The sequence below is a fragment of the Helianthus annuus genome, chromosome 2 (assembly GCF_002127325.2).
Source record: "Helianthus annuus cultivar XRQ/B chromosome 2, HanXRQr2.0-SUNRISE, whole genome shotgun sequence".
Taxonomy (NCBI): domain Eukaryota; kingdom Viridiplantae; phylum Streptophyta; class Magnoliopsida; order Asterales; family Asteraceae; genus Helianthus; species Helianthus annuus.
This window is the reverse complement of record NC_035434.2, coordinates 165,966,621-166,038,709: the sequence shown is the minus strand read 5'-3', so window position 1 is coordinate 166,038,709 and position 72,089 is coordinate 165,966,621. Positions and strand designations below refer to the sequence as shown.

The 72,089-nt window shown below is 35.8% G+C and overlaps 3 protein-coding genes and 2 long non-coding RNA genes across 8 annotated transcripts; 3 read left to right on the top strand and 2 right to left on the bottom strand.

The window, feature by feature from the left end:
• Positions 1-6,860: 6,860 nt before the first annotated feature.
• LOC110927022 (50S ribosomal protein L9, chloroplastic) lies at positions 6,861-11,331 on the bottom strand. Its single transcript, XM_022170618.2, has 7 exons — positions 11,073-11,331; positions 10,854-10,981; positions 10,092-10,137; positions 9,245-9,342; positions 8,679-8,726; positions 7,753-7,907; positions 6,861-7,031 (listed from the first exon to the last, which is right to left on the bottom strand). Exons 1-6 carry the CDS (start codon positions 11,226-11,228, stop codon positions 7,787-7,789), a joined length of 597 nt encoding a protein of 198 aa, XP_022026310.1. The 5' UTR covers positions 11,229-11,331; the 3' UTR covers positions 6,861-7,031; positions 7,753-7,786.
• A 12,664-nt stretch (positions 11,332-23,995) lies between these two features.
• Positions 23,996-31,759, bottom strand: LOC110927021. Its single transcript, XM_022170617.2, has 18 exons — positions 30,677-31,759; positions 30,507-30,590; positions 30,213-30,417; positions 30,002-30,119; positions 29,258-29,350; positions 29,056-29,137; positions 28,886-28,945; positions 28,758-28,810; positions 28,002-28,168; positions 27,684-27,915; positions 26,857-26,914; positions 26,687-26,743; positions 26,352-26,597; positions 26,169-26,236; positions 25,572-25,628; positions 25,386-25,479; positions 24,593-24,733; positions 23,996-24,435 (listed from the first exon to the last, which is right to left on the bottom strand). Exons 1-18 carry the CDS (start codon positions 31,448-31,450, stop codon positions 24,334-24,336), a joined length of 2,691 nt encoding a protein of 896 aa, XP_022026309.1. The 5' UTR covers positions 31,451-31,759; the 3' UTR covers positions 23,996-24,333.
• Positions 31,760-39,263: 7,504 nt separating this feature from the next.
• Positions 39,264-42,073, top strand: LOC110927020. The gene is made up of 3 exons (XR_004884052.1): positions 39,264-39,433; positions 40,092-40,181; positions 40,693-42,073. It is a non-coding gene; the product is annotated as an uncharacterized LOC110927020 (long non-coding RNA).
• Positions 42,074-51,951: 9,878 nt separating this feature from the next.
• LOC110907547 lies at positions 51,952-61,419 on the top strand. 4 transcript variants are annotated; one of them, XR_002573961.2, is made up of 12 exons: positions 51,952-52,080; positions 52,273-52,569; positions 52,792-52,856; positions 53,088-53,150; positions 53,730-53,853; positions 53,977-54,020; positions 54,216-54,832; positions 55,246-55,488; positions 55,811-55,965; positions 60,456-60,532; positions 60,614-60,701; positions 60,970-61,419. It is a non-coding gene; the product is annotated as an uncharacterized LOC110907547 (long non-coding RNA). The 4 variants fall into 4 exon arrangements; XR_004884051.1 differs by having other exon boundaries at positions 54,216-55,003; XR_004884050.1 differs by having other exon boundaries at positions 54,216-55,488; positions 55,869-55,965.
• A 3,571-nt stretch (positions 61,420-64,990) lies between these two features.
• Positions 64,991-65,602, top strand: LOC110907542 (uncharacterized protein At1g08160). Its single transcript, XM_022152510.2, has one exon. It carries the CDS (start codon positions 64,991-64,993, stop codon positions 65,600-65,602), a length of 612 nt encoding a protein of 203 aa, XP_022008202.1.
• Positions 65,603-72,089: the final 6,487 nt, after the last annotated feature.

Sequence of the window (72,089 nt, the reverse complement as noted above, 5' to 3'; positions counted from 1 at the left end):
ATATTATTTGAGCGACGGAATTTATCCTAGGTATTCGATTTTCGTGAAGACGTATAGTGATCCTATTGATGAAAAAAGAGCATACTTTAAAAAGGTTCAAGAGTCTTCACGAAAAGACATTGAGAGATGCTTTGGGGTTCTTAAACAACGCTGGCAATACTTGAGAAATCCTTGTCGTGCATGGAGCAAGCAAAAAATGAGAGATTCTATGTACGCTTGTATAATCATGCACAACATGATTTTGGAAGACGAAGGAAAGGCGATATGCCAGAACTATGTGCCAGAAGCCGTTGAGGAGGAGCATCCACAGGCGACATTGGATGAAAGAGTGAGCAATGCGCGAGAGTTGCGTTACGAACCGTACCATTCCCAGTTAATGGTTGATTTGGTACACCACGCATGGTCGGTTCGGTATGTACTACCTGAGGGAGAGGAAGAAACGGAGGACGAGGAAGACGAAGTTGGTGAGGGTGAAGAAAGCGAAGACGAAAACTAGTGTTTTTTTTTTTAATTTAATAGGAGGTTTTTTTTTATTTCTACTATTGTATTTTTTTTTTAATTTAATGAAGTATTTAAGTTTAAAAAAAAATTGTGAAATGCTTGAATGGGGGTTATTGGCATAATGCCTCACTACGCCACTTTTGTTATAATGCCCCATCGCTGACTAGGACGCCACGTGTCAGATAGTGCCCCATGATGGAGGCATTATAACACATTACCACTACACATGGTCTTATAACAGATCCATCAACACCGACGGTCCAAGATTCAACACTTATCCGTATCCCGAATTGGTCTGACAAGTTTTCTTGCACGACAAGTCGTTAGCTCAACAAACATCACTTGCTACATATGGAAAAGACACGATTTTGCGATATTTGTTATTCACATTGTATAGAGATTAAAAGAATTTAAACAAACGTATGAAGTGTTATGTATCATTTCATTAATGATTAAAAATGAATAAAATATTATCAAAGTAAATGCTCAAAAATTAACCTATTTGAACATATTATTAATATTCATCAATTTTTTTTTTCATTAAAGCATTTGCCATGTTCCTATAGTTGCTCACAATATATAGGATAAATTCATAAACATACGAAATGGGTCAGAAGAACATCCTGAAAGAAAAACAATAATCAAATCATAATCGATGTAACTGAATTGATTGGGAAATTAACAGTTATATTAAGATTGTTTAGATAAACGATTTTTATGGTTTCGTTAGGGTTGACCGAATTATCCGAATATAACCAGCATTAAACCAACCTTAATACTTTTATGACAAAAGATCAAATACAAATAAAGTTATCGTACAAAACATACGAAAGGCATAGAAAAGTAAAAAAAAAAAAAAAACGTGTTGACATTTTCGTAATTATTTTATTCATAGAGTAATTATCTTAATGAACTAGTAGAGTAATTTTGAAATTTTATGTTGTTTGATGCACTTGTAGAGTAATTTTGAATTTTATGTTGTTTGATGAATTTGTAAACATGTCTATTATTTTTTTATGAACTGTTAGAGTAATTATGATGCATTTGTAGAGCAATAATGATGAACTGGTAGAGTAATTATGATATACTTGTAGAGTAATTTTGAATTGTATGTCGTTTGATGAACTTACAGAGTAATTATGTATGTTATGTTATTTTGATAAACGAGTAGAGTAATTATGATGCACTTGTAGAGTAATTCTGAATTACTAGTTGTTTGATGCAATTTTGAATGACTAGCTGTTTGATGCATTTGTAGAGTAATTTTGAATGATATCTTGTTGTAGTGTATTAATTATGAACTGGTAGAGTTATTATGATCCACTTGCAGGGTAATTTTGAATTGTATATTGTTTGATGAACTTGTAGAATAATTGTGTATGTTATGTTATTTTAAAAAACTAGAAGAGTAATTATGATACACCCGTAGAGTAATTTTGATAATTACTCTGCGAATAGAATAATTACGAAAAATGTCACCGCGTTTATTACTTTTCCACCTTATTCGTACGCTTTGTACGATAAGCTTATTTGTATGAGATCTTTACTCTACTTTTTATATATAATATATAGGGTAAAGTTCTTGTACAAATAATCTTAACATACTAAACATACAAATTGAAGGAAAACTCAAAAAGACAAGGTGGCATTTTTGTAATTATCAATAACTATCAAAGTTACTCTACAAATATACCTAAAAAACCCTAACCACTCCCCCCACCCCCCAAAAAAAACCTAAACCCCCCCCCCCCCACACCCCCCAAAAACCTAAAAAAAACCTACCCCCCCCCCCCCCCCAACCCCCCAAAAACCTAAAAAAAACCTAACCCCCCCCCCACCCCCCAAAAACCTAAAAAAAAACCTAACCCCCCCCCCACCCCCAAAAACCTAAAAAAACCTAACCCTCCTCCCCCACCCCCAAAAACCTAAAAAAAACCTAACCCCCCCCCCCCACCCAATCTAAAATGCTAAAAACTAAACCCCCCAAAAAACCTAAAAAAATAAAAAAAAAAACACACAAATTATTTTATTTTTTTTTTAAACATTTTTTATTAAAAAATCGCTACTTTTAGTAGCAGCCAAAAAATAAAAAAAAAAATTTTTTTTTTTGCTAACGAAATGTAGCGATTTTTTAATAAAAAATGTTAAAAAAAAATTGTGTTTTTTTAGGTATTTTTTGTTGTAACTTTGATAGTTGGTGGTAATTACAAAAAATGCCACCTTGTCTTTTTGGGTTTTCCTTCAATTTGTATGTTTAGTATGTTAAGATTATTTGTATTTGATCTTTTGCCATAATATATATATCGTAAAAGTCTAACAATATTTTTCTAGAAAACAAAATTAGTTGTTATTTGTTTTTCTTTTATCTTTAATCTAAGATATTATGAATTTATTTATTAAAATTAGTTTGAATCCACATGCGTGTATTAAATCACCCAACCCATGTTTTTCAATAACTGAATTTACGGAATCATATATAGGAGTAGGATCAAATACAAACCTCATATATAATCAAAACTCATAGGTTATGAAGATTTAAAGCCAAAATATCATTTAGAGTCGACGAAATTGTATATAATCAAAACTGATAAGTTATGAAGATTTAAAGCCAAACTCGTATATATGGTGTGCAATTAAACAAACTCGCAATTTTTTGTTTTATTTTTAACGTTATGTCTATTATTGTTTTTGATTGACCTCGCAATTTTTTTAAAGCGAGCCTTCATGAGTTCATGCATAACATATACAACCCTTATACTAAATACAAGTGTTATAGATTTTTAACCCACTAAAAATTAAGATATTAGTCCATATTGTTATATAAAAAAACAAGAAATCCAAAATGTGTTTTACCAATTGAAAGTCCATTTTGCCAAATTAAAGCCCATTTACTATTTACCATTTACCCTTTACTAATTACCATTTACCTTCACTAATAATTCTAAATTAGTGATTTGTAAAGAAACGTAAAATTTCATCCCTAACCTCACGGTACTCATTGACCAACCGTCTAGCACGGTTGTTCTATCTATTTGATTATTCATTGACCAAAATCTTTGCTCTAAACTAAAATCAATCTCAATGATTGGTCTTTGTCCCACGGTACTCATGGATCACAATCAACCACAACGTTTGCTCATGCGGACATGCGATTTTGCTTTTGCTTCTATGGACTACACGTTCGACGATTGGACTTGGCGTTTAGCTTCCGCGCAATGCCGACTATTAGTTTTTAGGTATGTTAATCTTTTGTTAACTTGAATAATGAAAATTGAAGTTTATATGTTTTCATGTTTGATTTCTTATTTGCTTTACTAAGTTGAGTTTTTTTTTTTATTGAAATTTGGATTGTTGAAAGTTTGAAAGTTGAATTATCATTTTATTTTTAGGTGATTTGTGTTGTTTGAAACTTGTTACTTGTTAGCTATTGATTTTTGTTGATTCGTTTTAGGTAACAAACTAACATGGAGTGATTTTTTATGGACAAAAAGTCATAAAACTTTTTTTTTTAAGTGTTCATTTTAAAAAATACTTTTAATAATTTGGATGAGATCTTCAGGATCGTATTGAACGGAAATAAAAAAAGATGAAATTAGATGAGCATATCTAATTATAAGTCTATGCCAACAAACAATTCTTGTATTTGTTACATCGAAAACAGTTCTTGAGGAACAATCGTTTCCAGAAGATGAAAATATGCAGAAACTAGAAAGCAATAGTAGAACATGATTTACGAGAAGGGCAATTCGGTCATTTTATATGTAATTATGTTAAATAGAAAGGCAATCCGGCCATATAAAATGACCGAATTGCCCTTCTTGTTAACATAAATAATGGATGAAGTTAACCCAATGAACTAAAATGGCAACGATGAAATATTTTTAGACCCACAGGCGAAAAATGAAACATTTAGACTAAACTGGCAAACTAACGCAAACCACAGGGACTAAAATGGCATTTAACTATTTTTTAAATCTTAAACATTCTAGTTGTTTTGACAATTTTGGTTTTCTATAAACTTTTATAAAACCAGGATTTTCCTATAAACTTGATAAAAGTTTCACATAATAATTGATGTATATTTGTTTTTATAACAAAAGAACGATAAAATTATTGCTAATCATTGTTTAGCAAATGTGTAATTTAAACCATAGACATTTAAGTATTCACGGAATTTTTGCAACGATAAGTGTCACGCAATGTTCCATGCTTAAACCATTTGTGAAAACGTGTACTTCACAAAGACCTAATTATTGTGTTTTGGCTGGTTTAGCAAACCCATCCAACTCAATCCGGTTGGTTTCGAAATGGTGTCGATCCCTTGAAAAAACCGAACAATATTCGATTGAACGTCAATGATGGTACTGATAATAGGAACCTGTTAATGTATTCGCTTTTATGGTTTTTGATCAGTTTAAAACACTTTTTGATATCTTTTGGACATATCTCGATTTTATTTACTAATTTTTTAGGTTGCTATATCGAGTGCCAGTACCAAAAGAACGAAACTAATACCAACCGAATTCCCGCCGAGTAGCGCGGGGAAATTCCACTATTTTCCTTTGTATAACATAAATCATCAGTTTGATGTATGTTCAATTTAATTTATTAATCTGAAGTTATGATTTTATTTATAATATTAACATGAATAAGTGTTTTTACAAGTTTAATGACTGACAAGACTTGGTTCCAAAATACAACATACTTTGAATTGCTTCTTATAACTTTTTAACATAACAAAACTAGATTCATGCTCGTTTTGATACGGTTATATGTTAGATTTCATCTCAACTTTTGATAAACCGTGAATTTAGTCCGACTGCGACACATTTGGTCCTCGACACTAACATGAATCGTGATGTCAAAAATTACGGTTCAGCTTAAGATTTAAACAAAAACCCCAACTACTACACCCGAGTTCCCTTCTTCCTTACTTCTCTCGCCTCAACCGTTAAGACACTCTAACCATGTATAATTTCATATACAAAGAAAAAGGGAATATTGGATTTTAATAATCCCAACTATTCGCAGTTGGCCGCCAACAGTTCCAACTTAAAAAATAACAATGGGCAATCCCAACTATTAACATATTGGCCTCCAATGGACCCTGACTAACAGAACCCTAACTCCGTTAGTCTCCGGCTACTGGAAAAGCGTTTTTTGGCCCAAAAAAAGGTTCTTAAAGGTTCGATTTAAGGTTACAAAGAGGTTTAGAACGAAAAATGATGAGTTTTCCGGCTAAAAGTTGAGTTTTCCAGGCAAAAAGAAGTTTTCCGGCGAAAAAGGAATTTTCTGGCGACCTCAATAATTGGGGCTTTTACTAGAAAGGGGTTCCTAAAAGTCGGGTAATAAGGTTACAAAGAGGTTTGGGATGAAAATGTTTAGTTTTCTGGCCAAAAAAGAGTTTTCCGGACAAAAACGTTTTTTCCAGAGACTAACGGCGTTAGGGTTCTATTAGTCAGGGTCCATTGGAGACCAATATGTTAATAGCTGGGACTGCCAGTTGTTATTTTTAAGTTGGGACTGTTGGCGACCAACTGCGAATAGTTGAGATTATTAAAATCCAATATTCCAAGAAAAAACAAAAGTTGTTTCATGCTATGTGAAATGAAGACCGCGTTTACAAAGGGGGGGGGGGGTGAAACGTTGTAAAATAATACACCCGCAAGGATCATTTGTGTGAATTTTCATACATGAGGGACCAAACTCGTGATAATAGATAAACCACAAGAATCATCCCCGTAAATTTTCATTGTCAGGGGTCATTTACATAAATTTTGAACAAACCACATATAGTTTCTGTCTAGTTTGGTTTATGTTAAGTTAGGGGCTGTTTGTTTACCTCTTAATGAGATTCTTAATGGTTCAGACCTCTTACTTGGTTCAGCACTTAATGGTTCAGATTGTTTGTTTCGTGAGCAGATGTCTGAATGGTTCAGACATTTGCCTCTGAATGGTTAAGTATTATACAGAGTCTGAATGGTTAAGACCTCTAATCTGAATTGGTCAGACATTTGCCTCTGAAGGGTTAAGCATTATAGGCTTTTAATGGTTCAGATCTCATACTGATTCAGCACTTAGTGGTTCAGACCTCTTATTGGTTCAGCACTTAACCATTCAGAAGTTGCCAAACAGCCCCTTAGTTTTGGAGTACATTACATAAATTGTCTTTTGCGGTTCGTTGTAAATCATAAAACTTATTTCTGTAATTCATTTATTACGAAACGGCCCCTCTGGTTTGCACATGTTACTGATTTAGTCCCGGCCAAAAGCAGTATAACCAGGATTAAATCTTCATCGCCAACTATTTATATTTCCTTTATTCAACCTGTGTAATACGCAGGTTTTTAACCTAGCACTCATAGATAAGTGTTTCTTGAAATTTCACCATAATGAACTATTTAACAAAAAATAATAACAAACAAGGATGTGTACATACCAGTGTTGTATTGTGACCACAAAACACAAAAAGAAATAAAGATTAGATCTCGAACTTGGCCGATTCTATTACTACTTTCACGGTTTCCATCCTGCACATTCGAAACAAAAACGATTCAACAATGCACAAGATAGAATATCGAAAACTACGGTCTATCAACATAAACTAGGTAGTTAAAGGCGCACGCCTTCGACAATTTTGGACATAAATACCATTTTTATATTATAACTAAAAGGGGAATTGGCCTGTAATAATCCCACCTAGACCTTATTGGCCATTAATAATCCCACCTCAAAATATTCCCCCCACCAGTCCCATCTTTCACTTATTTTTCCTACAATGGTCCCCCGTTAAAAAAACTTAACGGAGTTAATCTTTTTTTCCAAATTACAAACAGATTTTTTAGGGCTTTTGATCAGAACGATGAGAACGATGATACGAGTCCATTGATGTAAAACTTACTTCGAAATGGTGCTCCAAGTGACTTGATTTTGGTTAATTGGAAATTTAAACACCCGAATTGAAGCGCCGTTTTCATCGTTTGGAGCACCGTTTCGAGGCAAGTTTTACATCAATGGACTCGTATCGTCGTTCTAATCAAAAGCCCTAAAAAATCTGTTTGTAATTTGGAAAAAAGCTTAACTCCGTTAAGTTTTTTTAACGGGGGACCATTGTATTGTAGGAAAAATAGGTGAAAGGTAGGACTGGTGGGGGGAATATTCTGAGGTGGGATTATTAATGGCCGATAAGGTCTAGGTGGGATTATTACAGGTCATTTTCCCTAACTAAAACGGATGGATTACTTCACATACCTTGACATGAATCCTCTTCAAAGAAGTCGATTTTTTAGTTAGCAAATACATTCAGCCTTACTTGAGCAGTAACGTCAGGATGAAGCTTTAATTCAGCTATATACTCCCCTGTTTCTCGGATCTCGGGTAACGAAACAATTCTTTTGTCGATGTCCCTACAAAAAAAAATAATGAAAATTAAAATTAAGATTTTTATTAGAGAGAAAAAAGATCATCGTCCAAGAAGCTGAAAACACAGAACTTGTGAACCAAACTCTGGACTGGTTAATGTTTGTGGTGGCAGTTTATTAGCATTTGTAAGTAAAGCTGCAAACGAACCAAAAGTTTGGCGAACAGTTCGTGAACCGTTCGGCTGGAAGTTCATTTTTGTTCGTTTTTTTATTAAACAAACGGACACGAACAAGAAATTTTGTTCGTTTAGTTAAATGAACGATCATGAACAGAGGCTGCGTTCGTTCATTGATGTTCGTGAACGTTCGGTAACGTGTTCGTTTGTGTTCGACAGTTCATTAGTGTTTTTAGTTTTTTTATCTTATCTAGATACTTCAAAATTCTGACAAATAAATTATTTAATAAGTGTCAGTGTATTATATATTATGTTCATGAACGCTTGTTTGTGTTCGTTTGTTTCCATTTGTGTTCATCAACGTTCGTTTTCGATCGTTGCCTAAAATTAACAAACAAACACAAACGAACACGAACAAGTTCATTTCCTTAACAAACAAACACGAACATAAAATCTCGTTCGGTAAGTGTTCATGAACAGTTCGTGAACACGTATATCTCTTAACATACAAACACTTGTTCGTGTTCGTTCGGTTCGTTTGCAGCCCTACTCATAAGAAAAGAATAACTGGTATTTGCAAATGTAACTGAAAGTGGACTTAGGACAAGTGTTTTAAATAATTATAGACCAAAAATATTACCGTTGAAGTTGTGCCTTAATTATATCAACAAGATCTTGAGCGGTAACACTGCAAGCAATAAGATGCATTAGAAGCAAGTTCAAAGAGGAAACAATAAGAGTAAATTATAAAAATCGTCCTTTATGTATGTCACTTATTGCAAACTGTGTCCTTTGTCTTCAATAATTACAGAAAACGTACTCGATGTTTGCAAACCCTTGCAAGTTATGTCCTTTAGCCCTAACTCGGTTATTTTTTTGTGGTTAAATCTGACCAAATGGACCCCACATGAGGGTATTTTTGTGGTTAAATCTGAACAAATGGACCTCACATGAGAGTAAAATGACCAAAATACCCTCATGTGGGGTCCATTTGGTCAGATTTAACCACAAAAAATTAACTGAGTTAGGGCTAAAGGACATAACTTGCAAGGGTTTGCAAACATCGAGTACGTTTTCTACGTTTTCTGTAATTATTGAAGACAAAGGACACAATTTGCAATAAGTGACATACATAAAGGACGATTTTTGTAATTTACTCAAAAAATAATAATCAAATTGCTCAATGAATTCTATATAGTTTCGAACCTTCCAAAAATCAGTTTTCCTTTCCCGCCCTTACGCTTCACCTTAAAAGCTCCAACAGTTTCGAAAATCCGAGCAAGTTGTAGAGCCTCTTCTTTTACCTAAGAAACAAAATGAAAATTTCAATCTATTGTGACTGCAAAGATCGAACATGATCTAGAACTTTAAATGTTCATAACATATAATAAGAGTAAAATGCCATTTTTGTCCCTGAGGTTTGGCCACTTTTGCGACTTTCGTCCCTGATGTGCCAGTTTTATCCAAAAAGTTTGAAATCTTGTCGTTTTCATCCCCGAGGACCATTTTTCGAGGATGAAAATGGCAAAAAAAAAAGGTGAAGGACTGCAATGCACAAAAAAGTCGTTTTAGATGAAATAGGCAAATATGCCCAAACCTCAGGGCATAGTTGTTAATGGCGAATAGCGACAAATAGCGATAAGGTACCTATATGCTACGTAGCGATAAATAGCTGCCGCTATTTTATAAAGAGCGATACACTAGAAAAAAAATGTAATTTTTTTATGTATATTATATCAAAATACCCTGGTATAGACGTTATTTTAGATGTATATTTAACAAAAACCTAAAATCCAACAATTTTATAGCTATATTTAAGCGCTATTTATATTTTTAAAAAACTGAAATCCCGCTATTTATGGCTACATACCCTATAGTGAAATTCGACCTATACGCTACGCTATTCGCTATAGCGAATTAGCGACCGCTATTGACAACTATGCCTCAGGGACGATTTTGGAAATTTACTCTATAATTAATATTAATATTTGATATATATGGTAGGCTTTTGAGTGAGAAACAAGGGTGACGAATCAAAGGAGCCTGTTAATACCCGTTTCTTTTCAGCCTCAATTCTCTCTTCTTCAACTTTCATTTCCCTGAACGCCGAACAAAAGAAGATAATAAGGAAAGATAAAAACAATTCACATGTGTTAGCGTTAAACATGAAACCTGAGAAATATAATACAATTGTTTATTCATATGAGCCGTATGATAGGATGAAAAGTGATCAAACGGGCCATATGTATGACAGCGCAAAAAAGGTCATATGCAGGGGCGTAGCTTAAGAGGGGCCGGGAGGGGCGCCCAACCCCCCGAACTTTCCGCTCAGTAGTGTTATATATGTAGTTTTCTTATAGAAATTTTTGGGTATATACGTTTTCGACCCCCCGGTTCTATTGAAAATTTTGGGTATATACGTTTTCGACCCCCCGTTTTCATGGTCAAGCTTCGCCACTGGTCATATGGGTTGTACGACAGCCATATCATACGACATGTATGATGTGTTTGACTAACAAAGAAATGTCATATTTGAGCACTAACAAAGTCGTACACGCCCGTATGAGTGTATGACTTTTCGCCCCGCCATACGGCATACCAACGTATTATATGGCGAAAAAGGTCCTATTGCGCGTATGATGTGACAGACTGGTTAGTGTACACTATTCGAATGTCAAACAAATTCCAACGTTTTTTCTAACAGACATTTTCACAAACAGTTGGCAGGCATCATATACAACATCACTAATTGACCTATAAAACAACTTATTTGAACATAAATACACGAAAAACAATCGCTAAATTTCAACATTACTTGAGAAGAACTGGAGTAACAATCCGAGCTTTTCCAGTAGGATGCAAAAAGTTCCTATAAAACCCAGCTTTAACATCCAAAAGTTGCCCTTTCTTCCCCACATCAGTAACATCCTCAATCAAAATAATCTACACCCACAACACCAAACAAGCCAATCAACACTTACCCACAAACCAATTCCCCGAAATCATCATCAAAATGTGCATAATTTAACCGTACCTTTCGTGTTTTCTTGGCTTTCTTTTGAGCCAAAACCAGAAAGGTTGAAGATTTATCGGAAATCTTGGTGGTGCCTTCGTTGGTGGTTCTTGTTAAAGTGCGGTTGTTGAGCCAAGAAGATGAGTTCCATGACAGAGTTACTGCTGGAGAAGCCATTGATGGTTGATGATTTTATCTTATCTTGTTGTGATGATGTTTGAGAATGTTGGTGTGTTTTAAGTTGTATTCTTTTGTGAAGTTACTTATCACCCCCTTGAGAAAAGGGTTTAATTACATTGTAGAATCTAACATTTTAGATTTGATTTTAGGCTAAATTTCACGTATTTCGTATTGTCCTTTATTTTAATACAATTTTTCAGGCGGTGTTCTTTGGCAAAAAAAGTAACGAGTTTTGTACTTAATGTTTTAAAATCTTACACGTTACATTCTTTGACGCTAACCAAGTTAATTTTTTTGTTAATATATGCTATGTTATTCCTATAAATTTTCAAAGATATATAAAAATAAGAGAAAAATGCCCGGATAGTCCCTGTGATTTCGTCTTTTTTCACCTATAGTCCCCAACTTTCTAAAATTACCTGAATAGTCCCCAAGTTTTCAATTTTTGTTCCCGGATAGTCCCTGGCGCGGATGGGGGTTAGTTTTCTCAGTTAAGTTAGTGTGAATTGACAAAAATACCCTTATTTGTAATTTTGTTTGTAGCATTAAAATCTAACCCTTCTTCTCCAATCAACCTTACATCACTGTTGCTTCTCAAAATTTCTTACATTCACCGGAATTCATGGCTTCCTCTTTGCTCCGCCGCACAACCTCCCTCCTCCGTTTCCGTCCACCGCCTCTCTCTGCATATCGTCTCCACAACACACGTCAGCACTCGGTGAACAACACCATAGCCACCAACATCAACTAAAACCACCACCACCCTCCACCGGAGAACCACCTCCACCGCCACCGCCACCATCACCACTCAGCCACCACCACCATCACCATTTCCAAAACCACCAAACTGCTACTGCAAGAAACAATAATAGGGCCCCGTCAATACTCGTAGGTGACGATGACGATTATGATTTTGAAACCCAAACAGTAGTCTGAAGATCGGGATTCCGTTCTGAAATTGATGCGGCTCCGGCGAGGATCTATTTCATTGAGGTCAAAGCTTTAAAGTCGTTGCCCTCAGCCCTTGTTGCTGGTGTCGTGTCGTGCTGCTGCTGCTGTATATTTTGTTATTGGATCTGATGCAAAATTGACACTTGCTATTTATCAGTTGTCTTCCTCACCTAACAGTACTCTAAACAACACTAGGATTTATACCAACATTCATTGTATCTTCATAATTTATAAGAATTGTGTGTTGATTTAATGGAGTTGCTGATGATGAAGAAGAGGTGAGGTTGGGGGTGGAGGGAAAGTTTTTTTTAATTACCTCTGTGATGGTGGAGGGTGGAGGAGGGTGATGGTGGGTGGAGGTTGAAGATGAAGTGTGGTGGTGGGGTTTTATAAATAAAAATGAAGAAGATGCCCGGATAGTCCCTGTGGTTTGGCCTTTTAAGGAAAGGGTATTTTTGACATTTCACACCATCTTAACAGAGAAAACAAACTGAAGTTAGACCCAGGGACTATCCGGGAACAAAAATTGAAAACTTGGGGACTATTCAGATAATTTTAGAAAGTTGGGGACTATAGGTGAAAAAAGACGAAACCACAGGGACTATCCAGGCATTTTTCTCTAAAAATAATCTATTAACTTCACATAAAATTATCTTTACATTTATATAAATAAATATTCTTTATATGGAGATATTAATAAATGATAAGACTTATAATCTATACTATATAATAAAAGAAACTTGTTTTGGGACACTTGTCATTCTCTCATTTAATTGATTAAAATTATTAATAATACTAAAAATAATAATATTTAATCTAAATTAATTACATATATTAGAAGTGATTTCTGCCAAAATCAAAACAAACCATAAAACCGAAACTCATGATGATAACTAACTTCACCAAAATATATTTACGTACTTTTGCCGCGTGACGACAAACTTTTTACCAAAAAATGTTGTTAGCCCAGGTACCGTTAAAGGCCTCACAAAGGAAAATCTCCCCTAACCCAAATTTTAGCACTGATAATCACAACAAAGCAGTGTTTTAAAAACCGGTAAATACCGGCCGGTTATACCGGTATTACCGTTTCCAGATGTAAATCCGGTACGAAACACCCCGGTAAATAAGTGAAACGGCATAAGGTTTGTACCGGCGGTAAAATCCGGTATACCGGTTTAAAACGTAATACCGGTATGGGCCATAGTTATTTTAGTTTGGGTTATTACTTATTTTTATTATATATGTTACTTATCTAACATAATTTTTATATATTATGATTATTCGTAACTAAAAGTTCTTATTTAATATTGTATGAAACGAAAATAGTTGATGTATTCAACACTCAAATGGCTTAAACATATCGTACACTTTCATTTAAAAGAGCTTGTTGGAAAATTGAATGATTTTCAATTATCTTTTGAATTATTTTTTATTATGGATTTACTTTTGGATCATCTTTTAATATGTAATCATGCATTTTTGGATTAACTTTTGAGTTGATGTTGTAATTTACGAAATTATTGAGGTAGCTAGTCAACCCGGTTGAACCGCTCGGTACAACCCGATTCAACCGGTTGAACCATTTTTTAGCCTAATCCGGTTTGATTTAAAAACCGGTTTTTAAAACATTGCAACAAAGTAATTTTGTAACTCTCAACTTTATGTTTGGGTGTTTGTACAACTTTTATGTAGTTATAGTCAGATGCTATTATAAAAAGTAATACAAATTCTTATTATTAATAATATTTAATCAAATCTAAAATCTAATCTAATATAAATTTTTATTATTAATAATATTTAATCAAATCTAATAAGAATTCATACGAATCCCAAAGTTGATATTAACTTTCAAATAATTAAAAAAAATCCGCCTAACATCACAAATGTTTCTGTTAAATTCGATTAATTAATTTGTTCAACAATCACTATTATCTTTATCATTCAGTACGGTTAACCAATTTATCATAATACAACCTCCCATCAATTCAATCATGTGATTTTTTAATCTTATATTAACTAAAGAGAAAAATGTCGGGATAGTCCCTGTGGTTTCGCCTTTTTTCACCTATAGTCCCCAACTTTCTAAAACTACCTGAATAGTCCCCAAGTTTTCATTTTTTGTTCCCGGATAGTCCCTGGGTCTAACTTCAGTTACCTTTCTCTGTTAAAATGATGTGAAATGACAAAAATACCCTTTCCTTAAAAGGCCAAACCATAGGGACTATCCGGGCATCTTATTCATTTTTATTTATAAAACCCCACCACCACACTTCATCTTCAACCTCCACCCACCATCACCCTCATCCACCCTCCACCATCAACCCGAGCCGGAACCGAACCAAGTTGCACCAAGACCTAAACTGAACCGAATCACCACTCAAGCCGGAGTCACCACCACTGCAACGAATTGAACAAAAATGACTAAAATGAAACTGACCGGAGGCTGAACCGAGTAAACTCAAAACTAAAACCTGAACCAAGACTAACCTGCACCGGAATCACTTGTCAGAAACTGAACCGAGACTCGAACTGGAACCGAACATTGAATCTGATCCGAGTAGAAACTGAACCTAGTATCAAACCGAGACACGAGCTGAGACTCCAAACCTGGACCGACGAGACCCTGAGTGGAACTAGATGAAACCAAAACTTGAAGCCCGTACGAACCAAAGCCGCCGCGAGCGGCGCTGCTGTTGCCGGAACGCCACCACCGTCTACCATCGTCGTCTCCATCGACTACCACTATCGACACCACCTGTAAATCACGTAAGGAACCAGAAAAGGGGTGGATCCAAAAGGATCTAATGAAAAACGAGATGAAGAAGATGACGAGTTCAAATGTTACCGGAGTGAACCTGTTGAAACGCGGCTGCCGGAGCTGAAAGTGTCATCCCCGCAGCTCGAATCGGAAAACCGATGCTGGAAAAGGTCTCGGGAGGTGCGGTTTAAGGGGGTACACCCTGGTTCCACCAGGAAAAACGGCCGAAAAACCCTGGTTCCACCGTGAGTCGCCAGACTTCCGCCAGAATTGGAGAGGGAGAGAGAGAGAGGGTGATGGTGGAGGGTGGAGGAGGGTGATGGTGGGTGGAGGTTGAAGATGAAGTGTGGTGGTGGGGTTTTATAAATAAAAAGAGAAAAATGCTCGGATAGTCCCTGTGGTTTGGCCTTTTAAGAAAATGGTATTTTTGTCATTTCACATCATTTTAACAGAGAAAAGTAACTGAAGTTAGACCCAGGGACTATCCGGGAACAAAAAATGAAAACTTGGGGACTATTCAGGTAGTTTTAGAAAGTTGGGGACTATAGGTGAAAAAAGGCGAAACCACAGAGACTATCCGGGCATTTTTCTCTTAACTAAATAAATAAAGATTAATATTCAATCTTATCCTACTTTAAATATTAAAAAATCCGTTAGTTCAGATTAATATTCAATCTTATCCTACTTTAAATATAAAAAAATCCGTTAGTTTTTTTAAATATATATTTTTTTATTATTTGGTATATAAAATCATATTTATTCAACCCATGTAATACACGGGGGTTTTTAAAAATATATTTTTTTTTATTTGGTAAACAATGTTACATTTATTCAACCCATACAATACATATGGTTCTTATATACATATAACTTATTTTATTATTTAATATATAAAATTAAATTTCTTCAACCTGTGCAATAAAGGAGACTTTTAAAGAGATAATGTTTTATTATTTAGTATATAAAATTTATTTATTCAACCCGTGTAATACACGGGGTTATAACCTAGTTAAAGATATTCATTAGATATAGATATTAACAAAATGAAAATGAAAAGACTAAAATTTAAATTCGTCTTATAATTAAACATGGGTGGGGTTCGGCTAGAAAGTCCGAATTTCCTAAAAAGTGTAAAAAGTCATAAAACACTCTAATTTCAGCCATAAAACACAACTAAAACCCACAAATAACAGAGTGGAAATTACTAAAACACCATATTCAAACCATAATAGTGCATAAAAACTTAAAACACACAATCGTAGAACTATGAATATAAAACACAACATGCTAATCAACATAAAACACAATAATATTTGTTATTCGCTAATCAGAGCCTCATCATCCAAAACACAAAACACAACCCACATATATGATGTATTATTAATCTTCATTTTGTTATTTGTGGGTTTTTGGTGTGTTTTATGGTTGACAATTTGATGTTTTATGACTTTCTACACTTTTTAGGAAATTTGGACTTTCTAGCCAACTCCTAGCCATAGAGTGGGGATCCTACGGAAAGTGTGTTTTTCCTAAAAAGTGTAAAAAGTCATAAAACACAATAATTTCAGGCATAAAACACACCTAAAACTCACAAATAATACAATGAATATTACTAAAACACCATATTCAAACTTTAATAGTCCATAAAAACTTCAAACACACCATCGTAGAACTATGAATATAAAACACACAATGCTAAACAACATAAAACACAGTAATATTTGTCATTCCATAATCAGAGCCTTAACATCTAAAACACAACACAAAACCCACATACATGATGTTTTAGTAATCTTCATCATATTATTTGTGGGTTTTTGGTGTGTTTTATGGTTGACATTATGGTGTTTCATGACTTTTTACACTTTTTAGGAAATTTGGACTTTCTGGCCAACTCCTAGCGATATATATATAAATATTAATAATGATAACACTAGAACAGACAACAAATTTAAATTCGTCATCTATACCTTTAAACGATATTTTATTCCTAGAAATTTTCAAATATATATAAAAATAACATATTAACTTCATATAAAATTATCTGCAAATTATATAAATACATTTGATTCTTCATTATTCTCCACCGGTTTTTTTTTTAATTCCTCTCATACTCCCTTATTTAAATCTATTATTCCTACATAATTTTGTGTGTTCTTTTAGCTAAGAAACATCTAAATAATCATATATCTCTTTATTCATGCATATTAAATTAGATCAGATATTAGTTGGTATATAATATATATATCCATATAATAAATACAAATGGATTGTTTGTCATATAGTAAAATCAATATATATTATTTAGTATAATGGCTTATTTATTAATATTAATTTCAGTGATTATTGCTATATAATTATTTTTTTTCTTTTTCGCTTATCTCTTATTTATTTAATATTTCTTTTCTTAACTATTTCTTTTGTTTTTCTACTTTTAATAATTATTTAATATTTCACTACTTCATCCACGTGTAACACACAAGTTTCTAACCTTGTAATAAATAAAAAAATAAAATAAAATGTTATAAAAACTATAAGCACATCAAAGTTCATTTAAATACATGTGTTTATTCAATCCGTGCAATGCATGGGTTATTAAAGATGTAAAATTTTTATTACGTAGTATATAAAATTAACACATAGGTTCTAACCTAGTAATATTATATAATGATTGATTATATAATCATAAACCAAGCCCCTTACCATTACACCCCTCATAACACATCACCTAAGTATCTTATTAGAACATGAGTCCCTACTTGACCTATATCAACACATGTAAAAATTGCCAAAGTTGAGATCAATAGCTTAAGAATAGAAGTGTAAAATCTACGCTAGCTTTTAGCAATTGAAAACACTGCTAACTTGCTAAGTTAATTTCAAGACTTGTTGGGAAAGAAAAAGATTAGAAGACAGTGGGATAGAAAAGGATGAAGAATAATAGTGAGAGATAAATACTATTAAAAGACTTAAGAATATGAATATTAACCATAAGACTATTTTTTATAGTTAGAACCACTTGCTACTTGTGTACTGTACTAAAAAAAATTATAAATAAATACATAACAAAATGTGGTTTCTAGTAAATTGTGTTATACCCCACCAACATTGATAGCCACACGGTCAACTCACTAAGTCAAACACGATATTCGTATTCGAGGTCAAGTAATGGTGATGGGTTTAAGAATAGTTCGACACCTGTTAACCAACTCATCAAAACCGAACCGTTAAAACAACATAAGCTGCCGATTTGATGACCGACTCAACCCGGTCAGTTTTGTGTTACGGGTAAAGGATCAGTGGCTAAGATAGCAGTGGATGGAAAGGTCTGTCAAGAGTCAGTGGATCAAGCAGCAGGGGATTGAGGGTTAGTTCACAACAGTGGATTGGGTAGAGAACGTCAGGGGTTAGCTAACAGTGGATTAGTCAACAGGGGTTAGTTAGCAGGGGTAGTTAGCAGTGGATTAGCAACAGAAGTTGTTAGTTAGTTAGACCGTTATAGGGGTAGTTAGTTAACAGTTGTAAGGTGGTTAGGAGTTGGGTTATAAAAGAGATGCGTTGTAATAGAATAGGGTATCTTGTGAAATAATAATCAGTTCCCCTCCTAAATTCTCTGTTAACCACCATTAACGTACTTTCGGAGCTTATTCGAACGTTGAGTTCCCTGAGCGTTAATAGAACTTGACCATTGTTAATCAATCTCAAGTTCATTCAATTTCAATCCTTATCATTGGTATCAGAGCTGTCTATCCTCGGACACTCTTGATTCAATTCAAACACGAACCCTAATTCAGCCAATTAGGGAAAATTTGCAGCATTCAATTTTGAATTCTGAATTCAATCATTGTTTCGGTTGAATTCCTTCATTTGACGTCCGTTTAATTCAATTCCCATTGATCTTTGTTCAGATCAATTTCCTAAATCAAAATGACGAAGAGACATGGTCATATTGATGCTGATGATGCTGAAAGCAGTCAGCAGATGAATAACAGAATCGATGAAAACACGAAAGCATTGGAAGAAATGAGAAATATGGTGACAGGGTTATCTTTACAGTTGACTCAAATGGTCAACAAGCAAGGCAATGGAAGAAACCATCAAAGACAAGAGTTGCAGAATGATGGAGAAGGGTTCAATTTTGCAGCAAGATTGACCAAGATTGAATTTCCTCGGTTTAAAGGGGATGATCTAACTTCATGGTTGTTTATGGTGGAACAATTCTTTCAGTTGGATAGAGTGTCGGATGAAACAAAGGTCAGATTGGCAGCCATTCATTTTGAGGAAAAAGCATTACAATGGTATCAATCTTTTACTGGTCAAAGAATTGAAGGTGAAGTTTTGACTTGGGTGGAATTGGTAGAAGCTTTGAAGGTCAGATTTGGGAAGTTGTTTGATGATCCTATGACTGATCTTAAGAACTTGAAACAAACCACTTCTGTTCAAGAGTATCATGACAAGTTTGATGCCATTATCAGCAGACTTCAACTGCCAATAGAGTATGCTCTGAGTTGTTTCATGGCGGGGTTAGAAGAGGAGATACAATTGCAGGTAAGAATGTTCAACCCTAAGAATATTCAAGAAGCCTTCTGTTTGGCTAAATTGCAAGAAGCCACTATCAAGGCTAAGAGGGGAAGGGTTGGGTTCAAGCCACCCATTCTACCTAACCCAAGTAACAATAAGCAACCAGTTTCCTTTAGTAAGTCAGTGGGTTTTGACTCAAAAAGGAATGTGATTAGGAAGACCTTGACCAAAAGTGAAATGGATGAAAGAAGGTCTAAGGGCTTGTGTTTCAACTGTGATGAGAAGTATTCACAAGAACATATATGCAAAGGTAACAGGAAACCTCAGCTGTATCACATAGAGGTTGAATAGGTAGAAGAAGAGGTTGAAGGGGAAGAGGATGAAGTGGTAATGGAGTGTGCTCAAATCTCAGTTAATGCAGTGGAAGGAAATGACAGGTATAAGTCCATTAGGGTTACGGGTCATTATGGAAAACATGAATTACAATTGTTAATGGATACTGGAAGTTCACATAATTTTCTAGATATTGCATTAGCCAAACAATTGGGGTGTAAGAGGGTTAAGGGCCCAGCTATGTTAGTAAAAGTGGCAAATGGTCATGAAGAAATTTGTGATCAAATGGTGAAAGGATTTTCTTGGGTCATGCAAGGAATTCAATTTACAGCGGATGTGTATGTAATGCCCTTGGGGGGTTGTGATTTGGTTTTGGGGGTTCAATGGTTTACAACCTTAGGAAGCATCAGGATGAATTATAATGATAGAACCATTGCTTTCAAGTTCAATGGTCAGAAAGTAGTTTTGAGGGGGCAATATGGGAGGAAATTTTCTCAAATTATTAAGGGAAGCTTGAAGAAAATGGAGCTACAGAGAGCTGAATTGTCTATGGTGCAGGTATGTACCATTGAAGGGTATAGTACAAATACTTCAATGGTACTGCAGAAAACTCAGCAATCCAAGGAACAACAGCAGTTACAGAAGCTGTTAGAGGATTTCAAGGATGTCTTCCAAGACTTAAAGTCTTTACCACCATCTAGAGGCCAGTATGATCATAGAATTCCATTGAAACAAGGAACTGATGGGGTGAATCTAAGACCTTATAGATATCCTGTTGTACAGAAAGATGTGATAGAAAAGATGACTAATGATTTGTTGGAACAAGGGGTAATTCGGTCCAGTACCAGTTCTTTTGCTTCACCAGTGGTTTTAGTCAAAAAGAAAGATGGTACATGGAGGATGTGTATATCAGAGCCGTCCCCGAGAACTCTCAAAAAAATTTAGGCCTCGGGCGACAAAAAAAATTTGGGCCCAAAATTGTGGTTGGGGAAATGAGTTAAAAAAAAACAAACCAATGATGTAGTCAAGAATTGAACTTGAGACCTTTGCATTATCCTAAGATGGTTTTTCCACTTCACCACCAACATTTTTTTGCATAATGAATAGATGCATGTATTAAATATATAATTAAGTATATATATAAAAGCTCATAGAAAGAAACCTTTCGGGCCCTTTAAAAATTTGGGCCTCGAGCGGCGGCACGGATTGGCCAGCCCAAGAGCCGGCCCTGGTGTATATAGACTATAGGAAGCTGAATCAAGCTACAATTCCTGATAGGTTTCCTATTCCCTTGGTGGAGGATTTGATGGATGAATTATATGGTACAAAATTCTTCTCTAAATTGGATCTCAAATCTGGATATCATCAGATTAGAATGGATGATGCAGACATTCATAAAACAACATTTAAAACTCATAATGGTCATTTTGAGTTTTTAGTTATGCCTTTTGGGCTGACTAATGCACCATCTACCTTCCAAGGTTTAATGAACCAGGTTTTTAAACAGTATCTGAGGAAGTATGTACTAGTTTTCTTTGATGATATATTGGTGTATAGTCCTTGTTGGGATACTCATTTATCTCATTTAAAAGATGTCCTATTGGTGTTAAGGCAACATCAGTTGGTAGCCAAAAGAAGCAAGTGTGAATTTGGAGCCACTAAGCTGGAGTATTTGGGTCATATAATATCTCAACAAGGAGTGGCAACTGATCCAGCAAAAGTATCTGCAATACAACAATGGCCTGTACCCGCCAACATCAAAGAATTGAGGGGATTTTTGGGACTCACTGGTTATTATAGAAGATTCGTGAAAGGGTATGGTAGCATCACCAAACCCTTAACTCAATTGCTTAAAAAGACTCATTTCAATGGTCTTCGGATGCTCAACATGCTTTTGAACATTTGATGGAGAGTATCTGTCAACCTCCTGTATTGGCATTACCAGATTTTAAAGAAACATTTGTGATGGAAACAGATGCATCAGGGTTCGGAATAGGTGTTGTTCTAATGCAAAAGGGTCATCCTATCGCTTATATCAGTAAGGCCTTGTCTCCAAGACATATGTCTTTGTCCACTTACGAGAGAGAATTGTTGGCCATCATATATGCTGTCCAAAAATGGCAGCCATATTTGGCTCATGCTCATTTTGTGATCAAGACAGACCAACATAGTCTGAAATATTTGTTGGATAGTAAGATTTCCACACCTTTCCAGCAGAGGTGGTTATCTAAATTGATGGGATTCAACTTTGAGATTATGTACAAGAAAGGTGTAGACAATAAGGTGGCTGATGCATTATCGAGGATGACTCATGGGGAAGTGTTGCAGTTAGCAGCATCATCTGTTCATACAGACATATGGGCAGCCATTAAAGACGGATGGTCTAATGATGGAGAGTTGTTAAAAATCATTCAAGACCTGCAACAGAATCCTATGTCTCATTGTCAATATAGCTGGTCCAATGGAGAATTAAGAAGAAAGGGTAAGTTGGTCATTAGTAATTCTGCAACTTTAAGGGAGCAAATATTGCAGTGGATGCATGCTTCAGTACAAGGAGGGCATTCTGGCATTCATGCTACAACTAGCAGAATTGCTAGAGTGTTTTATTGGCCAAAGTTACAAAAAGATGTGAAGACTTATGTCAAAAATTGTGTAGTTTGCCAGCAGTGTAAGTCAGAAACAGTAGCTTATCCTGGGATGTTACAACCTCTCCCAATTCCTCAAGGAGTATGGGAAGATATAGCAATGGATTTTATTGAGGGGCTGCCGAAATCCAAGGGTAAATATGTCATTTTGGTGGTGGTGGACAGGTTGAGCAAGGGGGCTCATTTTACTGCTTTGCACCATCCTTTTAATGCAGTTCATGTGGCTCAGCTATATTTGGATCACATATATCGGTTACATGGCCCTCCTAAATCAATTGTATCTGATCGAGACAAGGTGTTTGTCAGCAATTTCTGGAAGGAACTGTTGCTTCTGCAAGGGGTAGAACAGAAGATGTCTAGTTCATACCATCCTCACACAGATGGTCAAACGGAAGTGCTAAACAAATGTTTGGAAAGCTATTTGAGGTGTATGTGTTTTGAACAACCCCATGAGTGGGTTAATTGGTTACCACTGGCGGAATATTGGTATAATACCACCTATCAGTCAGCTATCAAGTGCACTCCATTTGAGGTCATATATGGTCAGCCTCCACCTATACATTTACCATACTTACCGGGAGAAAGTAATAACGAAGCAGTGGATAGAAGTTTAGTGGTCAGGGAGGAGGTGATTAATATTTTGAAGGACAATTTGATGAAGTCTCAACAAAGAATGAAGCAGTTGGCCGATGCTCATAGAACAGAAAGGAGCTTCAAAATTGGAGACTGGGTATATTTGAAGTTACAACACTACAGACAGCAGTCAGTGACTCAGAGGTCTAATCAAAAGTTGGCAGCTAAATATTTTGGACCATATTTGATTCTGTCCAAGGTAGGAGAGGTAGCGTACACTTTACAATTACCAGCAGGGTCTGCTATCCATCCTACCGTACATGTATCATTACTGAAAAAGTATTATGGTCCTGAGCCCAATTTACCAGCAGTGGTTAATGAAGGAGTTTTGCAAACTACTGATAAGGAACCTGAAAGCGTAGTGGATACTAGGGTTCTTAAAAAGTTCAATAGAATGTTGGTGCAATAGAATGTTGGTGCAATGGTTGATTAAATGGAAGCATATGGGGGTAGAAGACGCAACTTGGGAGGATGCTAAAATACTGATGCAGGAATTTCCAAATTTCGATCCTTGGGGTCAAGGATCAGGTTATCAGGGAGGTATTGTTACGGGTAAAGGATCAGTGGCTAAGATAGCAGTGGATGGAAAGGTCTGTCAAGAGTCAGTGGATCAAGCAGCAGGGGATTGAGGGTTAGTTCACAACAGTGGATTGGGTAGAGAACGTCAGGGGTTAGCTAACAGTGGATTAGTCAACAAGGGTTAGTTAGCAGGGGTAGTTAGCAGTGGATTAGCAACAGAAGTTGTTAGTTAGTTAGACCGTTATAGGGGTAGTTAGTTAACAGTTGTAAGGTGGTTAGGAATTGGGTTATAAAAGAGATGCGTTGTAATAGAATAGGGTATCTTGTGAAATAATAATCAGTTTCCTTCCTAAATTCTCTGTTAACAACTGGATTGTGAATACACCTTAGCATATCTATTGTTGGCTGCAAAAGGCCCCCATTATCTCCACATTGAAAATTTTAGGAGAAAAATATATGAAGAAAAAAAAAAACCAAAATTATATCCAATTTGTCATCAGCAATAACTCCAAAACAAAAGTTTATATCTTATATCTCCTAACCAAAATCGCCCAACGGGTCACCCGTATAAACTTGGACTAACAAAACAAAAAGAATTTCCAAATGCCAGATTTTGTACCAAAACGGGAGAGATATCAGGTAGGACGGTTACTACCTTTCTCCAAATATATATATATATATATATAAAAACCAAAAAATCGCATGTTTTGCTCGTCATGCTGGGCCCGATAAAACTTAACTATCTATCATCAACCAACCCTTGAGGCTTCTTGACGGTCTTGTATAGCATTGAGGTTCCTTGAAAAACCATTAGCTGGTAATTCTTTCTGTACTGCTTCAACTGTCACATAATTTCAAACGCGTAAACATGTTAGTGCCCTTGTACTACTATATAACAATATTTGCAAATCATATACTCCGCATGAGGTCATTTTAGTCATAACCACGTAAAATATAACGAGTACATAAGTATTAGAGAAACGATAAAGAGTGCATACCTCTACATCCGGCATCTTCTCAAACCCAAACTTCTTGATCCACATAGAGTTAGCTTCATCAGCGGCAGGAAGTGCGAGAACTTTTACATTTAATGAAGCTAGCAGTTCTTCAATACAAGAAAACAGAGCTTGGAAATAACCCTACACGACATTTCACATAAATCAGAACAAAATGCATTTATATATATTAATGCGTAGAAAAAGATCATATATTAAAAAAAATTGTTTTGAAGTAAAATTACTTCCACAATCATATTTGGCCACACAATTTTTTTATAAGAATAAGAGTAAAATGTCATTTTCGTCCCTGAGGTTTGGCCAGTTTTGCGATTTTCGTCCAAAGGTCTGTTTTTCCGCATCTGGATCCAAAAGGTTTAAAAACTTGCCATTTTCGTTCGGCTCGTTAACTCCATCCATTTTTTTCGTTAACTCAGGGGTATTTCTGTCTTTTTTGTTAACTTAAAAGGCAATTCGGTTTTTCAGGGTGTTCGGTCTTTTTACAAAAAGTGAAAAAAACCGAATTGTCCTTTAAGTTAACAAAAAAGACGGAAATACCCCTGACTTAACGGAGAAAAATGAATGGAGTGAACGAGTTGGAATGCTGTATAAAAATGGCAAGATTTCAAACCTTTTGTATCCAGATGCAAAAAAACCAAACCTTTGCACGAAAGTCGCTAAACTGGCCAAACCTCAGGGACAAAAATGGCATTTTACTCAAAAATATATAAAAAGTCGACAAAAAGGGGTTCCGGGTCAACCCGGCCTGTTACCCAACAAGCCCAATTTGACTCACCAATCCTTGACATTCACTACTTGTAGCCACTAAAGGAATTTCAGCTACATCCTGCCCAAAAATACGAAATATGCCAGCGCATACAATCGTAGAGCTGCACAATAAGAGTATCACAATTAGTATAATTCATTGAAAATTAAAAAATGAAAACAAATTATGTGTTTAAACAAAGAGATGGGGTCTCACTTGACTGTCAGTGTAGCACAGTACATCCCTCCATAGTCCTGTTGTTTTAAACTTCTCCTGAAATGATGCCGAAATTCCCATTTAATACACACTTCCTAAGTAGTTAATGCGGTAAAATATCGGATATCGGTCAAGGACCGATATTTGAGATACAAGGTTATTGCGGTGGGATATCGGTGAGATATCGGTAATTTTAATATCATGAATTTATATATTTAACAATTTAACACTAACAATTGTAACAAGTAAGAATTGACTAAGACTTAAAACACTAACATTTAACAGTAACAATTAACAGTTAAGACTTAAAACACTAATAGCAGCAATAAGAAGAAAAATGAACGGTAGAAATAAGAAGAATGGTTCTGATATCGGGAAAATCGGTGATTTATAGATCAAATATCGGTCAAATATCGGACAATATCGCTGATATTATCGGTACCGATATTCTGAGAATTATTTTGTACCGCTATCTCGGCAGGGACCGATAACCGATATATCACTGATATATCGGTTGATATATCGGGATATTAACTACATAGCACACTTCATCAATGATTTTTAAAACCTTTAAACGTCAAAAACAAAATCAATTACCCGTAAACCATGTGGGGAATCAGATCGAGACGGCTAGTGGTCGAATCAGCAATTGGATCAAACCGATCCTAAAAAAAACAAAGTAACAGCAAAAATACTTTTAATTAGAGAGATTCAAAATTAAATCATATACAGTTAGTTATACACAAACAAAGTTTTACTAATGAATTAACAATTACCCACATGGAAAATAGCAACAGCTTTGGATAACAGCACACGCGTATCATCAGACGCCATTTTCCCACACAAAAGCCGCCATCTGATGTCCAGCTCGGCACTGGGTTCTAATCCTTGTTCCACCTGTTTCTTCTTTATAGCAGTTAACGAAGTTTCCGGAAGTGTTTTTAAACCGCCAGCCACCAGATTCTCTAAACACGTATGAATGTTGTTGCAATCGGTACAACAAAACCACTCTCCTTTAGGCAATGCCTGTAAATAAAATTTAAACAAACACATGATCGATATGAAAAATATAGAACACGCATATGATTACAATTTACAAAAAATGTTTGCCGTGCCTTAAGGTTGTCCATTTTGTGTTCCTTCAAACAGCCAACATGGTACTCTTTCTCACACTGAAATGGAAATAAAAGGGTTATAATCCGATAAACAATTTAAAAACAGTATATCAATTAAACTGTCACCGTCACTGTCACATAGGCATGAATCGTTAAAGATAAACAAGCACCTGATCACATATGATGACAGTTCTCGGGCCAAAACCAGACTTGCTAAAATCATGTGCCCTGCAGCAGAACATATAGAATATATAAATATCCAAAAAAAAAAAAAGTAGCAACAAAAAAAACATATACACCAATAAGGCTGTAAACGAACCAAACGATCCGTTCATTAAGGAACGAACATGTTCATGAACGGTTCACGACCGCTTGCCGCACGAGTTTTCTTGTTCGTGTTCGTTCATTAAGAAAAGGAACATGTTCATGAACACATACCGAACGTAGACAGACGCAAACGAACACAGACAAATGTTCATGAACATAAATGAACACAAACAAATGTTATATGTTCATTTAAAAATACAATCTGCATTTTTCATCAAAAAGATTACAAAGAATCCCACCAAAAATAAATTAAGAAGTTTGTCAAGCTTTAACACAAACTGATATTGAAATGATCAAATGATGGATGTTGAGGGAGACGTATAGTATAACTATGGTTTCCAAATTTAAAAAACTAAAGCCAATATATTAAAAATATAACATAATTAAACGTTTAAATGAAGAAACCTAAGTGAACACATTACCGAATGTTCACGAACATAAATTAACAAACACAACCTATGTTCATGTTAGTTTGTTCAACTTATCGAACGAAATTTCTCGTTCATGTTGGTTCAATTTCTTGTTCGTGTTTGTTCATTTATTAAACACGCGAACATAAATGAACTTCCCGCCGAATGGTTCACGAACTTGGTTCGTTTACAGCCCTATACGCCATGCAATTTCAAGCTTTGCACACAACAAATAAATAACTAAAGAAGCAGATACGTACTTGCATAGAACACATGCAGGAGCTCCTCTTTTAGCAGGAGCACCAGAATCTCCAATTGGATTTTCAACAATACGAATGCAACGTTTAGTTATTTCTTCAATCGGATCACTACCTTCGACCCTACCAGCAGCTCGTGCATTTTCATTTCGTTCAACAAATTTTTCTTTTTGAAACATGTTTTGGCAGTATTTGCAATACCAAGTACCCTGCGGGACAGCCTCAGAGATGCATTCTGCAGTTTAGCCAATTTCCAAACATTGAATTTAAACAAATACGCATCGCATTAACGAAATAGCGGTACAGGGTAAAAAATCTCACCAGGGTGAAAAGCTCTTGGGCAATTATCACAACACAAAAGTTCACCTCCGTCTGCGCAGATGGAGCACAGATCATCGTTATCATCCGCAGAAAGCTTCCTTTGTTTCGACAGTTTTATTGAGAGCTCGTGGAGAGATACGCCATTCGATGTGTAAATGTGTAAATAACTGTTGAAAAAAAAGAATTATTATATTATATATAACAAAAGAGGGGTCTTAGGAATAGTACCTAACACAACCTCTACTTTTATTGTTTTTCTTTATCAAATTTACAATAATGACATCCAACCTTGGTTTATTTCTTTTTGTGTATTCAACCCTTCAACTTTTGTTCGGATACGAGTCAGGTCAAATATAATACATATATAATACATTTACACCAGAAGATATAAATTCAAGTTACTTTACGTTTCAACTCCGCCACAGCGCGTGGTCCATTTTTTTAACGTAAAAATACTATTTTCTTATGTGCTTATTTTTAAGTATGTTTCATTACAAATCCAAGTAGGTTCACGTTTCGACGTAAATTTTCTCGGTAATGAGTCGGGTCAAATATAATATGTTTTTGTGCTTATTTTCATGTTCGTTTTCAGTTGGTCTACGTGTGACCGAAATTTTGGTCAAAAACGAGTCGGGTTATTTGAGGGTATAAGTTCGAGTTACTTAGTTTCGACGACGCCACCACGCGGGTCAAAATACTAGTTAAGAAACATTACAGAGTTATGACAAGGTAAGAGTGTATAATTGGGAAACTCACGGTTTGCGACGTGAAGCCCAACCAGCATGAGCTTCAAATTGTGAAGGGCTGACCTGATAATGAAAAAGTCAAGTCAATAAGAACAGTTTGAAAGATGCAGTTTCAGACAAGATTCAGACGAAAAGTACCTCATTTTTACAGCAATAACAAAAGATTGCAGAACCTTTTTTATAACCCTCCAATACTTTCTGCCAACAGTAAAAAAAGAATGAACTATAAAGCATAAAAAAACAAGTGGTATATGGAAATAATGTTGTGGTTATAATCTTGTATTTAATAAGTAAATATAAGAAATTACCTCCCCACGAGCAAAATAAGCTAATGCTGTTCCATCAGCTAGCACATCCTCCTCCAATACAAATTTGTGCATACGCAAATCTCTACATAAACAGAAAATTTATAACAAAGAAATCAAAATTTCTAGAGCCTGATACACTAAGATATCAATCAAAACAGAAAGAACAGCCAAAATGATGCGATAACTTAATTAGATTACTGACTTCCTAGTTATTCTTCCATGGGCCTTGCTGCGAGAAGAACTATTGTTGGCTACTCGTGTGGTAGATTTAGGAGCAGCTACCGGAGATACTGACCTGACCATATCGAGTATATTTATTATATAAACAGCAGATCAATGAAGTATAAACAATGCAGATATCAATAGAGCAGTTTTTAGTTTTACATATATGTATACATATACATATACGTATTAGTACACAGAGAGACAAATACTTCTATCAATATTCAAGATTTATCACTCATACTTCTGACTCTCTTGAGTTCATACTAGTTTCAGATGTTCAAACACAAAATTGTACATAAGTACACAAGTTGTACATCATCATCAGTGATAAAATACCAATATAATGAGTGCTTGTCACTTAGAATAACATTTTGGCTATAGGGCTATAGGCTTGTCTTCCTAATTCCTCTTTTTCATCCAAAAATAATAGGCAAATAGCTTTCCTCCAACTAAAAGATCTAAATAGACATTAAATGAAGCTGGTGTTTACTATTCGCTTAACTTGACCTATCACTAAGAAGGCCAGTAAAAATAGCACAGCTAAGTTGTAGTCATAGACTTTATCAGCACAAATAACTGAAAACAAATGTTCTTGTTATGAATCGATTTGCAAGTATCCAGAGAAGGTACAGTCTGTGCAAACACTAACCTAACAGATTAGCATAAGTAATGACTATTTGCAAAGTGTCCTCTAACCTTGTTCTTATTATTGAACACTAACCTGTCAACGATATCATTAGAGGGCACAGGAACCTGGGGGCGAGGCTGAGACTCTTTTAAATCTGTACATGAATCACACAAAAGCCTTGTCTTCTGGTTATCTGATTCAGGAAAAGACCCTAAAAAAGCATCAAAAGTTTAAGGTGTGAAGAGATAAGTCAATAAGGCATGTAGGTTGAATAACAAATACTCCATAAACATATGCAACTCACCTTTGCATTTCAAGCAAAATGAGGGTTTCTCTTTAGACGAGCAACCTATCGCTCTTAAAATGATTTCTTCCATTACATCTAACGGAGCACTTTTACACATGTTCAAAACCTCCCTTAGGGTGTTACCATTATCCAAATAAATGTACTCAGGCGGCCGCTTATTCGCACTTCCGGCATGCAACTCAAACTGATTAGGAGTCACAACCTATATATACCAACATCACTAGTCAAAATCCAAACAATCCTCTCATGGGTAACCAAATAACACCATATGCAAGTATGTAAAACACTCACCTCCTTCCCACCACATGTGTCACAAAAACACAATATTCCAGATCCTTTTATCACACCTGGCAGTCCCTTCTCTACAAGTTTCACCTAATCAACAGTTTATTTAACATCAACAAAATGCTAAAACTAAAACATAATATCCCTAATTTCAGTTCAAAGATGTGAATGTATACCTTTGATCCACGCACATACCTCACTGGTGATCCCTCAAGCAATCCAGTCTCCAGCAGCTCCTTCAACTTTGTAGGAAACCTCTTCATCACAGCCTTCTTCAACTTTTTCTCTTCCTCACCATTCTCATTCTCAACAGAACTAATCACATTCTCATTCTCCACAGTTTTATCATCCTCATCCTCATTAACATTATCATTAACATGATCATTCACCTCCATTTTCAAATCAGATTCATCCATTGCCTCTGATTTCACCTCGCTCATCTGTTCATTCACCGTTCTACCTGGATCAACAACGTCACTCTTCGATTCTTCCTCATCCGTATTCAAAACCGATTCATTCAAGACCGATTCATCACAAACCGATTCCTTACAAACCGAATCCTTACAAACAGATTCCTTACAGACAGATTCATTACAAACCGATTCATTACATACCGATTCATTACAAATCTCAACTTTAGCCTCATTTCCAAGCCCTAAAACAACACTTTTAGGTTTTTTACTCACCGGTGACCGCTCCGGCGACACCTGAGCCCTACGAGCACGCGTAACCTCAACTTTCGCCTCATTTTCAAGCCCTAGATCACCACTTTTAGGTTTTTTACTCACCGGCAACCGCTCCGGCGACATCTGCGACCTCCGAGCACGCGTCCGGCCACACAAACCGTAGTTTTCCGATTGCGATTTCATCGCAAACGCAAATTCACGCTTTAAACCAGGACGAATCGACGATAACAACACGTATTCATCACCGTCTGTTCCGTTCGCCATTGTAACGAGCAATAATCGCGAGTTTTATACACGAATTGCAGATGTTTCGGAGAGATTTGTGTGTGTGTTACAGCTGGATTGAACGAACAAACCCTAGAAGGTTCGATTGGAGGTTGAATGGCTGATTTGTAGGGTGTGTTGATGAACAGAAGATGCTATTTTTGGTAGTGTGATTTTGGATTTGATTTTGTGTGTGTATGTGTTTTTTTTTTTTTTTTTTTTTTGATTAAAGGGTTTGTGAAAGGATTATTATTATTGTTGTTGAGGGGAAAGGGAAGGGGAGGGGTTATGATGCATGCTTCTTTGTTCTTCCTACTTCCCTTTTGTGAAAAATAATAATAAACCCCACCAGAAGCTTCTTTTTGTTGGACGATTTTACCCCTCAAGTTGTAATTTTGTTTGCACCCATTGAGTTTTAGGTTTTACCCCATTTGTGTGTTTTTTAATTTGTATTTTTAGATTTTTTTGGAAAAAAGGTAAGATGTTAACTCACGAACGCACTGATTCTACTTCTAGTTTACACGTTTGTCTACTAGGAAACTAGAACCATCAACTTCTAGAGGATGGATACATTTTACACGAACATTGATATCACTAGGCTGGAGAATGTATGTGTATAGTGAGTAGAGTTTATGATCATTTTTTGAACGGCATATCATCAATAAATGTCATTAATATTTGTATTTAATATTGTTTTTTTTAGTTTGACCTTTCAATTATCATCGATGGAATATTATTAGCATATGTAAAAATCCAAGTTAAGTTGTAGTTTTATGAGTATGATTTAGGATAAGTAGTTTATAAGTGAACTATGGATGAGATGGTACAAGTAATAAAATATTTGAGTTATAAATTTAGAGTAAAATGCACGGATAGTCCCTGTGGTTTGGTGAAATTTTACCTTTAGTCTTTAACTTTTCAAAATTACACTCTTAGTCCCTATGGTTTGATAAGTTGTTACTCGGATAGTCCTCAAAGCGGATGGAGGTTAGTTTTTCTGTTTAAGTGGGTGTAAAATGACAAGGACTATCTGAGTAACAACTTGTCAAACCATAGGGACTATCCGAGTAGCAACTTTCAAACCACAAGGACTATCCGAGTAACCTTCATCCGCTTTAGGGACTATCCGAGTAAAAACTTGTCAAACCACAGGGACTAAGAGTGTAATTCTGAAAAATTGGGGACTAAAGATTAAATTTCACCAAACCACAGGGACTATCCTTGCATTTTACTCATAAATTTATGTGTTAACTTTCATGTTTATAAAAAGTTTAACCAAGGTTGTTGATAAACAATTTGTATCTCCACATTTTATACAAAATAGTATCTCTCTTTAATAATTTAAAATTCAAAACCAATCAAGTTTTCAATTTTGTTTCTAATCTAATATTTTTTAATGGCAATAAAATTTTTATTAGGGTGGTCGGGACGCTCGTGTGGAACCCCCCATCAAGGGTGTGATGAATTTGAAACACTGTCACAAATGGGTGTTTCACGATGGTGAAGAGGAATTTTGTGATGTATATCATGATCGTGGAAAAAGGGTGTGGGTTGTTTCAAGGGTTATAATTGGATATGGGTTAATAATTGTGGTGATATGATAGAATATGATAGTATGATGAGTGTTACAAGTTTGATAGTGAAAATGTGATATAAAGAGGTGTCAAATACCCTTGGACAAAGACAACATCAACACTAGCAAGATACTACTAATTTGGCCACCACCAACTTGCAAAGAAATTACAAAATTACACCGATTCCAACAAGTTGGAGTTTGATCTACTTTTTAGCCAATCATAAAGCTTCAGCCAAAAAATAAATACGAATTCAATATTCAATAGTTTATATAAAAGAGAAGGGTGATTATGTCTTTATGGCTAATGGCATTTTGGTTGATGCTAAAGAGTAGGGCTGTAAACGAATCGAACGTTCAGCAAACAGTTCATGAACCGTTCGGTCGAAAGTTCGTCTATGTTTGTTCGTTTAATAAACAAACGAACATGAACAAGAAATTTCGTTCGATTAGTTAAATGAACGAACATGAACAGAGGTCTCGTTTCGGTAAGGTGTTCGTGAACCTTCGTTGATTTGTGTTCATTTATGTTCGTATGTTTGTGTTTTAATTAAAGATCTTTGTACTTTCTTATATTTTATTTGTATTTTTTATATTATTAAACTTTTATTTATTTTATTACCGTAACAATTAAACTAGGAAACTCACTTTCACCTTGATTATGCATCATTTCCCTTTCATTTCTCATTATTTACATCGACCTCCGTTCCACAATGAGGGATTCAAGTTCGAGTACTGATCTCTGGGCCATCTATCTTTATCCTTCGTCGCGTTCGCCAAATTTATTTATGTTCGTTTGTGTTCGTGAACCGTTCGCGAACACGCTCATTTCCTTAATGAACGAACACGAACATAAAATCTCGTTCGGTAAGTGTTCATGAACCGTTCGTGAATACATTTATTTCCTTAACGAATGAACATGAACAAAGTTTTATTCGTTTTCGTTCGATTCGTTTACAGCCCTACTAAAAAGCCTCTTTAGCTATTTCTTTTAGGTTAAATCCTAGTTGCATGTCTTTAATAATTGTTAAATTTAGAGAAAAAAAAAATGACGCACAAATAATCTCTTTTAAGTCTTATTCTTGACACCTGTAAAGTTATCATTTCTAAAATTATTTGTTGCACGCCTTGATGTGATTATTTAATTTTTATTATTCTTTTTAGTTTATTTTATAACATTTACATAAATTCAAATATGTTGTTGTATAAATTTAAAAAAAACTTAGTCGTATTTAATATGATATAAATAAAGTTATTAAAACATCAGAAACAAAGTGTTATATTATATAAAAACACAAAAATAAAGGTTAAATCACACAATATAAAAATATAAAAATGTACAAACGGTAACTTTAAGGATGTGAATATACTTATACTGATCCCGTCTGAAAATGAAAAAAATGTAAAATGTAGGGGCACCATAGTCATTACAACATTAAATGCTTGGACTTTTCATATACTATTTTAATATCTGAATTTTTTTTTGTTTGAAATTTTATTATATTTCCACGAAAATGTTTGAGAGGCGCGAAGGCACTATCTCGGGTCTACTGCCAATATGCTGGCACCTCCACTAAGAATCCTCCACGTGGCATGTTAACTACAAGAGAGAAATACGGACTCCTGGGAAGAGAGACAACATCGAACTCAAATATACAAATCGTGGATATAAGGCTAGAGAGTGTGGGTAGGGGTTTTATCACGTCATCTCAATGTTACATTATCGTTACGTCACACAGGGGGCTTTAAGGCCCCTCCTCTTAACTTGCAGGGCGTGAGATAAAACCTCCTTTTACACTATAGGGCCCCTTTTAACCAATCTCAGCCTCCTTTGTTCCCTTTATTCCACCCTCTTTCTTCCGTTACCATGGTGCCCCCCATTTAATTCTCTCGGTATGGTGGATAGCGCCGGAGCGGCGCTATGGAGGCTGAGGTTGCAAGGATGGCGCCTCCACACCCTACGGCCTAAAAGAACGATAATATGCTATCGAGGCGTTGGATAAAGTTTTTACGGGTTTTGTCGTGTCATGTAAGCGTCACGTAGGTTTTAAGGGTCATCGGGGCGGTCATGTGACGAGCACTTGTGATGAGTGATAGCAGACCGCCGCAGGTGTGCTATCACGCGTGATGAACCCACAATTCGTGATACTCATCGCATGTGAATGGAGGAGAATTGTTTGATGAATATAGCACATTCATGTGAGGCCTATCGTTAAATAAAAAAACAATTTTTTACTTATACACTAAATCTTTAACCATTTTAGAGCATTTACATTGGAGCCACTATATCAATACAATCTATATAATATAGAGAAAGAAATAAAGGAAACAACAAAAATATCTCTACATTGGAACCTCTATAATAAAGAAAAATTAGAGATACTAGAGTACACCTCTATATTTACCTCTCTATAATTCTGTTGTGAGTGTATAGGAAAGAGAAAAAAATAATAAAATAGGTGTATGTGAGTAGGATAGAGATATAGATAGAAAGTTGGATGTGAAAGACTTTTGAGAAATAAATGTAATTTAAAGAAAGATGTGTTTTTTAATTATATTATATACATGGAGATGGAGGCTTCAATGTGAAAGCTCTTATATCATTCACATTGGAATCTCTATTCTATCTAATATAGAGAAAAGAATAGAGGAAACCATAAAAATATCGCCACATTGAAATCTCTATGGTAGAGAAAATATAAAGAAAGTGAAATACACCTCTATATTTAGAGGTTCATATTCAATCCTCTATATTTTTATTATAAGTGTGTAGGAAAGAGAAAAAAATAATAAAATTAGTGTTTCGGAGTAAAATTAGATAGAGATAGAGAGTTGGATGTGAGATATTTTTGAAAAAATAATAATATCTAGAGAAAGATGTGTTTTTATATAGATGAAGATAGAGGCTTCAATGTGAATGCTCTTATACACTCCAATTTATATCTCAACTCTAAAATTCCTCTACCCGTCTATATTTTATAGTTTTAGAAAAATACGTATGGGGAATATAGAGTACTTGTATACATTTCCACCCGACTCGTCTAATCCGTCGGAATATGTGGGTTGTGTTTTAGAATTTTTTGAAAAAAATGTTTGGGCACACGGAGCTTGAAGATATGGGACGTTCAAACCAAACAATTGTTCGTCGTGATCGGGAAGAGGGTAATGAAGTTCTGATAGATGATTACTTTGTTGAAAACCGATAGAATAGTGCCGATACGTTTAGAACATGGTTTCGTATGTCGAAAGAATTATTTTTAAAGATTGTGGGAGATATCCAATTTCCCGATTCCGGTGAAGAGTTATTTTTTTATTTTAGGTTTTAAGTATCAGTATTTATTTTTCTTGTTGGTTGTATTTTTTTTTATTTTATGCAATTTATAGAAGTTGGTTTTTATTTGTTTTAATTTTATATCTTATTTGTTTAAATAAAAAATAAATAAAAAATGAAGTGAGTGACGATCACCCCTTGTGTGATCGAGTGAATTGTGATGGAGCGATGTTGTAACACCTCGTAAAATCGTGTCCAATTATACAAAGACATGTGTCCTAAACTCTAAACGTGTAACAGAATTATTCCGAAGGACTGAAAGCGTCAACATGCTAATTTATACCTCTGAGTGACCTTTTATTAAACCCGAGACTTTTTAATGTTGAAACAAGCTCTCAGAAATGATTGATGATGATTATAAAAGTTGAATGACTAAAGGTGTCAAGTTTGAAAGAATTCATGTTTCTGATCAGCCTCTTACGGACTGCAAGGACCCAAGCTTACGGTCCGTACGGAGGGTACCTGGGCGATACAAATTTAAATTGGTTACAGACCGTAAAGGGCCAGGCTTACGGTCCGTAAAGCTTGTATCTGGGCAGTAATTTTTGGACAACTGCAAGTTTCTGCCATAAACCGACTTATTCACTTAGAACTCGATACCAGGAGCTTGTTGATGGTTTCAAAAACCACTAAGGACACCTGTGATGATCTTGGACACTCCCTAACACCTGGCTTGATCCTTGATCGTCGCCTTCAACTATAAATAGGACCTCATTGTTGCCATTTTCTTTGCTCATCTCAAAAATTTACTCTTCTCACTCCTGCTTGGAGATTCCTGATCAAAGGAGACTCCCTCTAGTTTAAATATTAAAGCCAGGACCCTTTGTAAGTGTCCTTAGCCTCCTTTAGTTTAGTTTTGTTATTTAAAAACCGAAAAGTCAAAGTTGCCGCAAAACGGCTTTGACCTTCGGTTTAGACCTAAATGGTCCAGCCATTGTTCGAGGCGAATATGGCTACGTGATCATAATTAGGAAGGTGTTAATCCCTCAAAAGGGCACCTCCTAATTATCACATTTACTTAGTTAATTGTCGGGTCAAAGTAATTAATTAAAAAGTCAAACTAGTCAGTTTTTTAAATAAAAACATAATATGATAATGTAGATGATATAAATCATGTTTTATCATACTAGTAACTTGGTAATAATTATTAGAACATGTCCAAACATGTTCAACCCGACAATTCTAAGTTTAGGCTCGGTTCGTAACCGAAAGTCGCAAAAGCTTGACTTTTGCTTTGACTTTCAGTTCTGACCCAATTAAGCCTAAATCCTTTATGTTTTAAGCTTCCATTAGGACCATATAATATTGTAGTATAACCCTCTAAGGTTATATTAGCTGGTCACTTAATATTTTGAATTCTATGCATGTTCTTGTTATTATGCTTATAGTTGATCATTATGCCTTTATGGTCTAAAAATAAGATTTTTGAACATATGAACCTACAAATGAGTTAAGTACTGACATATAAACATGTACAAACTTATTTGACATTATTTTCTGGTCTCAAATCGATGTTATGCAAAATATCGTATATCTAGCTTTTATAAAGTCTAAATTACTCCTTTATGCATAAATTATGTTTAAACATAATTTTGATACAAAACTCATTACCTACTGTTATAATATCATTTTTAGGAATTTTTGGAATATTGGGTCAGATTATATACTGACCATAACTTTGAGTTCTTGTATAATTTCTATAATTGACGATAATGCCCGTTTACTAATAAAATGTGATTTACATGCCAAACATTTTTCTACTGATTTAATAGGAAAAATAAAATATTTTAAATATCCAAGGCTGATCAAAATCTCATAATCACATAAGCATCGCAAATATCGTCAATTATCGATTTTTACGCTAATTAGGTGTATAGTATGGTTTAAAACCATACTTAGCACCCAAAACTTGTTACCTACTGAATTTAAAAATAAATTTGAATACTTTTACAGTAGGTATAAGTCATGAACTAAGACTTCTGATTTTGTCCTTAAAAACATATGTGAAATGACCAAAATACCCTTTCGGGGCATAATTTGGCCATAAATGGTAAACCACACATATGTATGATATCCTACTATTATAACATCATAAAATAAATGTTTTTACAAAATGTTTTTTACCAGAACATCAGTTTACTTTTAAACCTCTTTTATAAATCTTAAAATGATCAAAATGCCCTTACGGGACTTAATTCGGTTTTAAATACTTTTTTGGCATATATGTTGACATCCTACTGATGTCTTAACATATTCTAAGCATAGTAATATTTGGAACTTGTATATGATTCATTAGGCTACTCGTTATGCTTTTATGCGTCCGGTTCGATTTATGTAACCAGATTACATAAATTAGCCGAAACGGGTCAAACATTATCATTTAAACTTCAAATTCCATAATGTGTTTAGTTTACCCATATTATACAAGTATTCAAACTTGTTGGGTCTAAATCATATTCTATTCCGGTCTCCGCTTAATCTAGCGTTTCAAGCCGTAAAGTATCTTTCAAACTAACCGGTCTAAGTCTTTGACTTAAATATAGACCCGTTATGTAACACCCCGAAAATGGGATTAGTAATCAAACTCCGTTAATACTGAAAGACGGGTGAAATACCGTTAGTGGTAAAATTTAACCCGAAAATATTAGGATTTAAAGGAATAATCCTAATATTAAATACAACGTGAATAAAAGCTTTTAAGGGAGTAAGTTTATAAGAAGTCCGAGTTAACAGGATTTAAAATAAAACAGCCATAACCCACTAAATAACTAGGAATATCAACCTAGTTAGTCTAGTGTTTTAAAATAAAGAGGGAACTTGATGTAATAACCTTTATAAACATGGGTAAAGTAGAGGGACTAAAATGGTTAAGATGAGAAAATGAGTTTTATTAATTAAAACTAAAAACACCAAAACACACACCTTTGTGTGTGTTCTGGTCGTACAAAACACAGGAGCCAAGAAGGGCTCTCAAGCTCAAACCCTAACAAGCATAAAATCAACAAATTGAAGGGGTAAATCCAACCTAAATCGAAATCCAAGCACGAATTCATGATCACCTCGATGAAGGGATCATAAGGTATGCCAAATTTCATTATTTAGTTCCATCTTGAATTCTTGGTGAACATATGAAATCGAAAATTTGGCTTGCATGATTAAAGTTTGGATGAATTTAGGATGAAATCATGTCTAGGAGTAAACCCTAGTCAATAACTAGTTGAATTAGTGTTGAAATTATAAAGTTCATGATCATCCATTATGGGTGTTTAAATGGGTTTTGTAGAAACATGATGAACACTAGAACCATGATTGTCAAACTAGTGTTATTTAAACTTTATGAAGTTAATCTTGACATTTAACCATGAATTTGATGATCTTCTAGTAAAAGATGTTGAAATTGGCAAGATAGGTAGCCATAAGTTTGATTGTTAAATTCTATAAAAGAATGCCCATTAGGTGTTTGTTAAAATGCCTAAATGAGAAGTAAAGTGGTGAAATTCAAGTGAAACGCGTAATTGGCAAGCTTGACTAATCACATGAGATATGGGATAAAACGGGTTCTAATCATAATGTTGATTTGCCTTAATCGTGCATATTATATGATTAAAGGTAGTTGACTTTAGAAAGTCGAACTAACCTATGATGAAGTCGAATAGAAGTTTCGACATAAAGTCCGTAAGATGAACTAGTCATAATAATGATGACTAATCTAACCATCTTACGAATTATGATGCTAGTTTGACTCTTGACAAGCTAGATGGAGGCTTGGGGAAAGAAGCGGGTCAAACGGATCGTATACGCGGAAAAGAGCATAATCCGGATACTAGGTAAGTTAAAGCTTACACCTTTTATTAACAACTATTGGTTTTATAGATTATGAATAATCAAAAGTCATATTTGACTTATGATGTTTTGACCCGTCATGTGCGGTTCGGAACAAAAGACATTAATGATAAACCATGTTGAATGATTAAAAAGAGCTAATATGATCATTTAGTCATGCAGTGACTAATAAATAACGAGTTCTAAATGATTACCTTGTAAGGTAAATCAATACAATTAATAAGGGTTAAACGGTAAGGTGGTCACTAGTTGACGATAACCGTTAGTTTTGAAGGACACTTTATGGCGTAAGATATAAAGGGGTCAAAATGATCAAGAAATAGATTTATAAGGAAAATTGACCGTACGGTATAAACCGGTACAAGTCATGTAGACGAGATGATGATAAATCCATCTCGCAAAAGTAAACGGTCATTTAGACCAAACGGGTCAAAAGGTGAAAATATCACCCTTTGACAATATCGACTAATGGTTTGTCGAGTTGTATGATTACAGGAATAAATATCGATTGAATGTTGACATCGCTATTACTTAGCGGCTACTAAGGCAAGGTATCGAAACGGGTCAATATATTGATCCGAGCCAGGTTTGTATAATGATTCAACTCGTCATGTAGAACTTGAGGTTCTATAAGTGTTAGACAAGGATAAAATATAGATATTCGGTTATCATTAAGGTAAACCGAATAAATTGGGTCATGATTATGGTATTTTAGAAATATAATGGTTTCTAAACAAGATTATAGTTTTAAAAGTGAGATTTTGGTCGAACATGGCTTTAAAGGTCCTTCGTCGTAATAGGAGGGGTAAAAGTGACCAAAATGCTTTTATAAGTGAAATTAAGCAAACGATCCCTAAAGGTTGCTTAGAAATGAGTTTTGTAACCAAATAGATACTTGTATTAAGTATAAAAAGTGAAATATGTGAATCTTTGGGTCAAATGACTCTATATGAGTCTTTGCCGTAAAATGATAATCCGAGGGGTAAAACTCGGAATAAATAGATCTCCACATTAAATCCTCCACACATATAGTTGTGGTGGAAGATAAATTGATAAATAATATGGAAGTACAATGCTAGAAGTGAATGGGTATGAATTATGCGGTAAAAGTGCTTAAATACCCTTAACGGGTCAAAATAAGCTTCTAAGTCAAAACGGGTTAAAGAAGGTATACAAACCCGTGATTTTGAGCCTAATATAATAGGAGATATTGAAATTATGAAGTTCATGGGTTTAAAGATCAAATAGGCATGTTTGTTTGATAAAATCACGAACGGGGCAAAATTTGGTAAAAAGGGTAATAAGCCAAAGATTTAAAAGTCTTAAATTTTTGTTAATCCGGATGTCGGATTTTAACTCCATATGATGGAGAATTAAATTACGGACGCGTAGGAAAAAGAATCGTGTAAAACGGATTAAAAACGAGAGAGTTATGTCCGTTTCGGTAAGAACTAATGAAAAATAGACGTGCAGAGTTGACACGGGCGGGTGACTTTTTGACACGGCCGGGTGGCTGGGTTGTGAAAAATATATGTTAACTGACACGGCCGGGTGACTTTTTGACACGGCCGGGTGAAGGGGCTGAAAACAAAACAAAAATAATTTCTTGTTTTGTTACGTTAAGCACGGAACTTGTTTATACTCGATTATTAAAGTGTCAAAACTAATTATTTACATGGTTTTGACCGTAGGTGAAGATGGACCTAATCCGGATGAAGATCAAGCGGCAAGCAAGAACCGAACACACGCTAAATGAAGCTTCCGCGTCAAATCCTGATTTGTGTTGATATAAGTGAATTATGTAAACACTTATAAATTGTTTTTGAAATGTTGTAATCATTAGGGAATGTTGGTATAACAAGTTTTTTTAAAGACACATTTTAGCATAAAAATTTGTATCTTTTATTAAAATATTAATAAAACCAGACGGGCGTTACACGTTAGTATCCTAATAGGTTAATAAACCTTCCATACAAATTAAGTAGCTCCAGTAGAAGATATTTGCATAAGGTCTTAGGAATTATACGACTGAGTAGCATATTTGCACAACTAGCTCAGGTAAATACTTTTAACTTATTTTCCCTATACGGGCTTGGGATACGGTATAATATTACCGCTTGGTCGGGTATGGAATCATTTAATCGAATTGTGATTAATAAATTACATAACCCGTTTTCATCTGTTTTGTTTGATAACATAAACATGGGGGTTAATACGACCGTGTCCTAGATATCCTCGGCTCATTTCATTTGTAAATGGCCACGACTTAAGCACGGGGTGTAGGCATACACCTGAAAGATGCAAATGCTAAATATTAAATAACCCACATGATGGGGATAACTCCTTGTGGGTTTCATAAGTGGTGAGTCAGTTAATCATGACGGCTTCCAAACCGGCCCCAATTGTATGACAAACATATAAATCTGTGTACAAGATTATAAATATAATTGTCCCAAGTTATAAAGGATTTTGTGCCATGTGCGCCTAAACCAATTTTCATAAACTTTTTTCAAATGAGTCGGTTAATTGTATTTACCATTGAAAACTGACGTATTTTCCAAAGACTAAGTAACAGGTACCTTTCGAAATTAGGCTGGAGCTACTTGGTGTCAATTAAAAGGATCTTGCAAATCCTCAGATGCCTGAAGTATGTTAATTTCAGTTTCTTGTATTTGTTTTTATGATCCGCCTGTGGATCTCTATTACAACCAGTCTGTATATTCTTTTATTTTGAACTATCGGACATTATGGTTTGTAATAGTAAATAATCTACCAAGCCTTCCGTTGTGCTATAATATTGTGTTAATCGTCTATGATGATATTAACTACGTCATGATACTCCTCACCGGTAATACGTGGAAATATCGGGGTGTGACAGACGTGTCAATTGGTGATTGGGTGTGGTGTGTGATAGATTGCATGGGGTGATGACCGCCCTTCCACCCTAAGGCAACAATGACACCCCCTCCCCATTACACTAACGGTGTGGAATAAAGTCTATTAATTGAAAAAACAAGAAAAAATATAAAAAAAAATCTACTTGGTCAAGAGAGAGAGCCCCGCCAAAATCAACCCTTAACGTTCGCTAGAGGGTTGGCGAGGGCTTACATAGTACTCTGTTTTGGCGAAGGAGGGGCGGTGTTGGATGTCACCCAGCTGAGGTGGTTGGGGGCGTTATCCGACACAGTGTGGCCTCACAAGCATCTATCAAGCTAAGAGCAAAGGACTTACTCCCCATTGAAGGGGTATGGTCCCAAATCTTGTGTCGGCTCGTGCAATGCCAATCATGCGTCACGCGCAATGTACTATACCCAAATAAAAAATAAACGATACTTAGTCATTTCCAGTAGATTAGTGCAGACCATGTGGCACAAACCACATCATCGCGAACCTGTATATTCCAGTAAGGAATAGTACGATCAGCACATACATCAGAGCATGTGGCCAACAGGCGCACGACAGGTTGTGTCCAGCAATGCCTCACGATGAACAAACGGGCAGGAGATAAGAAGTACACAAGGACACCGACGTGTCACCAATCACCGCGCACCGACCACTGCTCCATGATCTCTATTTAGTTAACAGACCCAACAACAAGGATAACTGCCAGGACACGTGGATCAAATCAACGTGCGCCATTTTCCCATTCGCCTGCAGGCACTAATGACCATGTCTGAGGGGACAAATGGGACATTCCTTGTTGTCGACGTCGGGCCTAAGGCCCAACAACCCGTCTCCTTCACAACTCTCTTCGGCTATAAATAGAGAACTTCATCTCCAAGTTTAAGGATCGCTCTCTTGCTCTCTCACTTAATACACACACTTATTATTCTCAAAACAAGTTTTTATTCTCACGCTAGATGGTGGTTACAAGGAGAACTGTAACATTTGCGAATTTTAGAGCTATAGGATTAACGACCCGCCTCTACTGAAACTTTGGTTATGTCATGAGCAAGTTGCGTTTTCTTGGTTTGATATGTTATACACATGCCATATTTAATGTTTATCTTGAATCGCATGCTTGCTATGAGGAATTGTTCACATTTTTATCTTATGCTATGTATGTACCAAACTTGTATACTTGCCTTTGCTTTTGCATTGAATTATTTTAAACATGTTACAGGTTGATGAGGACGATGCTAAGAAAAGAGATAGCGTTGATGCCTAGATACACATATAGACGTTAGGGTTTAAAATGTTGTATCAAAATTTTGTTATGTTATCATGTTGTTTTGTTAAACTTGTCGTATTTGAATTTCTTGTAATGTTGACTATTTGAAGTTATGAAATGAAATGAAATTTGGATTTTCTAAATATTGTCACAAATAGCGTTATGATGTCTCTAGCAATCTTCACACTTCGTCTCATCCCGATGTTTCCGCCATTGGTTGGGGTGTGACAGATTGGTATCAGAGCCATAACTATAGGGAATTAGGAAAATTGCCATGCTTTTGCCCTAGTCTATAGTTTTAGGAACTTTGTCTCTTATTTGTTGTTTAAAACTTTTGTACTCTACCATGTATGCTTCCTAGCTACACTTCTTGTTATTAAACTTATGCGCCTTTCCTAAGGCTAACACGAATACACTTATGCTATTTTATACTCTTGTAACATCAACGAGACAACTTTACCAAAATAGGCGTGAAACCCACAATTTGGTAAACGACTCTCACTCTACCTTAATCTATTTTTGCACGAAATTTCGCCATTAAGCTAGGAGTGACATCCACATCTTAATGGTAAATCTCAAATTTCAAGTTCTAGTGGACCCTCGTCAACACGTCGAAATTAAATTTTGACCCGACGAGTACCAACCACACTTAGGATACGAAATCGTCAAGTTAGGGGTGAAACCCGCACCTTGTCGACTAGTTCCACTCCTTGGCATTTTTTTCATAAATCCCGCCAAGTCTCGAAATTTCGATTGATTTGGGACATGTAGTAACTGGAAGGGTAAATACCGTTAACCGACTTGTCGGCGAGAGTATTTTACCTATTAGGCCAAAGCATGCTCCTCAAATTTAGAAGACTTTTCGACCACTTTGGTTAGTCAAAGTTCCGTTTGGAACACTCCAAACTTTGGTCAAACATGTGTTTCTATTGTTTATTTTATACGATGCAATCTTTCAACCTCGAGTTTACCTTTGATTTCTCTTTTCACACGCACAACATATCGAACCTTTTCGATACACTTATATATGCATGATTTTCATATAATTTAAATTCATATTCCTTGTAACAACTAGTGGAGATGTATCATCGAGATTGGAGTGACTTCCTTACCTTAACGATTGACTCCACCCCTCTTCCCCTAAAACGACCTCACCAACGAGTTAGGGGTGATTCCCTTACTTAGGTGACCGTTACCAAAACTCCTCTTTCAAAATATTTTATTATGCAAACCCGATCATGTTTTATACCTAAATCATTTATCATTATTCAAAATACCTACTTATACCGATTTCAAAATACATTGTTTATCAAACGTACTTCTTATTCTACCATCCATTTTCACTCAAATCATATACACGAGATTCTTAATCAGGTCTTAAAACATTTTATTTCACGAATTTCAAAACCTTATGAAATGCTACCTATCAATTAATCGGTCTAATGAATCTCTTGCCCATGAACTTCATATCCGACTTATTAACTAAAATACGCTCACATTATATCATCATACTAGAGATTTCCATTCTTAATCGAAATCAACCTAACCTTTCTCAATTACTTATAAGATCTCATGGATGTTATATGATCGTTTTACCAAATACTCTTTTCAACATCAATAAATCATTTGTTAAATTTATTTTTTTTAAACAATCACTAAGTCCCTTTTACTAAATTTCTTTTCTAAGGGTCGACGTTTTCACAAGAACTTTCAAAGTCCAAAATTTTCATGTATTGATGCAAATGAAACAAACCCGTTATTTAAAAAAAAAAAAAAAAAAAAACCTTCTCTACAACGCTTAACTCGTCATCCAAATTTCAAAACACGTGGGCTAGAAGACTTCATGGGTACCGACAATTTTCAACATACGTGGACTCCTTTTTCTTAAACAAAAGTAGCATTTCAATCATTACGAAATACGTTAAGCATGACCAATGAGTACTTTATGTTCCTTTACATATACAAACTATATTCTACCTTTCAAACCAAGCTCAATCTAATTTTGATTCGACAAACTCAACGTTTTGTTTAAACAACTATACATGCACATCATCATACACATTTTAGTCGATATCTCGCGATAACATCATTTATATCGTTCGTATCTACATACTTAACCTTTTTTTTCTCCGCAATGTCTCAACGTACACCATATACGCAATATTTATTTTTCATACCTACACCTATGTTCATACGTTTTATGCTTGTACTCATACACATACTACTTATACGTTTTACGCTTCTGCTTGTACACATACTACTTACACGTTTTATGTTTATGCTCATACATACATGCATATTCATACTTAAACTTATGCTCATACTTTCATCCTTACTCATGATTCGTACATTCGTACCTATACGCGAGCGTAATCCGAGGGATTCGCTTACGTGGGTCCCATACATGCTTAAACATAAACATGCTTACATACGACATTCTTCTACGTACACATTCTTATTTTCAAATTCATGTATACCTTGATTCATACATAACTAGTACAAGCTATGTGGATCATGCGACAATCAGTATAATCGCGGGTGCACACGGGATTATAGTGATAGGCGTATGAGAACCATAGAGTGTACTACTGTGTATGGTAAGACACGGAACGTAACATGACCCCAAGTAACGAAACGGACGTAATGTGGTTAAAACATGGTGGATACGCCGCTGGTACTTCCTATATATAAGTGTTTTCACCATGTTACCAAACTTTCGTAAAACGTGCCATGAGAAATTCAGTGTGTTGCAGACCTTTTGGACCTAATACAACTTCACGCAACTCACAAACGCATTATATCCGATTATTCATGACGAGACTTCATCCTTAACACACTACGTTCATCTATCCAACACTTATGCTATTCACATACTTGTACTCTTTAAGAGTCATTCGTTCATTCTATACTCGTATTATTTTATACAAAACTCGTTCGCAATCCAGCTTGTTTAAACATTTGAGTCCTAACTTACCTCGTTACCTATAAAATAGCCTCCCTATTCTTGATTCTTGTGAAACTATACTTAGTATACCTCTATTGCTTTATTTAAAGTAACAAACCTTTTCGTTCCTCTCAATAAACAGGTTTTACGAAAGTATGATTTTTTTTATACTATCCTTAAAAACTTCCCCTTGCAAATCTACCTTGACGTTCTCCAAAATTTGGTACTTTTTAAAACTTTCAAACTTCCCAAGTTTCAATTCTTATTGATCACCTTTATGCCAAAAACTCTTTCAAGCCTTCCTCTTGAATAAATTTCGGGACGAAATTTCCTAAAGGAGGGGAGACTGTAACGCCCTGCGTTTTCAAACTTCCTACATTTAGAAACCTTACGTGAAATTCTAACTTTGGAAATCTTGTGTTCTTATAACCATTCTTTCATTGTAATCGTTGTAAAATACGGAACTTGCTTCGTAAATAAAACTTGTACATTACACTTTTTACCTAGTTAAATCATGTTTTATTTCATATTTCACCTTGTTACAAGTTAGGGGAAACATTGTTGCACATTATTACACAACTTAACTAACAAAATTACTCATTATAATGTTTTAAAAAAATAAAAAAATAAAGAAATATGGCAGCCCCAATTCAGCAAAATTCAGCCCATATAGTTGGGTTTTGTGGGCTAGTTTCAAGGTGTAACCCCTTCTAAACACTTCCAAAGCCCAACCCATTGAAACCCTAATCCTTCCCCCTATAAATACCCCTTATAACCAGCCTCCCTACCACTTTTACAACCCTAAAAACTCACAAAACATCCACCAAACCGTAGCTGAAAGCAAGGGTTCGAGTAGATTGACACCCCTTCACGAAAATGAGCATAACTCACTCAATTCTTATCCGATTCACTCGATTCTTTTTCCTACTTGCTTGTATAATCATGGGGTTCGATTCCTAGACTTCTCCTTGGAGAAATCAGACCTGGAAATGCCCCGAAATAGTCCATAAACTTTCTGTTTGTTTTTATGTTCATCAAAAACTTGTTTAAACCTATGCAACTTGTGTCTAACACATCTCATACCTATGTCCTAATGCTTACAACTTATCCCATGGTTGGTTAAGCTTAAAAACAAGGTTGAGACATTTAAAATCAGAGGATTAAACCTCATAAACTTGGTGTTTTGTTTAGGGTTTTTAACCCACAAGTCATGTCAAACTTTGTCTTTGATACATGAGTGATTATGGAACAACTTGGGTTGTCCAAACATACAATCCTCACATGATTTGATGATTTCTCTTAGTTAGTGTGTATATTTCTTATTCTTTATTGTATGTTCATGACCCTCCTTGGTTGTTTTTTTTACATCAAGTGTAGTGGTGAACACATAGAGGTGCCTAAATGGAAGACTTGATCTTCCTACCTCCTACATGACTTCTATGACATTTAGAGGTACCAAAATGAAGATTTTAATCTTCTACCTCATGCTTGAACTATTGGACATATATTATATAACCTAAATATATTGTTCGAATAATCGAATCTTTGATGATGAACTAGTGTTCATATGTCGGGGTACTAGATTACATCATCCTAGACTATGATAACTTGTCACGATTCTAATGGAACCTTGTTCCATGAAAACATCTAAACTCCTTCGAGTTTCCTAGTGTCAAGAACAAGCATCATATGTACTAAATGATTATTTTCCATGTTATTCTCATATCTTATTTTTATGTTGTTTTAAACACCGAATCTCGACTCTAAACATACTTGAACCTTAACCCTTATACATTCGGACTCTAAATCTCTACTCGTCAACAATTGGATAATCGGAAAACATATGCAAACTTTGTGAGTATACTCGTATTCCCCCTTTTTACTTTTACCACTTTTGGGGTGTAACATGTTTACTTATCAAAAACTTACACATGAACATATTCTTACGCAATGCACAAAATAATACATTATATATGAATACTTTGATACATCTTGATGCTTGTTAATACTCATATTCCCAAAAAAATGGAAACTTATCATCAAGATAGGGGTGATTCCCTAACCTTGATGATTAGCTCCGCTCACTTTCCAACTTCACCAATGAGCTAGGGGTGATTCCCTTACCTTGGAGGTAGTTACCAACTTTTCTTCGTTCTCAAATGATTGAACGTCCCTTTTCAAAAAAAAAAATTTGGAATTTATTTCACGTGCATGCTAATATGTTATACTGGATTCGTGTTACTTGGGTGCAACTTTATGTGATAAACTTGTCATTAACTTCGTAAGAAGCCACACCTTAACATACACGATGGGTTGACCTGTGTTTTCACATGCCAGGGATACGTTAATCTTGTTAACTAAGTATGGCATGTGGATTGTTCTAAATTTTTATGAAAATACGTTAATCTTAGATTTCGAGGACGAAATCTCCTAAAGTAGGGGAGACTGTAACATTTGCGAATTTTAGAGCTATAGGATTAACGACCCGCCTCTACTGAAACTTTGGTTATGTCATGAGCAAGTTGCGTTTTCTTGGTTTGATATGTTATACACATGCCATATTTAATGTTTATCTTGAATCGCATGCTTGCTATGAGGAATTGTTCACATTTTTATCTTATGCTATGTATGTACCAAACTTGTATACTCGCCTTTGCTTTTGCATTGAATTATTTTAAACATGTTACAGGTTGATGAGGACGATGCTAAGAAAAGAGATAGCGTTGATGCCTAGATACACATATAGACGTTAGGGTTTAAAATGTTGTATCAAAATTTTGTTATGTTATCATGTTGTTTTGTTAAACTTGTCGTATTTGAATTTCTTGTAATGTTGACTATTTGAAGTTATGAAATGAAATGAAATTTGGATTTTCTAAATATTGTCACAAATAGCGTTATGATGTCTCTAGCAATCTTCACACTTCGTCTCATCCCGATGTTTCCGCCATTGGTTGGGGTGTGACAAGAACTCCCCAATCATTCTCTTTGTAACGAGCTTCACGGTGTTGTGTTGTGTTGCAGGATCGATTAGTCATCAAACGAGGAAGAAATAAGATTAACCTTTATTTGGACGAGACTAAACCCACAGGTTAACCTACAGATTAACTTGGTGTTTCTTCATTGGTACCCATCGTGGAAGGCCATAATAATGGGAGGCCATAATATTGTTTACAAACCAAGTTAACCTACGAATTAACTTAGTGTTTCTTCACCGCACGATGTTGGGCTACTTGCTTTGTATCTATGATGATGTTTGAAGAGTAGTAATATTAAGGACAACAATTCTTGACACAAGTTATTAATACACCATAATTTGATAAACGGATCATGTTATGCTTGTATATATAGATAATATATTAAACTCCTAAACATGTTTAACTCGTCCCTGATCGGAATTTTGGGTTAAATAACTTCAAATCTAATTTTAAAAAATAGGAAAAAAAAGAGATAGAACTTTGGTGAAGTTGGTGAACGAAAATGTTATAAGATCATTTTGAATCAAATAGTTGTTTTAAGTATAAGTTTGTTCAACAAATATTCTTCTATTTTCATTTGCATATCTTTGTTATATGTTTATTCTGATCTACCATGTATATACAAAGGTGGTAATTATAATCATAATATCACATATATACAAATGTGGTAATTATTATTATTATATATATCAAAACACAAAGCATGTTTGCGCCAGTGATCTTTTAAAGTTTAGAGTTTGACCACTAGGTTTTTTAAAGTTTAGAGTTTTGGCCATGTAGTTTTCCTTACCTTGCTTTGGAGTTAAAGATTGAAACTTTGAGAAATATGCTATTTTTTCTTTTCTTTTTATCTAGGATTGTTTTGTTGTTTTGCATTTCGTTTTTTTATGGTTCGTTTTAGTGATCTAATATTTCATAACATGGTGATGAATGGTACTACTTTTTTTTTCCTTTGTGTATTTTTTTTATCTTTTCATAGTAAACCTTTGAGAATTTTTATTTTACTAACAAAACTTTGATTTTTAATAATTTGTCACAAAAGTTAAATTTGTTTGGTTTTTTTATTAGTTTTTGTTTTACTTTTTTTCTTGGATTTGGTCGCCGTTTGGTGATAAATTTTGGTATCTCAGGTTTCTACCCTATCGACTTTCTAATACGTGTCGGTATAAATTCAACTTTGTCTCCGTTTTACTTTACGTGAGTCATTTTGTGTTAGAAATTCATGTTTTTTGAGTTTTTTTTTCTCGACTTTGGTCGTCGTTTGATTGTTACTTGGCACGATTTTACACCCCATGCCCCCGCAACGCGGGGGCTTAAGACTAGTTATAATCATAATATGTGTGATTTTATAAATTTATTGTAACTTTTACGGTACTTAAAATAGTTGCACATTTATGAGTATGTTGCCTAAAACTTTTACAAAATAGATATACAAAACCCAACACATGTTATGTGGTTTTACATGTGTTCATCTAGTGCTTAGTGAGAATGTATCTATATATATATATAATATATGAATAAGGTTTGGGACACGTGTCCCGTTTTAGTGCAACCAATTGTGATTTTTGGCGGGAAACAGTAGGAAACCTTTTATTTTTACACGGGATCCGAGTGTGGTATATCCATACCCGTTTTTTTGGACCCGGGTATAAAAACTATCTAATTAGCCTAAATCTCTCAAACACATCATTCTTCTCATTCACGCTTTCATTCAAGCTTACAAAACCCTAATTTTGTTCATCGCCGACAAGCAAATCTACCAACATCTCTTTCGATTTCATTAGCATCTGGTAAGTCACTGAATCTATTCTTATTATCCTATGATTTCTTGTATCTTTCATCGATGATTTCGTTCAATTTCTTATGATTCTTCTATCATTCATCCATGATTCGTTTGGTTACATGTAATCTGAGTGTTTTCATTTTGATTTTTAAGATTTCATAGATTTTAGATATAAATGGTTCTTCATTTTTTTTTCCAGATTTTAGGTTTAATGGCTGAAAATGCCGAGAGAAACAGATTCCGGCGAAAGCTAGGGTTCCGGCGAAGTTAGTAGTGATCTGGAGTCGTCGTCACTGATTTTGCTTAAGGAAACGGCATGCTCTTCTTTGTTTGTTTGGTTTTTTTAATTTTATTTGTTATTTGTTACATATAGTCAAGATTTTTTTTAGGTTTTGTTGATGAAAATGCAAATAGAAACAAATTCCGCCGAAAGCTAGGGTTCCGGCGAAGTTAGTAGTGATCTGGAGTCGTCGTCCCAATTTCGCTTAAGGAAACGGTATGCTCTTCTCTGTTTTTTTTGTTTGGTCTTTAAGTTTCTTTGTTAGTTTTTTACTTATAATCACGATTTTTCTACGTTAAGAGTATTTCAAGAGGTCTTTGATTTATTATTGACTTGAATTTAATGAAATTATCATCAATTATGTTTTAATTTCCATTTGTTGTAGTTTATTATTTATTTCATAGTTTCAATTGTTTTATGTTGTCTTCTCAATGATAGACTTCGTTCTTCTACAAGGATTGGATTATAAGCTACGACAAAAGCAACCACCATTCAGTACGCAGGTATGACTAAAAAAACAGAACAATGGCATTATAAATCTTAATTTTTAGACGAAACAATTTTATGATAAGAAAATAGTACCAACTTTGTGTTGATATGTAGAGGTGGCATACTGAATTTTTTGACTAATTAATAATGAGAGTTCAAACGGGCTGGGTTGCATCGACCCATGAATCACCCATCAGCAAGTAAATGTGCATGTTAACTATGTGTTCTCATTTGTATTTAAATAGATCACTGAGCAGGCCTAGGTATTGGTGACAAAGGATGATGAACTGAATCCATGTCAAGGAAAAGTGAGTACATAAGTTGCCATATCTTTTGTTATGGTATATGTTTGAGAAGCATTTATTGGTGTCCCGGGATTATGATAATGGGCTAATTGCATAAAAGATTACTCATTTTTGGTCCAATGTCTGTTGTAGGTAAGCACTTTTTTTCCTCAAAAGAAAACCATCAAACTTCTTCAAGTTCTGATTAAACTAACAATATTTATACTTTGATTTAAGGTAACCATACACAATAATCTAATGAAAATGTTGATGTGCAGTAACTATGATGAGTTGACCTTTTCATACTTGGCACCTGGAAACCAGTTTACTTGAAAGAGTCACCTTATATAATTTATATTTTTAACTTTAATGGTGGTTTATGGCCTAAAAATAGTGAGTAGTTAGATGCATAGTAAATAAATAATCGGTAAATGTTGCAATGTTGGTTACCCTCTTTTGTCGTTGATTCTACCAATCCTTATCCACATATAGGAACTTGAATGTGTCTTTCTTGATTAATACTTTTTAGTCATTTTATATATGATTATTGTTAGTATATGCAACAACTCCATTTGTTCAGTTAATTAACTAAATCATTTGCAGATTCGTCTGCCTCTAAATGGTTACAAGAAAAAGACTACTGATTGGCTGGATCAACATACCTCTGACACTAACCTACCAAGGAAATAGAAGATGATTATCGCAACCTCATCTTTACTCTGATTAGGTAAGGTTTATTTTGTTATTTCTAATATTTTTACAAGAATTTTTCTTCGATTTCATCAGGTAATTTAATTTTATCATGTTTGTTAGTCGATTTGCCCTAATTGACTTTATCATGGATTAACAGGTGTAAGCTCTGCAATAAACGATTGCAAGAAGGATACTCAATCAGTAAGTGGAGAACACACGAAACACCAACCCTAGAATGTTGACTCGACATAAATGATATTTATCATGGTTCAGTCTGGTGTTTCTTATTCCTTCTATCATAATCGCCATCGGTTCATAAGAAATTGTATCATAAAGATCTTAGTTAGAGATATTGTACAAAAGAAGTAATGTTCTTTTCTTCACACTTTATCACAGGTTGTTGGCATGAAGAGGATGCAACCCTTTTTGTTGGAAAGCAGATCGATTCTAAGTATTTAGCTGCAAATTTTTCTTGTATATGTGTCTCGAAATCAGATGAATATGCTTCTTGTACCGATGGATGTACTACTAGCATAGAACCCACACATCTTTTTTTTTTTTTTAAAGAAAAAAAAAGGAACCCACACATCTTTTAGGTGACAAAACATCAAGTTTGGCTCGTGTTAGGTATATGCATTGGTTTTAAAGAAATGGAGGTATGAAATTAATATTTTAAGGGTTTCTTATCTATGTTTTCAAACTAACATATTTTTTTGTATTTTCTCTTTATGGGGTAAATAAAATAAACCAGTTACTTAATAACAGTCGATTTCTTTGAATAAAATAGGAGAATATATGCAAATTTTTTTAACTTATATAAGGATGTATCAAAAATCAACCTGAAAATCATTGATGCCGAAATCAGTCACTGACTCAAAAACAAAGTTGCAGGGCTGGATACAACCTTTTTAGTGAAAATACGTAGGCTACTATCACATATAAACCTTTGTTTTTTAGACTAACAAAATTTATGTGTGTAGAATGGGCCCAAGTACTTTGACAAGGTGAACGTGGTAAGTGTTGGTTCTCCTAAAATCCGAACTTCATATGTCCAAATTGTGCACACTTAATTTATGAAGGAAATCCAAGTGGACATTTTGATTTTGCTTAGCAAAATATAAGATTCACAATAGATGGCTAGCATATAATCACTGCAGATCCTCATTACGATATTGGGGCATCAGGTATATGAATATTCCATGAAGTAAAATTTAGTAGACCACTTTTTTAGTAATGACTTGTGGAGGACAATGAGTAGTTATTGCAAAAGTCGTTTTTAGGTAGCTCGGTTGTAAAAAGCATTCAAAAGATGTCAATAAACTATGATGGGGCTTTGATTGCTGTTGATTTGGATAGTTTATAAATTTTAAGATGACTAAGGTTTTTATCTAAAGATGATTAATTTTTTTAGTTGATTATATTGTAGTCTTGAACAAAGGATGGGGCTTTGATTGCTGTTGCAACCAGTGCTACAGTGGATAAATATTGGAAAATTGGGGTTTTGAAAGACTAGATAGTTGCAACTCAGGGTATTTGGATAGAAGACGGTCGTCAACGGGTTCATTTGCATGAAATTTGTCTGTTGGAGTTTCGGTTACAGAATGAAGGGAATACTCCTTGAAACATACTAAAGGAGATTGTATGGAACAAAGATACAGAGGTTACACAGGTATGTGGTGTTGTTTATACGAAATCATGTTTTTTTTTTCAGTGGAAATGTTGGGTTTTGAACCTGCAAACGCATGGTTAACAGACTTAGAAGTTACCCGTTGTATTTCGTGATTCTTGAACACTTGGGTTTGGGGTGTATTTGATGTGGATTCGAAAAGTTGTTATGTGATATTAAATTGTCATAATCAGATAATAATCTGTAATAAAATGTGTGTAGTTGTAACAGTTAGTAATGTTGATATTCTTAGGAGGCTGATGTGGATACATGCTTTCATTTTATCCATATATTGGCATCAAAGAACATGATTCCTTACTTTCAGAAATATGTAGTGTTGGCAAAAGGAATGTCAGCAACTGATGGGAGTATGGTCTATTCAGGTGGTCGAACCAGGTACAAAGCTTTCTGCATCAAGTACATCTATCTGTTGGTACAAAGTGATAGCGTGACCTAATGAAAGAACATGAACATTTTCAGGTAAATTACTAAATTAACTACTCTTGTGAACTGATTGCATATAGTTTATTGCCAACGTTTCTTACTTGTAAGAGTTAGGTATCTGAGTTAAGAGGCGATGATAAAAATAAAACATCGTGCAAGTGTCAGAGAGTCACAGTAGGCAAAGGCCCAAAGGCTCACACGCGCACATACTGACCATATTTTTCAAAAAAACAAAATCGGTATGAACAGGTTTAAAACTGGCTTGAAACGTCTAAAGCCCGTCTGAAAATCTAAAAATGGTATGGAAGCGGCCTAAACCAGTATATACTACCCTAACACAGCTTAAATGGCATGTTTATGTCGTGCATCAGAGGAATATTGGAAGAAGTACCATTTGCCAAACACCACTTTGTTTAAGCCACGTCAGCCGTATAAGAGATGTACAAAAGAAACTTTTAAGGATTTTCCAACTTCTTCTCTTCCTTTATTAGAAAGTCTTCTCGCAATCGATCCTGATGAACGCGTGTCTGCTGCTGCATCTCTCAGCAGCGATGTGAGTTTTGCACACTTTTTAATACAAAAACGTGTTCATTGTGTGATTATGAATCTATAAATGAGTGGATTAGAGGTGACATTTTCACGTTTCATCTCATTCATAAGGTGTGTTTTTAATACAAAAATGTGTTCATTATAAGTTTTTTTATTTGGTTTTGCGTATGCGGTGGCGAGAACATGGGGTGCTCTACAACATGATGGAGATGTGGATGTATATTGTGGTTAAATTGATCAACATTATAAGACGAATGTTGGCCATATTAATTCCCATAAAACTAGGTTACAATCTTTATTTTTAAAAGAAATTATATTCTATATATCTTACTAATTTCATGTATTTAGACTATGGAAAGGGTGATGGATTGCAGGAATATGCACCTTCACTGGATCATGTTGTGGCAGATACTGTGAGCTAACTTCTGCACTATACTTTTTTTACTGTGTATTAGGTATATGCTATTATAAGTTATTATATGTATGTCTACATATATGTACAAATGTAGATACAGATATTTATGCATATACACATTTTCATTTGGTCCTTTCATGTGTTTTCTGATTTATTAAGGGTCTTTCCTAGAAAAGATCAAGTCCGATCACCCAGGAAAACCATGCTTTTCTTTATGGGCATTCAACCGGAGGATTTGTGGTTCTAAAGGTAATACTGTTGTCACACCCCAACCGATGGCGGAATCATCGGGGCGCGGCACTGAGCGAAACAGATTGTTCAGAAATTTCCATAACAACTATTTATATAATCCAGTTAAAGATACGTCCCATACCGTATCCCGAATAAACAAACATGTCATTACAGATAATCATCCAAACAAGAAATTCCGTTCCGACAACTCAGATTCAAATATTATTACAGCAATTGTTTATCTGCTTCTAGACCCCTATTCTGTTGACTTTCTGGCTGTAATGCCAGAGGACAAGATCTACAGACAATTATGCCTCAGATGCTTGTTCTTGGCAGACAACTATTTGTTGGGGGCTTCTAGAAACTTATTCTAGCCTTGCTTTCCTAGCAAATAAGCATCCTAATTACCTGTCACATATGTTAAAATAAAGTCAATACATAAAATGTAAAGGTGAGCATACAAGTTTAATAGTAGCATATAGAGTTCGAATAGTTTACGCATAACCAGCACGTACACAGAGGAAAACGAAGCACGTTAATTATCGACATGGACCTATCGATACCAATGACTGCGGGTTAACCGTCCGAGACGGTTCGCAATACATGATTACCACCGTAATCCATGCAAGTAATTGTCCTTAACAACCCCCGTGTGAACGGGTGTTGAGTCCAAACTATAGTACTACGTCGTTAAGGCAGGTAGACAGCATTCCACGTGTAAACACAATCAACAAGCATTCATTAAGTCACGTGATACATGCATATTGGTTAGCGTTTAAGTAGTTGAGTAGTGTGATCGTTTGTGTTTTGATATAAGCAACGTATGTAACATCCAAAAGTGCTAAAAGCAAAAAGGGATCGAGTATACTCACAGTGATTGATTATGGATTGAAGGGAGCGCTGAGAGTAGGGTTAGCCTGAATAGTTCGATAGCACAACAATGAGTAACGTGGAAAATAAGACAAGTGTGAATGGATCGAATGGGCTGGTCGATCGAACGGCAGGTTCGATCGAACGGGCTGTTCGGTCGGCTGGTATGTCCGTTTGGACAGTCCTGTTCGATCGGCCGGTAGGCTCGATCGGCTGGGCCATTCGAGTGGATTGTTTCTTCCTCTGGTGTGTTTGTGTTTGAGGATTTGAACTTTTGAAGTTTTCGTTGTAGTACATGAGAACACAAAAATGTCCTTACCTTTCAGGTCGATCGATCGAACAGTCCGTTCGATCGGCTGGGAACCTTAGAGTGATGCTCAACAGGATGTCGCTCGATCGAACGGACTGTTCGATCGGCTGGCATTCCATACTACGAACGAGTTGTAAAAACGATTAAGTGTTGAAGCATAGTATCTCATGATCCGAAGAGTAATGTTTACCAATCGAGTAGCGTATTCGATCGAACATCACTTCGTCAATAACATATTTCATAAAATTCGAAAAGTGAGACCATGTGCTAGTCGATCGTCTGGCCCGGTCGATCGGCTGGCATGCCCGATCGGCTGGGCTGTTCGAACAGCCTAGCCGTTCGGCCAGCAAGTCTGACCTGGTCGGCCTTTCGTCTAACTCTTGGCTGTTTAATTACTTGTCGTCATATCGAGGTAGTTTGATAACGAGTTGAACTATGATATCCTTCGTTCCTACTCGCTTCTTCGGCTTGGACAGGAATCACCCAAGTCCGGCCGGTGAACGGTTCGGAGCGTCAGTTTAAAGTTTAACCCGAAATCGGTGAACCTTGCTCATAGAACCCGAATCTTGAACCTCCTAACCGTTAGCATGACTAGTTAGCCGGTTCAAGCTCCGTTTCTACCGATTGTAAGGTTTTGAGTGTAAAAGGTTGAAGAAAGTTGGAAATTATTCATAAAAATGTTAAGATTTGTAAGAATATTAGTTTGTTTATGTGGAAATTTGTCAGATCTAAGCTATTCATGGTTGAATGAGGCCAAAGTTTGGTGTTCTTCAAGAACACCATGATGACATCACCCAAGAACACTTAGATCTTGGTGATTTCACGGTTAAAAATCAAGTTTTGAAAGATAGAAAGATGTAGAATCATGCAATGATCAAAATCGTACAAGAATTAGAGTGAAAACTTACCGGAGTTGAGAGAAATCTTGAGAAAAGGTGAAGAAGAAGGCTGGTTCGATCAGAGCTTTCCAAAAATGGAAAGTGTGACAATGACAGCCCTATTTATAGGCTCCAAAAGAGGAAAGTGGCATCCGATCGGCCAGGAGCTCCGATCGAATGGGCTGCCCGATCGGCTAGGAAGATGCTAGCCGATCGGCTGGCCTGTTCGATCAGGATGCCTCCTGTTCGATCCGCGACCCACTTTGAGTATTTCGCAACGATTTTCGATGTTTCGATTTCGATGGACGATGATACGAATACGATAGAGTTCCTAGTCATTTTACTTTCAGTCCTAATCACTATATCTACATACAAGCATCTACATTTCACGTTTCGATGTCGGTTTCGATTGAGTTTGATTGTCTTTCGAGTTTCGATTCGATTTTTGATTGATTTGCTTGAATACCACACCAAACATATAAATAAGCACGCACAAGTAAAACATAAGGCACACACACACGTATAACAATACCAGAGTTCACATAATTCGAGTCCCGAGTTTGATTGATGAATCGATTAGCTTGATTATTGATTGATTAACTTTATCGCATTGTTACTTCCTACTATTCACAGTCGTAAATCGGTCGTATTGATTAAACATTCGATCATTTCATTCAGACAACACTTACTCCACATAATACAAAAAGTAAAGAGAAACATTAACAGTCAAAGAAGTCAAAGTTGACTTGGACTTTGACTTTGACTTTGACTTTGACATTCTGAAAACACGGGGTGTTACAGCTGTCAATAATTAGTTTTTTACCAATCTATGTGGGGATGATCTTCGTTCATGAAGGTTATTTTTGACTATTTTTTACCAATTAGGCTACTAACTATCCTTAAATTAAAGAATTAGAGTGTTGTACAGTCCTAGGCCTATGCTCACTTTCGGTCTATGAGGCAAAGTTTGAAAGCCCCTTTGATCAAGCTAAATTCTCTATTTTTTGGCACCAAAATTTACAATAGATATGATCCAAAAAATTCTATTATATGTCAAGTAGCGGAATAAATGGGATATTAAGTAGTGGAAATTTTCATAGCTAAAGTACTTTCTTTTTAACTAGATATCCTATTAAAATGTTTTAAATCTCAATTGCTCAGGTTTCTATTTCAAGACAAAGAAAAGATTTTCTCCAATTTCACTGTCTTCTTTTCAAACATGTCTTGTGTACACTCACTTGATCAGTTTCTTCTGTCTTACACACATTTACAGTGTTAAATTAAGGTTCATACACAGTTTGTTTGGCATCATGGTGGCAATCAGGTGTTCATGTGTAGTGATTTCACTGGGTATGTTATTGATTTGAGTTTATTTTTTTCGAATTTGGTCTGATTTTGATGATTTTGTAATGCGATTGGTTGTGTGTGTAGGTGGATTAAGTATCGACAAACGGTTCTTGTTGAAGAATCGGATATCACTTTTACGATGATTTGTGATCTTCTGATTTGTTTGCATAAGGTATAGTTCGGTTCAGTTACGGTTCGGTTTGGTCTGTTTTGCCCTAAGTTGCTAAGATTTATAGTTGATCGTTGTTTTTTAGTTTATTTTTGATGCGTTAGTTATGGATTTACTGTGAATTGGGATAGTGTAATATTTTTGATGTGTTAGTTATGGATTTACTGTGAATTGGGATAGTGTAATAATATGAGGTCACAGAGTTTAGACCAATTTGCCACCTCTTATATGTACATGTTTCTAACTGTTTTTACCTTTTTTTAATATTTAGATAAGCTAGAACATGCTGCGGGTATATGGAGGATACGATGGACCTCATCCTGGTGTCATGTCTTACAACAAAAGCTATTTGGTGGATGATCGGGGTGTGGCTGAACATGAATAACCTACAAAACTGATCATCGGTTAAAGAAATTTTGCTACAAGTCAGGAATATGCAGCTGAAAAAAATAGAGGAAAGCGATGGGCACTGTCATGGCTACACTATAAAAATTTGGTTAAATAAAAACGGGTAGATCTTCAAGGGGGCTCACTCTCTTATGCGAAAAGTGGTCTAAGACATCAAGGAGAGTACTTTCTTATGCTTAAAGCATACAACAAAAATGGAAAGCATTAATATAGAATATTGGTGTAATATGGGTGTGAATGTATTAGGTGATTTGAACAAGTTCTATGATGTATGTACCGGCCTTCTAGCTATTGGCTAATGATTTTTTGAGTAATGAAATTGGCATCTTGTTCTGTTAGAATAATTTTATCTGAAAATATCTTTTACAACCTTCATATTCACATGCTTAATACCTTAATGTGCTACTATTTTGGAATTTAAATGCTTAATACCCGTTGTTTGGCAAACTGGTTGTATAAGCATCCCAATATGATTAACACTATTATTCATCATTAGTTGGTATTTTTGACTTTGGAAAATCAAACTATAATATGAGGTGATCTTTTTGTGTGTGCAAAAGTTGGTTTAATGTAACTATGAAAGTTGGTTGTTGACTTCATAGAGTCAAACTTGAAAAACCCATATAGACTTGTGTAGTTTTAGACATAAGTCCACGGGCTTTGTTTTTGTATGATCAAGCCTTTGTACTTTTAAAATTTATCCCCATGTTTTCCTTATTGTGTGAATTTTTTTAACTTCTTTGCTTCATGGATTGGATTATTTTGTTTTAGATTTATATAAATTAATTTTTTTTGCCCAGTAAGTTCCCGGTGCTTAATATTTTCTTTCAAAAATAGTGGGTTTCTACTATGGTTACACTTTATACATGGAATTGAGCTTCGGACTTTTAACGGGCCTTTTAAGGTTAGTTATTATCTTTTAATAAACATCCAAAACTTCTTTATTTGGTCTACTGTTTTTTGACCAGATCACATATATTTTAGGCTGAAATGAAACGGTTTACAACCAAGATAGTCAACATGAAGAAGAGAAGTTATGTCTCAAGGTGGACCTATAATCTTATCTTAGGTTAGATAATCATATATACCAATTCAGGCCTTCATGGTAGTCTATTATTCTTTTTAGATGAATATCAAGTGTAAGTTGTGCTTCGTTGATGCAGATTGAGAATGAATACATTTTTTTCCTTTTAACTTAATCAACTTATCATTTGTCGTGTAAGGATTTCATCACAATTATCAGAGTACTAAGTTTGACATTAATCGATGAGTCTTAATAAAAGAAAAAAGAAAACAAAATACACATAATTTCCTAAAACACCTTGTTTATAATATGTTTATGAATTTTATTTAGTTGAAAATTCAAGTAAAAGCATAAAATAATTTAAAAACAAACAGTATAACATTTTGTATGGGTTTACGAAACATTTTTATACTGAGATCTCATTAAGAATTAAAAGGTAATAAGTTTTACAGGAAAACTATGAATACACATGGAGACAAAGTTAGGATACTGATGAAACGGAACAAATAAATTACTGTGGGAAGGGAAACAAGATACTAACGAGTTTCAAAATGTTGTTTATGTACCTTTTATTATTGAAAACTAAATTTTCCTATCCCGGGATATTCCCAGGTGATAGCCTAGTTTAACACAAATAAATATATGTCATGTTCGGTTTCAGACGTCAGTCTGAACCCCTCAAACCATTAACACGAATTTGACAATATATCAATCCGACATAATTAATACCCCTAAGTAACGTCATGTTAAAAAAGAATAGAGTAAAGGGACTTAAAAACCCATATTTCCTACATCTACATTTCCAACATCTACATTTACCATGGCAGGGAATAGTGTTTCCCTGCTATTGGTCAAAATGGGCGACCAGCAATATACCATTTGACCAACAAGTTTATTATTTTTTATCCACTTTAAATTTACGTTTTTGCCTCCAGTTTAAAATTACGTTTTCGCTCCAAGTTCAAAAAGTAATTACCCTGTTGCACCCAGCTAAAATTTACAAATTTGCCCTCGGTTCAAATATTACGATTTTACCCTCCGCCAAAATTACGTTTTCGCCTCAGCTCAAAATAAAAATATGTTTTTCTCCTATCACAAAATTACGCTTTTACACCAGTTTATTATTTTACACCCACTTTAAAATTACGTTTTTGCCCCCAGCTAAAATTTACGAATCTGCCCTCGGTTCAAATATTACGTTTTTACCCTCCGCCAAAATTACGTTTTCGCCCCAGCTCAAAATAAAAATATGTTTTTCCCCTATCTCAAAATTACGCTTTTACACCAGTTTATTATTTTACACCCACATTAAAATTACGTTTTTGCTCCCAGTTAACATTACGTTTTTGCCCCCAGTTCAAACTAAAATTATGCTTCTACCCCAGCTAAAAATTACGATTTTCTACTCGGTTCAAAATTACGCTTTCACCCTCAATTCAAAATTACGTTTCTTCCCCCAGTTCAAAATTAAATTATGGTTTTTCCCTAGCTAAAATTTACGATTTTACCCCCGCTAAAAATTACGATCTTGTCATCATTTTAGTTTTCCTTTCTAATAAAACTATAGTACTGTTTTTTTAATTAGCCAACACCCCACAACGCGGGCGAGGCACCAACTAGTTACATAACAAACGTTAGGATAACTAGTTAGAGTATTCGGCAGGGGCACATGATAAGTGGGGCGGGGGGGGGGGGGCACTGAAACAACTAACAATGTTATATATACGTAGTTTTCGTATAAAAATTTTTGAATGTGAAGCAAGGAACAATGTCCTACAAATAGTGGGTTGGCTTTTTTAGAGACATTTTTCCATGAAACAGTTGCAAAAAATAGATGTTAATCTCAACAATAATCAATGACTACCGAAGCAACTAACAATGTTATCCCATGATCTTCGTCTTAACCCCTAAGCATGTTATGTTAACAACACACACATCTTTTATCATACAATGTATTAGTTTTTCTCCAAAGAGCATCTTGCTAAGTATGAGAGCATCGTCTTTGCTTTACAAACTAAGGCTCTTAACAAGAACAAAGCCAATACTAAAACCACGTTAATAGACACACGAACACACTTTATCTGATTTAACCACAAAAAATTAACTGAGTTAGGGCTAAAAGACATAACTTGCAAGGGTTTGCAAATATTGAGTACGTTTTCTTTAATTATTGAATATGAAGGACACAGTTTGCAATAAGTGACATACATAAAGGATGATTTTTGTAATTTACTCTTGAATTTATTGTGGTTTGATTTTGCTTATATTTATGTTATACATAAATTCCACATATTATTGTAACTTTTTTATAAGTAGTGTATTTTTTCTCATATATAAAACCATAATATCTAAGTGATTTTTTTTAATGAAATTGTACTGATCATTTACAATCATTAAAATGAAGTTACGACCAAATATAAAGTTCCATGGTTTGCTACTTCCATTACCCACATATTAGTTATATAAATTTGTGTATATATTATTAAGTTATATAATTTTTTATCCTCAAATTTGTGTAATATATAACCTAACATATAACTATTTCAAAAGCGTATATATAAAACTGGCCTTTTGGAAATAAGGATCGAATGGAAAGGATTCACAAAAGATGAAGTTCTAAACATGAATAAAAGAATCACTTGTGAGTTCCACATATTCATTCTCTCTTCATTTCAAGTTAAGCATCATTTATACGCCTTTTCTCTCTCTCCATTTTCCAAGTTAAGTATCATGTGTGTGTGTATATTACAACATGATACAAGAAAAAGGAAGGAATGGATTGAAATAAAAAAGAATTAGCACTTGGGCATTTGACATATAATTCCAACCAACTTCAACAAGTTGTAAAGATCCATTAAAAATGGCTACTCCTAATAACCCAACCCAAAATCTGGTAAGGCCGACACGCTTCAAGCTCGTGAGACTCATCGTAATAGTCTTGCTTGCACTCATAATCTTCGTTGGTCTAACCGTCCTGATAATTTGGCTAACCATCAAGCCCAAAAAGATAGTCTACTCCATTGATGATGTCGTTATCCACAACTACTATTTATCCAATGCCAATCACCTAAACGCGACCTACAACTTAACCCTTAGCGCGTACAACCCTAACAAGAAAGTTTCTATTTACTATGATAAAGTTGATATTATTGTCTTGTACGATGATGAAACTATTAGCAGAGGGACTATCGACGCCTTTTACCAGTCCAAAATAAACACGACCCGTTTTAAGCTGAATCTTGCATCACATGATGTGGCATTGCCGGATCGGATTGCACGAGATCTAAAAGTGGAGAGGACGTTAGGTCGAGTCGAGTTGCGTGTGAAATTGAAGACTAGAATAAGGTTCAAGCTGGGAATGTGGAAATCAAGACAGTATGACCACATGAAAGTGTCATGTGCACCCCTTATGGTTCATTTTTCTTCTTCCTCAAAGGGCTTCCAAAGGACCATGTGTGATGTTGATTTTTAATTTTAGGGTTGGTTTGAGTTTTCTTGAATCGCCTGTTTTGCAATTTATTTGCTGATATGGTTGAGTTTGAAGTATTATAATTTGTAAATGTGACATATTTACTTAAAATAATCAAATGTTTATGTTTTTTCCTATATGTATGTTATATATATCACCATGTAAACATTGTTCAAAGCTAGATTTTTTGTACATGTATTGTTACATATAGAACCATGTATTACATGAGTTTGATGATAGAAAATGAAAGGCCTCTAGATGATCATGGAGTTAATCGAGTTCTTCGGAAAAGTTGTGCTTTCCATCTATATAAACTTGAATGATTTTTTTAAATAAATATGTTATTGTTTAGGTTAGTTGTGTTTGAGAAACAAATTTGTTATAAATTTTGAATTATTTTTTATATTTCATATTGTTTCTTGTATCACACAAAATAAATATAAATTTTGATATGAATTCATGGGTGGGGTTCGGCTACAAAGTCCAATTTTCCTACAAAGTGTACAAAGTCATAAAACACCACAATTTCAGCCATAAAACACACTCAAAACCCACAAATAATAGAGTGAAGATCAATAAAACACAATATCAAAACCCTAACAATCCATAGAAACTTCAAACATACCATCGTAGAACTATGAATATAAAACACAACATGATAATCAACAAAAAACACATTAATGCTAGTTATTCGAAAATCAAAGCCTTATCATCCAAAACACAACACAAAACCCACAAATATGGCGATTTAGTAATCTCCACTTTGTTATTTGGGAGTTTTAAGTGTGTTTTATGGCTGGAATTGTGGTGTCTTATGACTTTGTACACTTTGTAGGAAAAATGGACTTTGTAGCCAACTCCCACCCATGAATTCATAACCCTGAAGGGGTAAGGTCCCAAAAAACCTCATAAAAAGGATATGGGACCATACCACCAACTGGCCTTTCAACCCTTCAACTTTGCGCGGCCACGCATTGGTCTTACAAAAGGAAGGAAGAGATCAACAAGCGATAGTCGCGCGCCTAAAGGAAAGCATAAAATCCTTGTGCCGCTTCCCATTGGCAAAGGGTTAAAAACCCTAAGAACAATACTTCCGCCCAAATATCTAAACTTGGATACCATTTTACCCAGACTTGGGATTTATGCAGCTGTATGCACACCGTAAAGGTGTCACACCAGATTACAGCAGTAATCTTCTAGAAGGAATATGATCGTGCACCACCCAGACGGTTATAACCGTCTGGACACGTGTCATTATCACAAACGTCCTGAAATCACAACGATAGCATGTAATTGGAGAATGATATCCATTTAAACCACTTTCCACGTGGCAATTCCCCAACCATAGATCAAGTCACGATCCGTGTGCATTCACATCAGGATCAAAGCAACTTAACAAGGATTAAAAGGACTTAACGGAAGGGAAAATAACTGCTACGGCGTTAGCATCTTCCGTCATCTTTTCAATAACAGATTTTCCCTCCTAAACCCCCGGTTATAAATAGGAGAACTCTTCAGGTATAAACTCAGATCACATTTCACTACTTAAATACTTATCTTCTCCGTTACCAATACTTATTCTCACACCGGAGTCGGGTCAAGGAGAGAACCCTCTTCTCCCCTTGACGAGGCTAACGGTGCTCTGTTTTGCAGGATCACCGGAGAAGAAACTCGGCTGCAACTGAATCAATTAAGAGAGAACTAACCTTTTATGCGGATTCAAACCCCCTAGATATCTCGGTTCCGACCATTTATCTAGTGTTTCTTCATTGGCGCCCACCGTTTTCTCAGTTTTTCTAGTTTCTATCTCGTTTCGATTCAGTTCATCTCATTTTTCTGTTTTTGCACATGGCAGAAAATTCATCTTCTCACCGACAGCCTGGTCCTCGACCAAATGTCGGAAACAATTTACCAGTAGAAGGGATGGTAGAAGAGGCCTCAGACGATAATGAGGTTCAATTTAATGGAGCAAATAACCCTGTTACTCCAGGGATATTTCCCACAAATCCCGCTCAATCAATTTTACCACCGGGAGAAACTCCGATATCATGGTATGTCCGGTCACAAGGGGCATTAAATGCAGTGTACACGCAGTTGTGTGCTCAAACTGCTCCCGTAACACAATCACGAAGGCCAGGATCTAGAGCTCATGCTTCCCAGCGAGAAGAATCAACTTATGATGGTACAAACAGCTACCAGAGACAACACCATGAGTCACAGCCTCGTCAAAGGCAATCGGTTCATGATAGGTTGGGTTCCCAATGGGATGCCCACACGGATGAATCCGATCAAACATATCGTTTGAGTGCAAACACCAGCGTATTCAACAGACTACACCCAAACTCTAACAAATCCAGGCCTCGAGCGGTTTACAACCCTGAGGCAGAGCATAACTATGACTTAGTTTACCGCCCTGCAGAAGCAGCGGAAAACTCGAAGTTTATACTGGAAATAGCTCTGGCTCCGTTAGAAAGGGTAAGATTACCATCCAACGTCGGGAAATTCAATGGGTTAACTGACCCCGATGATCATCTGAGAGTCTTCACCAGCGCAGGGTTGGTTGGCGGTTGGACTCTTCCGCTTTGGTGTCATTTGTTTGTTCAAACGTTAACTGGGCCAGCGCGAATCTGGTTTGATAACCTACCGACGGGGCAAATCGAGTCATGGAAAGACCTGCGCCAAAAATTCTTAACACACTTCAGCCAGCAAAGGCGTTCCATGCGAGATACATCCAATGTCATGAACATATGGCGTCGAGATGACGAGAATCTGGAGGATTTTATAACCAGATATAATAAGGAAGTATTGGAGATCGGTGGTGTTCACGAACAGCTAATCCGTGCTCAGTTTAAGTACGCGGTTAGATGTGACGACATGGTCAAAGTATTATCCGGGACAGAGGGCCTTCCCAAGAGTTGGGAAAAGATAATGGCGGCGGCCAAGGTTTATGCGCAGACGGAGAAAAACCTTACTACAAATAGGCCACCACCACCGCACAGCAGGCCCACAGATTTAAGTGCAACGGGCGAGCGAAGGTTCAAAAAATCATGGCGCGAGTCATCCGGAAGCCGCTCCTCTGAAGATGCTCGCACAACAATTAACAAACTCTCTGCTCAAAGAGAAAACAAGCATGAAAATAGGGAGAGGCAGTGGACCCCACAAACAAAGACCCCGGCGGAGGTGCTGAGTACCGAGGACTATCAGTTCAAACCGCCAATCCCGATGAAGAGTAAACGTGGTTAAGATCTGGCGCAATATTGCGAATATCATAAGGACACTGGGCACACCACAAACAACTGCATTTCCTTGCGCACCAAAATAGAGAAAGCCCTCAAAAATGGGGAGTTTGCGCATCTACTCCAGAATATGCGCAAGGAGATAAAATAGATTACCCGGGGAGAAGAAACCTCCAGCAAGCGGGCAAAGACTTAAGGGACTCTGTAGAGTTCCCCGCAGGAAAAAACATCAAATATGGCGAAACTATCAGGGAGTAAGTTAAGTTCCATCTAATTATTAAAGACTTTGTAACGCCTCTGAGCTTTATCCATGAATAAAATTACAAAGTTTCTATCATTTGTGTTTACAAAATGCATGCAATTTCTTTTTAGTAACCGCAAAAACATTATGGTAGTATAAAATAAGCTCCATACGCGGTCAGTGATTACCTCACAAACGACCATAAGCTTCACACATGAGCTTCATACCAACTTTCTTCGCCTTACTTAAGTAAAAGCAATTGTACTCATGCAAATATTGTAAAGTCATTCAAACAAATAGAAACATATTACCTTCAGCGTACAAATACGCCCTGAAGAGATTCAAACACGACAGTGTTTCGAGTTTTACACAAACAAGCGCAACAAAACAAGGATCTACATCCCACACACACAAAGAGAAAAGGGGGGAAACACAAATTGTTCAAAAACAATTTCACCCTACTCTAAATCTTCATCCTCATCAGGGAAGATTTCTTTAAGCTGCGTTACTGGATCATCCGACTGCAGCGCCACATTTATCAACTCCATAACTGGAAGTTGTAAATTATTAAACTCTGCCTTTAGAGAAGCAAGCGCAGCGGCAGTATCTACGCCGAAAGCAGCGGACTTGCTATCATCCCAGTTAACCTTCAGCGCGTCATTCACATGATAGGAACATTCCGCATAACCTTGCGCATATCCATCCCGTCGCGCAGCAACCACCAATTCAGCAACAGTTTTATCCAGCTCTTTAGAGTTTAATACAGATTCAGCAACCTATGAAATCAAGCGAAATTGGTAAAAAAAAAAAGAAAAAGAGAAGAGAAAAAGCAAGCGCACATATGATTTCACAATAACAAAGGAAAGGAACTTACACAAGCAATCCCGCGATCCTTCAACCAGGTCATATCATTCTTTAAAGGCTCAAGCTCGCTTTCCACTGTGACCCGCGCCGTTTCTGAATTCTCCAATTTCTCTTCAACCTCAGTCAAACGGCGGGAGGTTTCAGTATACTCGGAACGCGCGAGCTCCAGGTCTTTCTTCAGTTGTTCCTGGTCAGAAACCAAAGCAGTAAGTTCCTCTAGTTCTTTATCTCTAATGGCAAGAGTGGTTAAAGCTTGTACCTCCCGTTGCTCACTTCGTTCCCTATGAGAACGCGCCTCCACCAACGCAGCCTCTGCATCAGCTTTCTCCTTTTTCAATCTTTCTACCTCCGCATCCTGATTCTTCAGCTTTTCAACCTCAGCCTTGAGGTTACTAACAATAGTGCGAAGGTTGGCTTTCTCAGCATTATCTTTTTCGCAAATTTTCCTCCAGTTTTTACGTTCTTCAGAAAGGAGAGCAGCTTCAGCTTCGGCCTTTCTCTTCCAACCAGCAACAGACCATTCCTCAGTCTTACGCTCAGCCTCAAACTGGGCTTGATCATCTTTTAATTTAGCCATCAATTGAGCCAGACGTTTCTCATTGTTGGAAAATTTCTTCTGAGCCGCCATGAAAGATTTCTGCTCTTTATGCATATTATACCACTCACGAACAATACGGTGGGTGGTAGAAACATGAGAAGCAGTCTCAGCAACATAAGACTGATAGGCCTGCTCACAAGACCGGTCTTCCTGAAACTTGACCTCCCCAGGTGGAAGTATCCCCTGCAGCCAATCCTGGCACACATGCCAGTCCGCAAAAGTGTCTCCCTTCTTCAAATTCCAAACGGGGGCGTGAAGGTCAGCAGCATCCTTCTCCGAATAGCTCCGGTAGTAATAATCTCCCAAAGTTTCCTCTGGGCGGATGGGAGATTGTTTACTAACACCAGCAGACGAATCTTGCTCTTCAACCGACACCTTCTCAACATGCTCCGGCATAGTATTTGTAGGAGAAGGAGTAGGAGTTTTCTCAGTTGCTCCTCCCCCCAGGTCTTAAGCAATCATCTCAGGGGCCGAAGGATTATCAACATCATTCACCACATCTAGGCCAGCATCAACAGGCCTCTCAATTTCAGCAGTCTTCTCCACACCATCATCTGCACCCTCTGTAAGGTTCAACTGATCAGCAACAGAAGCATATGGAGGGGTAGGAGGAAGATCTTCATTCACCACTGATTGCACGTTCATGGGAGTTGGAGCAACAGGAACTGCTGTAAAAATAAAAAATCCATAAGGATATAATCCACAAAAAGAAAATAAGGGAAGACGTTACTTACCGGGAACGGTTTCCGTAACAAAGGCATCAAGATTCCGTCTTCGGGTAATTTTCTTCCTCTGAACCTTTTTAGGAGGTTGATCTTCCGCATCAGTATCAGTTTGTTTCCTTTTGTTCGCCCCCCTTCGCACCAAATGCTCAGGGCTGGATTCCAAATCAATTGGATCTTCTGGGTTGGATGGAGGAATATCAGCAGAATCTTTCGGTTCTGGTTTTGGTCGCCTAATAGTAACTGCAGGCGCAAGACCCTCCAAAGTATCAGAAACCACCACATAACCACACTTGTCAGAAGAATGGCGCATACCTTTCTTCTCCCCAACATTTTTAGCTTTAGAAGATTGAGTCTTCTCAGCATCGCTCTTCTTTGGCGCAACGTTACTAGTCGTTGCACGTCTTTTCTTCTCAGGGCCTACGCCCAAATTTGACAACTCACCTATAAAGCGCAAAGAACAATTCACTCAAATGCGCAAATAAAAAGTAAAAACAAACAGTATGCGCAATCTTACCTATACCAACAGCAGATTGTTCAGACAAATCCGCGTCCCGCGGAAGAGAAAAATTCCTCGCAATACGATCATACCAAAGCTCTTCATCAGGCTTTTTCTTAATGGTACCCATCTTTCCTCCTTCTCTCTTATATGAAACAACTTACAAAGCAACAACTGCAAAAAACAAAAGGAGAGCATACTCAAAAAAAAAAAAAAAAAAAAAGAGAGAGAAGAAAGGGGGTGAACCCAACCATACCATGACCTCCCTCTGTATACACAGGCTTGTCGTCCCGGTCCATCTTCCAATTCAAGCTCATACCAGCCCCAACA

Bases quoted from the DNA above. Each gene is read 5' to 3' on its own strand.
- LOC110927021 (XM_022170617.2), bottom strand. From the start codon at position 31,450: ATGGCGAACGGAACAGACGGTGATGAATACGTGTTGTTATCGTCGATT. The intron at 27,916-28,001 runs GTGAGATTTTTT...GCTAAACTGCAG, and splicing joins CCCAAGAGCTTTTCACCCTG to AATGCATCTCTGAGGCTGTC. The intron at 25,480-25,571 runs GTGAGACCCCAT...CTTATTGTGCAG, and splicing joins TGTGCTACACTGACAGTCAA to CTCTACGATTGTATGCGCTG.
- LOC110907542 (XM_022152510.2), top strand. From the start codon at position 64,991: ATGGCTACTCCTAATAACCCAACCCAAAATCTGGTAAGGCCGACACGC.
- LOC110927022 (XM_022170618.2), bottom strand. From the start codon at position 11,228: ATGGCTTCTCCAGCAGTAACTCTGTCATGGAACTCATCTTCTTGGCTC. The intron at 10,982-11,072 runs GTACGGTTAAAT...TTGTGGGTGTAG, and splicing joins AAGCCAAGAAAACACGAAAG to ATTATTTTGATTGAGGATGT. The intron at 9,343-10,091 runs GTATTAACAGGC...TTTGTTTCTTAG, and splicing joins TTGAGGCTGAAAAGAAACGG to GTAAAAGAAGAGGCTCTACA.